General features: G+C 37.9%; 2 protein-coding genes across 2 annotated transcripts in view; both read left to right on the top strand.

The window, feature by feature from the left end:
• Nucleotides 1-16551: 16551 nt before the first annotated feature.
• On the top strand, nt 16552-42121 carry LOC100347254 (arylacetamide deacetylase). The gene is made up of 5 exons (XM_002716284.5): nt 16552-16958; nt 29110-29332; nt 31785-31854; nt 32858-33029; nt 39451-42121. The coding sequence occupies exons 1-5, from the start codon at nt 16821-16823 to the stop codon at nt 40045-40047; spliced, it is 1200 nt and encodes a 399-aa protein (XP_002716330.1). The 5' UTR covers nt 16552-16820; the 3' UTR covers nt 40048-42121.
• Nucleotides 42122-68061: 25940 nt separating this feature from the next.
• The window catches only part of LOC100348001 (arylacetamide deacetylase-like), a 21178-nt gene continuing 17150 nt past the window's right edge, over nt 68062-72089 (top strand). The window contains exon 1 of the mRNA XM_002716287.5: nt 68062-68380. Within this exon, the coding sequence (XP_002716333.2) occupies nt 68243-68380 (138 nt within the window). The 5' untranslated portion in view covers nt 68062-68242. The remainder of the gene's footprint in view (nt 68381-72089) is intronic.

Below are 72089 nucleotides of genomic sequence, written 5' to 3'. Positions count from 1 at the left end.
TAATTCATGCGTTTAATCTTTCAATGCAGTCCCAACGTTCCCATAAGTTTACTTCACTCCTCTTCATTCTTTGTTTCATTTCTCTCCTGTGATTGCTTATTTTTCAAAACCTGCTCCTCAAGCTCACTAAATCTTTCTTCTATTCAATCTATTCATTTAACTTATTCTACTATTCAAAGATTTCTGTTTGAATATTTAAAATTACTTCCATCTTTCTTAAGTTTATCTGTTCTAGTGTTGAATCTTTTGTAGGCGATTTCTTGAAGTTCATTATTGTTTTTGTGTTTCCTTAAAATAGTTATGTTGAGTCCTCTGAGAGTTTGGAGAAATAACTTGCTAAATGGTCAGTTTCTGGCAGCTTATTTATTTATTTATTTATTTATTAGGTGAGGTCATGGCTAACTGAAAGTTCTTGATGCTTGTTCGCATACAATGTCTGCACTTTTAAGATTAGGTTTTTTCCCCACAGTCTTTGTAATATGTCTTTGTGCCTGTCCTTCTAGAAACTCTAAGCAATCTGCTTATTTTCTCTGCGATATGGACATTTCTGTTATTTCACTCCAGGTGGCACCCAAAGTCAAGGTTCTAGCAAGAAACTGTTCATGTTTTGTCACTGCTTGAGCACTAGGGGGCGATCCCATCCCATGGTTGTCTTTTTTTTTTTTTTTTTTTTTTTTAAGATTTATTTATTTGAAAGTCAGAGTTACACAGAGAATGAGAGGCAGAGAGAGAGAGAGAGAGAGAGAGAGAGAGATCTTCCATCTGCTGGTTCACTCCCAAGATGGCTGCAATGGCCAAAGCTACGCCAATCCGAAGCCAGGAGCCAGGAGCCAGGAGCCTCCTCTTGTTTCTCCCATGTGGGTGCAGAGGCCCAAGAACTTGGGCCATCTTCTACTGCTTTCTCAGGCCATAGCAGAGAGCTGAATCAGAAGAGGAGCAGCTGGGTCTCGAACCGGTTCCCATATAGGATGCTGGCACTGCAGGCGGCGGCTTTACCCACTATGGCACAGCACCCCCTGCCCCCATAGTTGTCTTAAATCTATAGTTGCTTTGTTCAGAATGAAATGTCAGAGTTTAAAGCTGGGTTGTCTGTCCTTTTAAGTTTATAGAATTATAAAGGGATTAGGCTCCAAACTGGGAATCAGTCCATACAGCAGACTCATAGAACGACAATCATTTTAAGTAGCACTCCAACTTTGGAATCAGCCCTTACAGCATTCTGGTCTGGCTGAAAAGCTCAGGAGGAATATTTCCAGCATGGAAAGCCAAGACACTCTGGTAAACAATGTCCTACATAAAGGACCCCTGTGGGTGAGACCCCAGTAGAAAGAAGTGGCCACCAAAGAAAGATGTACTTTTCTTTGAAGGGAGGAGAGAACTTCTACTTTGCTTATGGCCTTGTCAAGCTAGTGGATCCAAAAGGCTTCCATAGCTGAGGCAGCTGGTGTCAAGAGCCTTGGGTGATCACTGATTTCATGCATAAGAGTGTTCCCTGTTAAATAAACAAGAGTCACTGTATAGTAACTTCCCATACAGGACCTCTGTCCCCAAAGAGTTGTATCATGAGACTTAATAGTAAGACTTGTTTTCAAGAATCACTTCCTTTTAGTGTATTAAATGGAGGATATCATTATGTCTCATAAATTATGGTTATGTCTAAGAGCTCAGAAAAGATGTATCATCCTTGGGTTCTTCTTTGAAGAAAATTAAGTTTCTAAAAGGAAAGAAGGAGGAGGAAAGAAGGGAAAAGAAGAATAAGAAAAAAACAAAATCCCCTTTGAGAAGCAGTAACATAGAACAGCCCCTGTCTAGACTGTTGAGGAAAAATTCTGTTAGTTTTTTATTCCATTCTCTCTTTTTTGTTTCTTTCTTTTTCTTTCTCAGGGAGGAGGAAGGGGAGGAGCATGGGTGGGAGGATGGATAGAGAGGGTAAGAATTACTATGTGCCTAATGTTGTATTTGTGAGATATATACAAATAAAAAAAAAGAGTATGGATAAAAAAATAAGTTTCTACTTGTGGCTGAGGGAGTCCCCAGAGCTTTGGCCACATAATTGTTCGGTGATCAGGCACCATGGGAATCTGCCTGACTTGCCTCGCTGTGGAGGAGGACCCTATGCAGTAATTTGGTACAGATCTCCTTTTTTTTTCTTTCTTTTTTTAAGATTTATTTATAAGTACGAATTATAGAGAAACAGAGAGAGTCAGGGTGAAGAAAGAGACAGAGAGAGAGAGAGAGAGAGAGAGAGAAGGAATCTTCCATCTACTGGTTCATTCCCCAAATGTCTGCAATGACTGGGGCTGGACCTATCCAAAGCCAGGAGGAGCCAGGAGCTTCTTCCATGTGTCCCATGTGATTACAGGAGCCCAAGCACTTTTGTCAGGCACATTAGCAGGGAATTAGACAGGAAATGGAGCAGCCAGGACTCAAAGTGATGCCTGTGGCCGGCGCCGCGGCTCACTAGGCTAATCCTCCGCCTTGCGGCGCCGGCACACCGGGTTCTAGTCCCGGTCGGGGTGCCGGATTCTGTCCCGGTTGCCCCTCTTCCAGGCCAGCTCTCTGCTGTGGCCAGGGAGTGCAGTGGAGGATGGCCCAGGTGCTTGGGCCCTGCACCCCATGGGAGACCAGGAAAAGCACCTGGCTCCTGGCTCCTGCCATCGGATCAGCGCGGTGCGCCGGCCGCAGCGCGCCGGCCGCGGTGGCCATTGGAGGGTGAACCAATGGCAAAGGAAGACCTTTCTCTCTGTCTCTCTCTCTCACCATCCACTCTGCCTGTCAAAAAATAAAAAAAAAATAAAATAAAATAAAAAATAAATAAAATAAAATAAAAAGTGATGGCTGTATGAGATGCTGGTGCTGCAAATTGATCTCCTTTCTTTCCCTTTTGCAAACAATTATTCTTCCCATGATGCACTGCTTGGAGTGTGGTGAAGGATGAAGTGGGTAGTCCCATGGCCACAATGGCACAATGCTCAATCCGACTTGGAATCCATAGATTTTCAAGACCTGGATGGCACTGTGGTTCATTCAAGGCTTGAGCCTATGCTGCTATGAAATGCCTGCTACTGAAGTGAATTCATAGTTGAAGAACCATCCTGCCAGCCACAGGTAGAGCTCCATGTGATTTAAGTCCTATCGAGGGGGTCATTGGTCTCTGCCTGACATTTAGCTGGGTCCAGAGGTGCTGTTCCCAAGCTCTGGCTTGGGGTCAGGGACTCCTAGGGTATTCTCAATGTTAAGTTTTACCAGTGCTATGGTACTGAATTTCACTCAGTAGGAACGGCAATGAACTCCAAACAAAGCAAAGCCCTGAGCTCACTTTGCTACTGTGCTCCCCTCTGGGTGATGTCTTACTTTGCACTGTTGGTCCAGGCTCTGGGAGGGATAGTTCCTGGCTTCCCAGGAGGACACTAATATGAGTTGCACCTGGTCTCACAGATGCAGGGACCTGTGTGCTTTCAGATGCATGCCAGGCCTGTATGCAACTGCAAGTGATGCAAACAAAAATTTGAGTCTGTTCTATAAGGACAAAGTTTTCCATCCAATACTGGGCTAGGTTCAAAGGCCACAACTTTGAACATTGGCCTTGAGGTAGGGGTTTCCAGGCTGGTTCTGGCACTATATCTTATCTCGCCATGACTGCGCTGGCAAAGAGCTCCAAGGCAAAGTCCTCTACTCACTTGCCACCCTATTCCCCAGGGGCTGAAATCATATTCCTCACTGTGTGTCCAAGTTTGGAGAAGGGATGGTGGAGGAACTTCCTTGGCTGTGTAGCTAAATCGAATATAGAGACTTGGTCTGTGGGTACTGGCACGGGGTAAGGGACCATGAAGACCTCTGTGGCACTGAGCTTTATTGTGGCAGATTGGTGCTGGGTTTCAAGTATGAGATCTGGATTTTTATTTCATCTCCCTCTGTGAAGTTGGTGGTGAGATGTCTCCATGCTGTACTGCTAGGAATAGGATAGTTGCTGACACAGAGAACCCTTCCTTTCCTGCGTTCTTCCATGTGTTTTTTCTTATTTTTACACTAAAATATGACATTGTGGTCTTTTAACTGCTTTGTTTTCTTCTAAACTCCTGTGTATGTGGCTTAGTGCGTGAAAAACTGTTGGCATCTTTGTGTGGAGGTGTCCCTGGAGCATCTCACTCAGTCACCATCTTTGGCCCCTATCATTTTTTGTAGTGCAAGTTTGTTAACAACAATTCTCTTGGCTTCTTTTTCCTGAATAATTTTATTTGGTTCTCATTTAATAAAATATTTGTTTGGGCTGGTGCAGTGGTGTGGCTGGTAAAGTTGTTGTCTGTGAGCCAGCATTCCATATGGGCACTGGTTCGAGACCCAGGTGCTCTACTTGCAATCCAGCTCCCTGTTAATGTGCCTGGGAAAGTAGCAGGAGACGGTCCAAGTGCTTTGGTCCCTGCACTCACATAGGAGACCCGAGGAAGCTCCTGGCTCCTGGATTCTGCCTGACCCAGCCTTGGCCATTGCAGCCATTTGGGGAGTGAACCGGAGGATGAAAGATCTCTCTCTCTCTCTCTCTGACTCTTCCTCTCTCCCTATAACTCTGATTTTGTAATACATAGACAAATCTTAAATATATATATTTATTAAAAAGGATTTTTTTTTACTTTTATTACCCTACAGATATTGATCTTTTGTTACTTTCTAATGGGGAGTTGATCATTCTTATCTGCTCTTTTATATATAATGTTCTTTCATCTTTGATTATTTGAAGATTTCTTTTTATCATAGTATTCTACAATTTGATTATGCTGCGTCTTATGGTTTATACTTTTATTATTTTGTGGAATAGATTGAGCTTCGCAAACCTATTAGATCAGACATTCACACACAAAGTCACCTTCACAAGAGCTGCAGAAGACAGGTGAGAGACCACAGTGCCTTATTTTAATATAAGAAAAGTTGCACTGAATGTAGGAAGGAAAGAGTTGTTGGTACAACCTTTCACCCAGCACCAAGGAGCACAGCATGAATAAGATGTCTGACTATTGAGGGAGGGAAAGGAAACTGAATCCCAGTGCCATCCCCTCTGCAATAAAAGTCAGATTAGAATTGAATCCCATAGCCCCTGACCCCAAATAATGGCAGAATGAGAATTTGGACCTCCCATACCCACACAGCCTTTGCCAATCCTTCCCTACATTCCAGCAGAAGATGAAAAAAGACTCCAGCTCCCATGGTATAGGCCAGGAAATGGAGCATTGGACCCTGCCTTGAAGTTCAGAATCCTATCCATTACTGTGCAGAAACTCTGAACCCAATAAAGACCAAAAGCACTGGGGATCATATATGGGGCACATCTGACACTGGGCAGATGCCTGTAGTCTGATGGGATGGACTCATTCCGACCTGTGTCACTGCCAGCTTCAGGAAGACCCTGCATGCATCCCTGGATCTTTGTGGTGTCTGATGACTATGGGATGCAGTGTGCCATCTGGCTGGCCAGGGGCTGCCTTTATCAGCCTCCTGAAGCCGTGGGAAGTTAACAAAGAACTATAAGACTGTGTCTTGGGACTCATACTGGGCAGGTGAAGTCCAACTCTGTGAAGATATCAAAAGTCTTGGTCTGGTCAGCGCCGCGGCTCAATAGGCTAATCCTCCACCTAGGGGCGCCGGCACACCGGGTTCTAGTCCCGGTAGGGGCGCCGGATTCCTTCCCGGTTGCCCCTCTTCCAAGCCAGCTCTCTGCTGTGGCCCGAGAAGGCAGTGGAGGAGGGCCCAAGGACTTGGAGGAGGGCCCAGGAGAAGCACCTGACTCCTGCCTTCGGATCAGCGCGGTGCGCCGGCCGCAGCGCGCCAGCCGTGGCGACCATTGGAGGGTGAACCAACGGCAAAGGAAGACCTTTCTCTCTGTCTCTCTCTCTCTCTCACTATCCACTTTGCCTGTCAAAAAAAAAAATGTCTTGGTCTGTAGGCATGTGTCAATAGACGAAGTCTCTACACTTGCCCCAGTATCAAGTGGAGACTGAATCATAATGGGACAGACTTATTTTGGCATCTGTCACTTTGTCTCTATGGAATGATGGGAATCCCCAAGATCTACCATAATATTTAGCAATCCCACTACTGGATGTATATCCCAGGGAAATGAAACTAGTCTATCAAAGAAACATCTGCACTCCCATGTTTATTGGAGCACAATTCATAACAGCCAAGAAATGCAGACAACCTAAGTGTCTATTACTTAATGAATTGATAAGGAAATGTGGTCAGCCATAAACAGGAAGAACATGGGTGGAACTGGAGGTCGTTATGTTCAGTGAAATAAGCTGAGCATAGACAAAATAGCATCACATACCTGGAGCCAAAATGAAATGTGGTCTCATGGAAGTTATTAATGTAATGGTGTAACCAGGGGGCGGAAAGGCAAGTTGGGGGAGAGGGATGGGGATAGTTTGGGTAACAATAATACATAATACATAGACAACTTAAAGAAGTTTTGGGATTCTGTTGTAGGGAGATGGTGGCTACAGATAATGTATTATGCTGTATATTTCTCTATAAAAAGACAGACTAGAAGATAGGATTTTGGATTATTTCACTCTATAGAGTGTTCAGTGTTTGAGGAGATATATATAGTTACCATCACTGGACATTATACAAGGTATGCATATATTGAAGCACCACATAGTACCTCACAAATTAAGTACAATTTTTGTGTATTTTGTTTTTTAAAAAATAAAGCCAATTCATTAATTTAAACAATTGATCAAATCTCAAATGAATTATGCCAAACCTCAGGAGCTTCTGTCAATGTATGATTTACTGTCTACTATTATTAAAATTACATTTTCAAATAGAGGAAAACTACCATGAATGGGATTAGTTCAATGATTCCCAGGAGTTAGGAGTGAAGAACTAGTGTAATCACAAAGATAGAGCAAATAGAAATTGTAGAAATTAGTGGAACTCTTCTATATTCTAATTGTATAATAGAATCACAAATCAATTTATATGTTAAAGCCAATAGAATGTCCATCAAAAATTAAGTTTTAATCCATATTCATTTAATACAGAAATTTGACTTTACCTCATGCCTTCATGAAAAAGATTTTTCTTCTCTTTAAGCAACTAGAGAATTGTACAAAATATTTTTATAAAGATTTATGTTATTTATTTGAAAGACAAAGTTACCAAAAGACAGAGGGAGAGACAGAGGGATCTTCCATTTGCTGGTGTACTCCCCAAATGGCCACAATAGCTGGGGCTGTGCCAGGCCAAACCCTGGAGCCAGGAGTTTAATCTGGATTTCCCATGTGGGTGGGTGCAGGGGCCAAAACACTGGAACCATCTTCTGCGGCTTTCTCAGCACAACAGTAGGGAGCTGGATCAGAAGTGGAGCAGCTAGGACTCAAACTAGTGCTCTCCCTCTTGCTCTCTGTCACTTTGACTATCAAATAAATAAATCTTTAAAAGTAAATGTAAAGGATAGAGTGTTTTTACATTTTATAAACTTTGGCCTTTATGTATTGCCTTTTTTTCTTAAAAATATCAACTCAATATTTCATAGAAAGATTATTTTTTAAAAATTTTTTTTATTTATTTTAATGACAGAGTTCCAGAGAGCAAGGGAGAGACAAAATCTTCCATTGACTGGTTCACTCCCCTAAAGGCCAGAATGGCTGGGCCTGGGCCAGGCTTTAGCCAGGTGCCAAGAGCTTCATCTGGGTCTCCCATGTGAGTGAAGGGACCCAAAAACTTGAGCCACTTTCTGTTGCTTTCCCAGGCACAATAGCAGGGAACTAGATAAGATGTGAAGCTGCTGGGACTCATAAGGGATGCTGGCGCTGTAGACAGTGACTTAATCCACTATGTCATGGTGTTGTCCCCATAAAATATTGTAAACATCTTTTTAAAATATAGTGGATCTGAGGAATATCCTTACTTGAGAGAATAGTAATGAATAATATTATTTCTCCTAAAGTTTGAATGTGTAAATGAAAAATTCATGGTTTGGAAGCTTAAATCTCAATGCAATGATATTTCTTGCAGAAGTGGTATAATTCTTGTGAGAGTCGGACAATTACAACCTGAGGCTTTTATAAAGCGAGGAGTCCCCCCCACCGCCCTGCCAAGGTCTACGTTGTTGGCAGGTGCTTGCTGGCCCTTTGATTTTCCCACAGTGAGCTGAAGCAGCACAATGCAGTGCCAGTGCCAACTCTTGGTCTTTCCAGCATCCAGAATTATGAGCATATTAAGCTCTTTTTTTTTTTTTTTTCCATTTTTGAGTTATCCAGTCTCTAGTATTTATGTTTTGGAATAGAAAATGGACTAGCATAGTCCTATAATTACTCCAGTTTTCGCCTACAGGAAATTCCTAGGCCATAGTTCAGGTAAATTGGTCAGAAGAAGGGTGTAATGGTCGCGCAGAATTGAGGCCAAGGAGCTGGAGTGGGGGAGGCAGCTAGAAGCCATGTTGTAACTGAAATTTATGTTTTCTTTTAAAAAAAGAGAGTTTGAGAAATCTGCTAAGGGGTATTTTTTACACTTAGCTGAACACTAAACCATGAATGTTAAATTATCTTATTTTTTCTTAATCATCTTCTGTATTTCTGCACTATCCTTTTTCATCTTTGATTTATTGAGTCTTCTCTTTTTTATCTTAATTAGTCTAATAGTTTATCAGTTTCGTATACTGTTTCTTATCTCTTCATTTCATTAATTGTGTTTTTTAAACATCTACTTTATTTCTTCCCTAATTTTTATTTTTTGTTTTCTCCTATAAATTTGAATTTGGTTATTCTTGTTTTTCCAGGCCACTGAGATGAATTAGATAGGTAATTTATTTGATATAATTTGATTTCTTTGTTTTTGATTTAGGCACTTATTACCATAAAACTTCTTCTTAGTCCTGCTTTTGATGTATACCATAAGTGATGATAAGTTGTGTTTCTATTTTCATTAGTTTGAAGGAATTTTTAAATTACCCTTTTGATTTCATAAAGAACACATTTTTATTCAGGAGCATGTTGTTGAATCTCTATGCATCTGTGTAATTCCTAGTTTTTTTTTTTTTGTTAGTTTACAAGTTTTATTTCATTGCTCTCATAAAAGATACATGATACATATTTTTTAGAAAAGATTTATTTATTTATTTACTTACTTACTTATTTATTTGAGAAACAGAGCCACACAGAGAGGTCTTCAATCTGCTTGTTCACTCCCCAAATGGCTGCCACAGCCTGAGCTGGGCTGATCTGAAGCCAGGCTCCAGGAGCTTCTTCCTGGTTTCTCCCACTTGGGTTCAGGGGCCCACGCACTTCGGCCATCTTTCTCTGCATTCCCAGACTATTAGCAGAGAACTGGATCAGAAGAGGCGCAGTCCGGACTCCAACAGGCACCCGTATGGGATGTTAGCGCTGTAGGCAGAGGGTGAATGTTCTATAAATGTCTATGAGGTCCATTTGGTCTATAATAGGGGTGGGGAATATTTTTTCTGTCAAGGCCACTTGGATATTTATAATATCATTTGTAGACCATACAAAATTATCACCTTAAAAGTTAGCATGACATTTTTCAAAAGGATAAATTCAAATGGCCAATAGACACATGAAAAAATGCTCAATAACCATGAGGGAAATGCAAATCTATACAACAGTGAGGTTTCATCTCACCCCAGTTAGAATTGCTCTCAAACAGAAATCAGCAAACAAATGCTCCTGAGAATGTGGGGAAAAAGGTACCCTAACCCACTGTTGGTGGGAATGTAAACTGGTACAGCCATTGTGGAAGACAGTGTGGAGATACCTCAAAAGTATGAAAATAGATCTACCATATAACCCAGGCATCCACTCTTGGGAATTGGTCATTATCTATCTATCCATCCATCCATTCATCCATCCATCCTTCCATCCATCCAAAAATATGCTTATTGGAGTAAGCCAGTCCCGAAAAGGCAAATACCATATCTTTTCCTTGATCTGTGGTAACTAATAGAGTACCAAAAAATGAAATGCATATGACTGATATTGACTTTTTGAGATCTGATGATTGTTTACAGCTCTTGTCTATACTGTTGAGGAACAGTGTTTCTTTTTACTATTTGTTGAATTTTTTACTTAGTATAGGGTTAATCTTATGATTAGAAAATAGACTGAGAGTAGAGTATTGTAAAAATTAAAGAAAGGAGTTGGAAAGGTAAGATATGAAATCATATCTTTAAAATTCCTTTAAAAAAAAGAAATATTAATTCAATCAAAGTCATTATCAATAGCGACCAATGGGAGAATGGGAGTATGGGCAGGAGTTAGGGTAGGGTAGAAAGTATTACCATGCTCCTATATCTGTGTATACAAAATACATGAAATTTTTCATCTTAAAAATAAAATATGAAAATAAAATATAAAAAATAAGGAAACTGACATCTTACTATTCATTATTTATAGCCCTTAAGTATATTACTGTGAGACAGTGATCTTTCTACTTTTTACTTGTTGAACATTGTGGTTAGTGGTATATTAAGTCTGTGATTATAAAGTACATTAGAAGTATTCTATTGCAAAAATTGAAGAAAAAGAAGAAAGGAAGGAGGGGGTTGAGGGAAGAAGAAAAGGAAGTATGGTTATCTTAGAATTGTATTTATAAAATTTGTTCTCTTTATGTTAGTAAAAGTTTTTAAAAATTAAAAACTTGCTAGTTTCCTATAGATTTTTTTTCAAGTATCACTCACCCAATTGTCTTAACAGGGCCAGACAACATGATTTTGTGGCCTTATCTGGCCTGCAGGCTGATGTTTTCCATCTCTGGTCTATAATGTAGCTTAACTCTGTTGTTAATTTATCAACTTTTTTTTCTGGATAATTTGCTGATGAGAGTGTAGTGTTGAACCCTTCAATATTATTGTATTGGAGTTTATGCCTCCCTTTAGATAAAAATTCTTTTAATGAAGGTAGGTGCACTGGGGGAGGAGTATTTGACATGGAAATTATGTCACTGAGTGGGATGCTCCCATTATCTTATCAGAGTACCAGGATTTGCATTATGGCTCTGTTTATGCTTCCAGCTTGTTGGTAATGCATATTCTGTGAGGCAACAGGTGATGGCTCAAATATTTCAGTTTCTGCCACCCTCATGTGAGACCCAGATTGATTTTTGGGCTCTTGATTTTGGCCTGACTCAGTCTCAGCTATTGCTGGCATTTGGGGAATGAACCAGTGGATCTAAGATTTATTTCTGTCTCTTTCTTCCAAATAAATAAATAAATAAATAAATAAAATATTTTAAAAACTGGGTGCTCTGTCTTTTGTTACATGTACATTTATAATGACATTATTTTCTTGTTTAATTAATCCTTTGATCATTAGGTGTTGATCTCCATTGTCTATGTATACAATTTTTCTTAAATAAATTTTGTCTGATGTAATAATTACTCCCACTTGCTTTTGATTTCCACTTGCAGAGGATGTCTCGCTCTATTGTTTTACTTTGAATATCTCTGTGTGTTTACTAGTGAAGCTAGTTTTGTTGGTTCCCCTTAGGCAGCATATCATACAGTCATTTTTTTAACTTTTATTTTATAAATATAATTTCCAAAGTACAGTTTTGGATTACAATGGCTTTTCCCCCCCATAACTTCCCTCCCACCCATATCCCTCCCATCTCCCGCTCCCTCTCCCATTCCATTCATATCAAGATTCATTTTCAATTATCTTTATATACAGAAGATTGATTTAGTATGTATTAAGTAAAGATTTAATCAGTTTGCACCCACACAGAACATAAAGTGAAAATACTGTTTCAGTACTAGTTATAGCATTACTTCACATTGGACAACACATTAAGGACAGAGATCCCACATGAGGAGTAAGTACACAGTGACTCCTGTTGTTGACTTAACAAGTTGACACTCTTGTTTATGGCGTCAGAAATCTCCCTAGGCTCTAGTCATGAGTTTCCAAAGCTATGGAAGCCTCTTGAGTTTGCTGACTTTGATCTTTTTTCGACAAGGTCATAGTCAAAGTGGAAGTTCTCTCCTCCCTTCAGAGAAGGGTACATCCTTCTTTGATGGCCCCGTTCTTTCTACTGGGATCTCACTTGCAGAGATCTTTCATTTAGGTTTTTTTTTTTTTTGCCAGAGTGTCTTGGCTTTCCATACCTAAAATACTCTCATGGGCTCTTCAGCCATATCGGAATGCCTTTAGGGATTCTGAGGCCAGAGTGCTCATACAGTCATTTTTAACACATTTACTCAGTTGGATCTTCTAGTTGGGTAATTTAGCTCATTTACATTCAAGGTTATTACAGATAAGTAATGACTTTTTCCTGTTATTTTCTTTTAACATTTCTTTTTTTTAAACTCTCATTTTTTTTTTTTTTTGTCTCTTCGGTTTTACACTTTCACCATTTTCTTGATGAAGTTTATCTGTTTCTGACATAGGGCATCCTTAAATGTTACCTGTATGGCTGAGTCAGTGGTGATGAATCCCTCCAATTGTTCCCTGTGTTGAAAAGTTTTTATTTCTCTTTCATTTATGAAAGATAACTTCTCTATGTTCGTAGCTGTTTTCCTTTTGAAACTTGACTTATATCTTTCCTTTCCTTCCTATAAGGCTCCTGTTGAAAAATCTGCTGTCAATCCAATGAGATTCCTTTGAAGTGGCCTAGTGCTTGTCTCTTACTAATTTTAGAATTTTCTCTTTGTTTTGTACTTTTTAAAGTTTTCCTGTAATATGAGATTCTTTTCTGATGTCTAATTGTCTATTTGGGGTCCCATAGGTTTCCTTTATTTGAATATCTGTATCTTTCTCAAATTTGGGGTACTTTTCAGCTACTATTTCATATAGATTTTCTAAACCACTTCTGTGATCCATTCCTTAGGGAATGTACACAGCTAAAATATTGGTTCAGTTGATGGTATCCCAGAAATTGTGAATGAACACTGTTTTCATGATTCTTAATGCTTCCTTTATTTTTTTTTTTTTTGGTCCAAATGAGATATTTCAAAAGACCTGTTGTCAAATTCAAATATTCTTTCTTCTGCTTAATCTAGTCTGCTATTATGGCCTTAAACTGTATTTTTAAAAATTTATTTTCATCAGGACTGGTGCCGTGGTATAGTAGGTTGAACCTCCAGCTGTTGCACTGGTATCCAACATGGGGTACCAGTTCGAGTCCCAGCTGCTCCACTTCCAATCTAGCTCCCTGCTGATGGCCTGTGGAGGCGGTGGAGGATAGCTCTAGTACTTGGGTTCCCGAAGCTGTGTTGAAGACCTAGAGGATAATCCTAGCTCCTGGGGTGGGATTGGCCCAGATTTGGCTGTTGTGGCCATTTGGGGAATGATCCAATGGATGGAAGACCTCTCTCTGTCGCTCACTCTCTCTGTCTGTAACTCTGCCTCTCAAATAAATAAATAAATATTTTTAAAAAGGAAAGAAACACTAGAATAGTCAAGATTAAGGTCATGAATGATCCTGAATTGAACCAAATTTTATTTCATCTATGTGAAAAGCAGGGTAACACACACACACACACACACACACAGGAGAGAGAGAGAGAGAGAGAGAGAGAGAGAGAGAGAGAGAGAGAAAGGGGCCTTCTCTATGCTAGTACACTCTCCAAATGTTCACAATAGCCAGAGCTGGGCCAAGCTATCAGATTCCATCCAGGTTCCCACAAGCACTTGAACCATCTACTGCTGTCTCTTAGGCTGCATCAGTAGGAAGCTGAATCAAGAATAGAGGAGCCAGGGATGTAGGTGTCATAAGCAGAAGTTTAACTCAATGTACCACAATACCCAATGCTCAGATGTAATTCTTATATAATTTACTGAGTTCTTTATTTTTAACATTATAACATTTTTAATATTTGTCAGGTACTTTTTCATTATCTCTATTTATTTGCTAAATTTCTTATTCATATCATGCTTTGATTTCCTAATTTTGTTTAACTAACAGTATTGTCTTATATAACTTTGGGTAACCTTTTATTCATATTGTTGAATTCTTTATCAGGCATTTCATCAATGTCATTTACTACATAGTCTAATAGTCACGAATTATTGTGTTCCTTTTGGGGTATCATATTGCCTTGCTTGTTTTCATGATTCTTATGTTTCTTCATTGATTTTTGTGCATCTGAGGGATCTGCTGTTAACTTCACTTTTAAAAAGGGGTTTTCATGGATTGAAGGCTTTTTCCTAAAGATAGATTTTTGCATGTTGGTTTGGTAGGCTACATTGTCTTTAGTTCCAGTTGGATGTTGTAATGCAGTCTCCTTACACCTTCTTACATGGTAGTAGCAGTGGTGGGGGATCTGGGACATTCCTGGGAACTAGACAGTTGCTTATATCCCTGTCACAGAAATCTCCATCTATTTTCCAAAAGAGGGGTGACAGTCAGGATCTTTGCTTGTGTGCTAGGGATAGGTACCATTGGTGCTGCAAGTAAGCCTGGCACACAGACTCTCAGCCATCACCTAAGGAAAGGCTGGGCTGGCAGCATCAAAAGCAGTCTGGGCTCTGGGATCTCCAGCTACTGCCCATATCCAGAGTCCCAAAAGCAACACTAATGCCATGCAGGGAATGTTACCCCCACCCAGTTGCTGTCTGAGGAAGTGGCTAAATTATTAACTGTGGAAATACATCATGATGTGACCTTGGATAAGAGATATCCTTTTGGAATATTATTGTTTATCAACATTCTCGTCTTGATAAAAGAACTAAGTGATACTGTATTTCATATGGTATGAGGACTAAAGTTCTATATTAAATTGAAATTGGCATGAAACTTGCTTGCTACTCAATCAAGTTATTATGGAACTTGACCAACTGAGTTCTTGTGTCTCAGAGAAATTCAAACTACTTCTGTTGTGTGATACCACCATTCAAAAGATAGTGTCCAGATATGATAGATTTTAAATCCTTCTATACAGAAGTGACATACATAACTTTGCAGTGGGTCTCTGGCTAGTATTAGTCCTCTAATCTCAATTAGCTACACAGAGATCTAAAAATTGCAGAAGATTTTATAGGTTGCTCTGACTTCCATAACAAAATATTTTAGATTAATTTATAAACAACCAAAATTTATTATTCACAATTGTGGAGTTGAAGAACCTTAAAAATCAAACCAAGATGGAGTGACTTAAGCTAACACTATTAAAAACAAGAAGTCACCTTTGCCCCAAATAAAATTAAAGTTTAAAAATTATAGCCCTAAACTTTTTCCCCCAAAACTAAAATTAGGTGCAGCTATAAAAATAAGGGACCCTATGCTTAGCTAGCTGCGACACTTGTGCCTGGCTGTGCTAAGACCTAACCCAGTTTGTATGCCTCCTAATACTCAAATAATGGTGTGGGAAGCGGGACGTTGCTCTCCCTCCAGGGGAACGAAGGGAGCGAGACGTCATCCCCCTCAAGGTGAACAAGATGGCGCTGGCAGGGAAAGGAACTGCTAAAGAAGTAAACAACAAAATGGCGACGAGGTGCATGCCTCCCATGTGATCCCATAGCTGATTGGATAGAAGACGCATGCCTTTCACATGATCAGCTCACGGATTGGACTGCTGTGTGCATGGACACTATAGTGCTTCTGATTGGTCGCTGCGGGTATATAAACCATGTGGCTTTGTGCTGGGGGCGCTCTCTGGACTCCTGAGTTCTGGAGGCCCGTCTGCGCAGACGCCGAATAAATCCTCTTGCTTTTTGCATCAGCTGGTCTGGACTCTGAGTCTTTGGGGTGTGCCTCTCGACGTGTTAGCATCCTCACTCAGAGGGTCTAACAGAGTTAGGATGTCTAGGATGAAGTTGTGAAGACAAATGCAATGTCTGGTGAGAGCTAATTCTGCTTCCTAGATAGTTCTTCCAGCTCTTTCCTTTCACGGTGGACAGTGGTAGAAGTGGCAAACAGACTTTTTTACAAGAGTACTAGTCCAGCTCCCAGTGGCAGAGTCCTCTTGATCTGATCACTTCCTAAAGCCCCCCGCCCCCCACCTTTTAATACCATCACCCCAGGGTTAGGTTTCACCAAACTTAACCAGGTCATAGCAGAGGGGTGCATGCATATTCAGTGAACAGTACACACCTCTGATACTGCATCTTGATTATGTTTGACCTTGGAAAGTTACTTACCTTCTTAGTTTCAATTGCTTATCTGCACTGTGAAATTAAAAATGGGGTCAAGTGGAGTTTTTAATTTGCTCTCAGAAAAGACTTCATTGGCTTCACTCTACATTATTCAACAAGCTTTCTTCAACTTCATGAACTTTCTTCAGTCTCGGTTCCTCTTGTTTTAATACATCTGATTGCAAGGACTAAATATGCTTTAATTGTTTTAGTATACTGCTTGGAATAAGGTCCAAGTGCTCAAAAATGATTAGATGTCTTCATTAATTTTAACATAATATTACTCATATATAGTTTTACTTATGGCAAAAAAATAATAGTAACATATAATACATATGGCTTGTATTTCCCAGTCGTCTTTTTATTTTGCAGTTAAAGTGTCCTGCAACTAGTAATTAATTTTTCGATAAACGTTTGTTTCCTCTGCCTAGCAACATAGTGAGACTGTAGGTTTGAGACAAATTGCAGACAATAATTGTTGTTGTTTGAGCAGACTTCACCTTTGTTCTTACACTCAGTGTATCTGCACTCTATTACTCACTCTGGACTATGAAACGACTTTATTATTGAGCTTTTTTTCTGGACTGCCTGTAAAAGGAGAAGCTGCACGGCAGACTTTGCATTCAGGAAGTTATGTAACACTTCATGACGCGGGTTAATATCCAGCACCTGGATGTTTGAAAATATCTGTGCTTCCTGTGTTGCAAAAGTAGAGAAAAGCAGAAGCGATACATCATGGGAGTGAAGACTGTTTTGCTTCTGATTGTGGGGGTTCTTGGAGCATATTATGTTTATACTCCTCTCCCAGATAATATTGAGGAGCCTTGGAGGCTGCTGTGTGTGAATGCACAAATGAAAACACTAACAAATTTGGTAAGTTCAGGATTTTATCCACTTTGTATATATTTAGCATTTAATAAGAAGAAATAACTACTTGCTTTATTATTTTTTCGGAAATAGAAATTTTACCATTTAAGTTTCCTTGCTGACTATAATACTTTTAAAGATAGGTGTTAGATTATTGCTTAATTCAGATGTCTAACAGAATGAATATGGGGAAAATATTCAATTAGTTTGGATTTTAAATGTTAAAAAACAATATATGCTGGCTGAAAAAAAATAGAAAAATGTGAATGTGACTCTGATGGATGAGTGCTGCCAGAAAGAAGTGTGTCTGAAGCATGGACTTCAGGAAGGTAGGGTGAGTAGCTCTGTGATTAGAACCCAAATTCAGGCAATAACGTTAGACTCAGCACTGAAAACACATTCTTACTGACATGTGTTGTAACAAGGTCAACTGGTAAAAGTCCAGGGGAAAGTGGACCCCTGGTATTATCCAGTTGTAAGAGAGTGAGCTGTGCAGGTGACAGGGCAGCTGCTTGGGTGCTGCCATGCAGAGTCCACAGCTGGCTCTGTGGCTCATTTATAGTGAGGCCAGCTACCTGGGAGTGAAATTCTGCACCATTCCATTAACCTTCTCTTTTAGGGGTTTCCTCCTTATCATGAAACAAGCAAAAAAAAAAAAATCAAGGACATTTAGCCTGGGTATTAGACATTTGGATCACTATCATATCCCTTGCATGTTTTTAAAAGATGTTTCAACACTATCTGATATGAAATGTAACTCTGAAGAAGTATGATGTCTGCTTTATTTTCATTTTTAGTTAATTATTTCATATCTTTAATAATATGCCACAATACTGCCCCCCATATGCATTTTATGAACTTTTTGAGGACTCCTCTATTTGAGGATTTCAAAAATGTTTTGTATAAAAATAAGCTTACCTTTTAATTGCATTTTACACAAACTTTTCAAAGTACCCTTGTATATATATAAATAATTTTATAAATATAAAAGTATATACATAATTTTACATATATAATTTATATTTATATTTTGTTACTACTCATACATGGATATCTCCAGATATATGGTTAGATATATACAGAGATAGGTTGATGATAGATGATGGATAGTTAATGATAGATAGATGATGTAAAATCTTCCTTCATATTCTCAGCTTTACTCTCTCTGGCCCTGTTGTATCTTGCAGTCCATTCCTGGCTGTTGTTAGTATGGGACACTGTCACTCTTTCCCGATGCTATCGTCTACTTTAGAAGTTTTTTCAAACTGCCATCAATTACCTTTGTATGCTCACGTGTAATTTCTGAGGCCTTAGCTGCTAGTTCAGTGATCAAGCTTTGTTGTTTCATCCCTGCCTGTGGGAGTTTTTCTCATGGGGAGGCACTTTCATTACTTGAGCAAGTATTTTCTGTTTCTTTCTAGGATCTGCAATCCATAGGGTGTTCCTCACTCCCCTTTTGTCTTTCACACTGCTCTACACAACAAATTCCTAGGCAGTTCTACTGGTTTCACTAGCTTGAGCCAATGCTACACGTAATCTATAGTTCATGGCTTTTCTCTGATTCTTAGTTTCTTTGACGAAATAGAGTTAACCTTTGTGGTTATTGATGGGTTAATTATCTTCTCATTCCATGTGCTTTCTTGTATAACAAAAGTATATGTTTATAGGGAATTAAAACTCTCATTTCCTTTTGTAAAAAAAAGTGTAACTTATGCCAATGTACATTATATTATTACATAATCTTGCATTTTATCTAAACCTCCATAAGAGCCATCATCTTTTGATGGACTAGTCAACTTTTTTTCCAACAGTTCCTCCCTCATCCATCGTCCCAAAATAAATGCAACTATTTTCTTGAATTAGTTGCCATCTACTCCTACCTTGAGATTTATCAATCAATTTGTTGCATCAAGCTAAAGAACGGCCACTCAAACTTAATGTTCAGTGATGGAAATGAATGGAAGCGGTTGAGTGGAATCCACTGCCAGCTAGTCTGTGATGCAGGGTTATCTTCTGGAGTAGGAGTATTAAATGTGCTTAAGCACAAGGTCAGTTGTGATAGATTACTTGTGTCACTCTGAAAGGACTTAGGTCACACCTAGGCTTGATGAGAAACACCGCCTTCAACTCCATCAGGTCTATTGCCGAGTGAGGATTATCAGCATCTAAGAAAGGAATTTTCCACCCTAGTGCTGGATTGTAAGGTTTTCCTTGTTTACTTGAGACAGTGTCAGACTCTACCTTTGAGGTCATTTTTCAAAATTATTGGTTTTGTGGGGCAAGTTGTGGCTCAGCAGGTTAAACTGTACCTAGATATACATGTGAATATAGATTTGGGCATGGATTAATTATGATGTGAATTTAAATAAGATACATAAGTCATTATCAACATATACAGTGTATCATATATATGAATATATATATATATAGATTTTCAGAAGTTATATTTTATCTATCATCTACCTGTTGATTGATTAGTTGTGGTATTTTACAAGTTCATTGACTATAAACTAACTTAGTAACTTCAAGAAAAATCTAATAATTCTTTAAGTATGCCCACATGCTGATAACACTGATTTTGTGCCAAATTAGAGATAATAAACTAAATATGTAGAATAATAACTAGAGGAGACCTCTCAATTTATAAATTAGAAAATTATGGATAGCATATTGTGTCACTGCATTTTTTAAAAAGTAGTTAAATACTTTCTTTTTAGAGAGAGAGTGCACATCCATTAACCAGTTCACTCTTCAGATGGCTGCAATAGCTAGGGCTGGGCCAAGTCGAAGCCAGGAACCAGGAACCAGGAACCAGGAGCTTCAGCTGAGTATCCTACATGACTACAGGGGCTCAAGCACTTAGGCCATTCTCTGCTGCTTTCCCAGGCACATTAGCAAGGAGCTTGATCAGAAGTGGAGCAGCCAGGACTGGAACCAACAAGGGGATGGCAGCATTGCAGCATAACCAGCTGTGCCACAACACTGGCCCCTAAAATGCTTTCTTTAATCATTATATATAAAAATTTAGATAGATAGACAGATAGTGCTTTTTGTTGATGTTGATAAGTGTTATAATTTGAAATGACCTGGCTCTGAACTCATTGAAAAATTCAATCCTAAAGTCGTAAATTAATGGTACTAAGAAGATGAAAACTGAATCCAGTTTTGATGTCTGAAGGCGAGGCCTTTGAGAATGGTTTGGTTTGATTAGGTTGTAAGGGGAGACACAGAAAAACGCACTCACTCGCTCTTGCCACGTGATGCTTTGCACTGCCATTAGACTGTGCCAACAAGAACACTACCACTAGATGCCTCCTGATCTTGGACTAAGAACTTCTAAAATCATTATCTAAAATAAGCCTTCTTCATCGTAGGTAGCTTGTTTTAGGCATTTAATTCAAACAAATTAGTATGTTTTAACTAGCTGTATTAGTCAGATTTTGTCACCATATAATTTAAAAAGAAAGAGTAGAAAATTGTCTTCTGAAAATAGTTTGTGGCTGTATGTAGGTGAACTCAGCTTCCCAGGATAATTTCATTCATAAGTATGAGACGATTAGTTATCTTCCAGTTTATAGTTTTTTGTAAACACCTGTGAAATTCATTTTCTTCATTCAGGATTTCCATCTAATTGCTCTGGGCTTTCTCACTGAATCAAACTCTTACAACATTTTAAGAATTGAAAGATGAAGATCAAATAGAGGATCCATCAGCAACTTTCTCCACTGTTGCAGTCAGAATTGACTCCATGCCTCTTCCTGTCTGAGCGCCTTGTTGAAAGTCTCTCCTCGTTATGTCCAGTACTGGACCTGTTAATGAGTACAGTAGTACCTGCTCATACAGTCTATGAAGAATGGAAACTAGGTCACAGGAATCGTGAATGAATGATCCCTCTAGCACTATTCTTTGATCACAGTGGACAGTCAGGCCATATTGTTAAGTCATAGCTTGTTGGTCTGATTTTAAAGACCAGTTGTCTGCCAAAAGAAACTTGAACTTCAGGGACTCCTCTGAAAAATGGCTTGAATGAGTCTAAACAGAGTTAACTGCCACATACTCCTAAGTTCTCAAAGGGAACCCCTATGCTCTTAAATGGGGAAATCATCAATGAATTTGCCACAACAATGAACACTCAAGAATAGAAAGAAGTAACTTCAGTGTATCTTTTCCTATACAACTTAGGAATGCTGCAGGAAGTACCAGTATAGTTCATGTGAAAGAAAATGAGAAGTCAGGGAGGAATATAAAATAATTAGAAAACTTTCAAATGGAAAAGAAAACCAAAAAGTAAAATGGTAAGATTTACAATAGCAAAGTATACAGATGGGCTATTTTATTGACTATGTTTTCTGATTCTAATTTATTTAGGTGATTCTGTGGCACTTGGAGAGTTACGTAGACAGAAGCTTATGAATGAATGAAGCAATTAGTGATTTAGTTACTGTAATTGGAGTAAAAGTGGGCACATGAAAACACAGAAAAATCTCACATTCTAGGCTATGTCTAATCACAAAAGAAACACTGAATTAAGTGATTTAAACACTGATTAAACACTGATTTAAATATATATTTATATATTCACTTATATTTATAGACTTAAATATATATATTTATATATAAATTATGCCATATATAAATTATACAATTATTCCTCAGTATCTGTGGGGAGTTTGTTCCATTACCTGCTGTCATTCCAAAATTTATAAATACTCGCATCTCTTCTTCCATCCAAGTACTAACCAGGCCTATCCCTGACACCCCTCCTTAAAAACAATTGGTCATTTGTATATTACCTACCACGGTCTCCTATATATTTAAAATTATATCTGGATTACTGATAAAAGCTAATATAATGTAAATGCCATGGAAATATTTGTTATGCAGTATATTTCAAGAAATAATGAGAAGAAAAAGAAGTCTATATATTCAGTACAGAAATACTTTAAAAAAATTTTAGTGCACTATTGATTGAATCCATGTATATGAAACTACAGATATGGAAGGCCAACTGCATTCATAATGTGTGTGTGTGCGTGTGTGTGTGTGTAAACAAGGGTACTTCAAAAAGTTTGTGGAAAAGGAATTAAAAGTTATTTAATTTGGTTCCAAATCTTTTGAAATTCATGTGTAGATGTTTTATAAAATGCATTTTCTATGAACTATTTGAATACCTCTAGTATGTTAACCTACATACATATATATGCATATATATTGTAAATACACATCTAATGATCTTTGTATGTTATATTTATTAACTAGAGATAAATGTGAGGAAGTATAGAAAAAGAAAGTACAGATGACAAATGTAGGAGCAAGACATCTGCATTTTCACTGGGAATTTTTCAAGTGGTACTAGTGCATGACAACAAACTAGAATTTTGTTTGAGAGATGGCATACATATTTGGAGAAGAGGAATTAATTTGTCCAAAACCATAAGTGCACAGATTCCTGATGAGGCATGGCACAAATTTCACAACTCTGCTTATCCCAGGAACACCATCAAATGTGTCTGGGTTAGAGAACAGTTCTGCAGTGCAGCCTGGACCTGATATAAACCTCCCATTGTTCTTGGTTCACGTATGGGATCAGCAGGTTTATCAGGTTTACTTGGCAAATATGTGAGGATGTTTCGATAGCATAATCTGAGTGGGTCACCAAGCCTTGTGCAGTGGACAGTGAGAGAGAGACAGGGAGAAAGGTTTTCCTTTTGCCATTGGTTCACCCCCCAATGGCCGCTGTGACCAGGAGCCAGGTGCTGCTCCTGGTCTCCCATGCGGGTACAGGGCCCAAGGACTTGGGCCATCCTCCACTGAACTCCTGGGCCACAGCAGAGAGCTAGACTGGAAAAGGAGCAACCTGGACAGAATCCGGCACCCTGACCAGGACTAGAACCCGTGTGCCGGCGCTGCAGGTGGAGGATTAGCCTATTGAGCCGCGGCGCCAGCCTACCATCAGGGTTCTTTAGAACAGAGTACATAGAAACAGGCGAGTTCCCAGAGATTTGAATAGGAAAAGCAAAAACCAAATCATAACTGATGCATTCCAGAGGCAATGTTGATTTGCACCATGAACACTTTGTTCCAAGCTTCCAATTCTGCAAATATTTCAGTGATATTGATACAGGTGCCTTAAAATAGTTTGGAAATTTAATACAGACCTTTTTTCTATCTATCCTTTATTATCACGTAGAATGAAAACCCAGACTATCCTATAAATAGGACACTAGGATACTGGGAAACATCTTTTGCATACACAAACCATCCTATAAATAGAACCTTGGACAAATATTATATCCTTTCATACATCACACAGAATATGAAGAAATGACTTTTCATGACCTGTTCCACAATTATTTTTGGTGGAAAAAAAGTAAAACCCTTCAAACAAAGGATTACATCACATTTTTGACAAGATGTTTTCAGTTTCCCATGACATGACTTGTTTTAACATTTCAGAATAATGTGGCTTATTACATCACATCTAATATTATCTTGGACAATAGTAAGGCTGGAAATATTACACTTTCTTCCTCATGACGACTTCTTATTGTATTGGTTTAGCTATGTTAGGCAGATGTCTTTTTCTGAAACCCAATAAATTTATGAGATCTTTATTGTCCTTGTTCACAAATTTGTAAATAATTCATGCATTTATGGTATACATATCAATTACTAAGTGAAGAAATGCCAATATAATTTTTTTACCTTTGATAGAAGCTGTAATTGGTGTGCTTTCTGTTTAAGCTTAGAATAACTGCACTGACTTTCTCAAACATTCATCTGCCCTCTTCTGTACTCCTGAGATATAGGAGATACATATTCATCTCAAAGGGACATAAAATAACTGTAAACATAACAACTATTCACTAAGTTTTCTTAGGAAGTACGGCCAAGGTGTTTAGTCTAGTGTTGGCTAGAACACACTTTTTTTTTTTTTAAGGTTTGAGCTTTGTCAAGCAGGCACATTAGGATGATAGTCATCCCAGGTATGCAGCCTAGAGCTGTTACAAACTTTGACAGTTTTTTAAGCCTTTAAATATGATTAGAAGTTTGTGGACAAATCACATGCTGAGAGTCCATAGGTTTTGTAGGGTATGCTTGAGAACCAGTTAGTGAGTGGGCTCAGAACAGCCTGACTAGACCTGAATCATCACCAGAATTGTTCAAATATTAGATATGCGAATGATTTCCCAAGAAGCACTTTGGCTTTTCTATTTTTTTAAAGATTTATTTTATTTATTTGAAAGAGTTATAGAGAGAGGTAGAGCCAGAAAGAGAGAGAGGTCTTCTATCTGCTGGTTCACTCCTCAAATGGCCACAACAGCCAGAGCTGAGCTAAAACAATGCCAGGAGCCAGGAGCTTCTCCTAGGTCTCCCGTATGGGTACAGGGCCCCAAAAACTGCTTTCCCAAGCCATAGCAGGGAGCTGGAATTGGAGTGTAGCAGTCGAGACTCAAACCAGTGCCCAAATGGGTTGCCAATACTATAAGTCAGGGCTTTAATCTGCTGCACCACAGTGCCAGCCCCAGCTTTTATATTTTACAGGAAGGAGAATTTAGGCTCAGGCCTCTATTATATCTCTTAGTTTATGGAACAAATACTGAATGTGAGGACCCAGGCAGGGGCCACATATATCTATTTCTAGTGTCCATTGAAACAAACAGAGATAAACACATCACAGAGTCTCAGACCCACTGGAATCATTTTAATATGGGATCAATTTAAACTATCATTTTTATTGATATCTTCCACTTTTTCTGGTGGATCATTAGTTTATGGTAGAGAAGAACTAATGTCTCATCAGGACCAATTTCCTCTTCCATAGTCTGGGTATTCCCATTTCTCTAAGATAAAGTCGAATTTCCCAGGCCAGCCCTATTAGTTCTGCTTTGGTATGTTGGACACAGATTTATGGTCCAAATGCTTGGCAGTGGTTACATAGGCCTTTTCAGGACAGCTGGATGTCCATTCAAGGGATCTGGATCTGTGAAATTTCTTACTTTGGGACTCGGTTGGGAAATCATGCCTTACTACAGATTAACTCAGACTTTAGTCAGCTGCCCAGCCTTGTCAGTTCTCTGACATTATGATCATGTCATAATCAGAGATCCTTGAGGTTATGCTTTCTCACTGCTGGTCAATTTAATCAATACATCCACCACACATCTCGCAGTTCAACCATGCTAGCTGACGAAACAACACTTGGAGATGTCATCATCCTCGATAAACTAAGAAGGCCCATGTAGGTGCCAGAATTTTCTTCTGTCATCCTTTTTTTTTTTTAAAGATTTATTTATTTTTTAACTTGAAAGTCAGAGTTACACAGAGAGAGGAGAGAGAGTGAGAGAGAGAGAGAGAGAGAGAGAGGTCTTCCATCCGATGGTTCACTTCCCAATTGGCCTCAACAGCTGGAACTGCGCTGATCTGAAGCCAGGAGCTTCTTCCAGGTCTCCTACGCGAGTGCAGGGGCCCAACGACTTGGGCCATCTTCCACTGCTTTCCCAGGCCATAGCAGAGAGCTGGATCGGAAGTAGAGCAGCTGCATCTCCACTGGTGCCTATATGGGATGCCGGCGCTTCAGGCCAGGGCATTAACCTGCTGCACCACTATGCTTACTGTCATTCTTGACAGTAGGTGACTGTCTCAGTGGATTTCTTAATATCTTGTTTTACAGAACAACCATTTTATTATTCTGGAATACAGCATGGGGTTACATCATGGGTTACAACAGTAAATAAGAGCCAACATTGCTATCTCCCAGGCCTCTGGATTTCTTCCCATACACTATTAGGGACTTTCTGGCATCTAATCTTCCTTGAATGGTTCTACTGCTGAGAAAGTTTGCTGCTGCTTCTGCTAGGGAGGTCTGGTGAAATATGGAAGTTTAGGGTGTTCTGGATTACAAGAATCCATGCAAACGTTTTTAATATATTTCTCAGAATGTTAATGAGTTATGAACTTCAAGACAACCTTTGCCTTTCAACTAAGACATCTGCCAGGACTGTGAATTTGTCATGCATTGTGATTCCACAGTCTACAAGATCATTCCTTGGTTCTACTTCCAGAAAGACATAGAGGAAAAAAGAAACATCTTTCAGGGAAGGTGTAGCAGTTATCTCTTTTACCAGTTCTGATTTAAGATGGAAACCTAAAACTCTGAGAATCATATTTTTCTTTCTGTAACTTTTCAAGTACAATCACTGCTTGAATTAATCATTTACTCCATTTATTGACCATAGCTGCTCCTTGGTCTCTCAACTTTCTAACTTGATAGGGAATAATGCAAGTGTAAAATATAATAATTGTGTTACTCTTACAGTTCACACGTAACAGAGTTCCATTTTGAATTAACAATAGACATTTCTATTTATGAACCCAACGATGTCATATATCTAATTCCAACACATGACTTATTCTCCTTCCTGAGAACTCCTTCTGCACTGTATTCTCTCTCTTCGTTTTTTAGAAGATTTATTTATTTATTTGAAAGAGTTACACAGAGAGAGAAGGAGAGGCAGATAGATACAGAGAGAGAAAGTCTTCCATTCACTGCTTCACTCCCCAATTGACCACAATGGCCAGAGCTGTGTGTATCTGAAGCCCGATCCAGGAGCTTCTTTCAGTTCTCCCACGTGGGCACAGGGGCCCAAGGACTTGGGCCATCTCCTACTGCTTTCCCAAGCCATAGCAGAAGTGGAAGCATCTGGGACTCAAACCAGCGCCCATATGAGATGCCGGCACTGCAGGCGGCAGCTTCACCTGCCATACCGCACAGCAAACCCTTGAACTATATTCTCTCTAAGTTATGGTTTTGTCAGACACAGACATGAATGTATGTTATCTTCACTTAAAAAGATTTAGAATATAAAAATAGAGCTATAGAATATTTATTTTTAAAAATCAATTTTTTATTTTTATAAAAGATTATTTGAAAGTCAGATTTGCAGAGTGGGATGGGGGGAGACAGAAAAATCTTTCATCTACTGGTTCACTTCTCAAGTGGCTGCAACAGCCAGGGCTGAGCCAAGTCAAAGCCAGGAGCCAGGAGCTTCATCCAGTTCTCCCAGGTGCTTGGTAGGGGCCCAAGCACTTGGACCATCTTCTACTTTTTGCAGACCATTAGAAGGGAGCTGGATCATAAGTGGGGCCTCTGGGACACTAACTGGAGCCCACTCATATGGGATGCCAGGATTGCAGGCTATGGCTTTACCTGTGAAATCACAGCGTGCTAACTCACAATGCCAACCCCACCATGTTTTCAGAAGGAAGAGTGAAAGAAAGTCATGGATAATTATATCTATTTGCTTTACTAACAAAGCAATTCTCAGGAGAATAATTAAAAGCGTGTATGTATGCATGTCCATATGAATTATCATAGTGGTCCAGAGAAAATTACATTTTTTCCTTTTTCTCCCCCAAATCTTACAAGAATGCTTATTGTGGCTTAATTCAAGTTATAATTGTACTGACAAGGAGTTTTGAAAAACACATTATCTGACTTCCCGTTCAAAAGGAACAGAGTGGGTCTGATTCAGCATTGAAAATGAGCAACTTTGCTTATCGCTTTTGTACTTACTTAATATTAATATAATACGTAAGAGACTGGCTGTTACCACTGTCATGTACAGGAGGGAGGTTACTAGAACAAGTTTTGTGAGTTCTTTTCCTTATCTTAGTATATAAATAAAAAGCCAGAGAGCAAGTTGCAAAGAAGCGGATAGTTTTATTGTCTGTGTTGCAAGGTGAGGGAAAAAGTATCTTGTCTGAGAGCAGCCAGGACAGAGTTCCGGAATGGGACACTGGCTTTCAGAAAGTGCACCAGATTTTAAGTTCATGCTGCTTTTTCTCATGGGTTCCTCCTATGTGGAACCTATGGGATAGGGGCATCATCTAATGTATGCTCATTGGCTTGGAGCCCATGGAAATAGTGGGGGATCCCTTGGAGACAGCCAGATTCCCCTTAGAGGACTCAGGCCCCTCCCCTGTTAACTCTGGGTAGAAGATTGTAGCTAGCTTGAAGGTGTGGTTAAAGCTACAGGCTCATGCATACAGAATAGGAAACTATAGTGCTACAGAAGTCAGAGGGGCCCATAAACCCCTAGCCCCACCTGCCGGCCTCACTTCCCCACTGTTCAATCAGCTAGGCCTACACTCCACATGTTTTCATTTTAAGAACAGAAAACAAATTTTTGATTCCCAGAATTCCAACATTATAAGCCATTTAGGATTTGGCTCATTTTCACTTTTTTAGGTACCTTATCTTTCATGCACTTTCATGAACTTGAATAACTTTGTTAAACTACTCCATTTCTCTGGTTGTAAATGGATGTTTCCATTTACATGACTATTGCTTTGGCTTAGAATGAGATTTTTCTATTTTGTTTGGCCAAACTCTATTCACTTTTAGTTCTCATGTCAGAGTCTACCTACTGTGTGAAACTCCTTCTAATCTCATTTCCAGGAAACTATTTTATCTCCTTATGTAAGTCCATTAAAGTTAATGACACATAACCATCAGAAATGTAGTTATGTTGTTTAGTAAACTAGTTGTATATCATTTCTCTAACTCTGGGCTTCTTTAGAGAACTTATCTTGTTTTCCTTGTAATACCTGTCAAGTTATTATTTAACTTCGTTAAACATTTTTGCTTGAATCAACTTTTTTAAAAGAATGATTTATTTATTTTGAAAGTCAGTTACAAAGACAGACAGAGATCTTCATCTGCTGGTTCACTGCCTAGATGACAGCAATGGACAGCACTGGACCGTGCCAAAGCCAGGGCCAGGAGTTTCATCTGAGCCTCCCATATGGGTGACAGGAGCCCTAACACTCAAAATGTCTACCATTGCTTGTCCTTGGTAATTAGCAGGGATCTGGATTGAATGTGGAGCAGCCAGGACATCAACAAACTCCCATATGGGATTCTGGCATAGCAGGTAGCAGCTTTACCTGCTATGTCAGAATACCAGCCCCACTTGAAGCAGCTATTACAGAAACAAAACTAAACTACCAGTATTTTTAACTGTGTCATTATATTCACTTGTGAGAATAAAAAGAACCATTGGGTACAAATATGTATGCTTCCATAGTTACAAATATCAGTGGCATTTGGTATGTGTAACCTAGTGGATTTTTCTTCCTCTCTCTTAAATTTAAGGCTCTGTTTGCTGAATACTTGGGAATCAACGATTTCATGAACACTGTAAAGTTCTTAACAAGCTTTCAAGAAGTTCCACCCACATCTGATGAAAATGTCACTGTGACAGAGACAACTTTCAACAACATTCCTGTCCGTGTGTATGTCCCAAAACGAAAGGCGAAGACGCTCAGAAGGGGCTTATTTTTTATTCACGGTGGTGGTTGGTGTCTAGGGAGTGCTGGTATGTGCCCCTTATTCGAAGTCTTAGTTTATTATTGAGAACACAATTTATTGAGGTGTTGACTTCCACATAGCAAGTCATACTCACATGTAACAGATCATAAAAAGCTTCAGGTGTATGAAATTTATTTTCTTGGAGATAATATTCGTTTAAAGGAACCACTTTAACTCTCTTTCTGAAAAGAGGGAACAATGAAAGCCAAAATTTGTATCAAATCTCAGGTAAGAAGTAGAAGTGCTTCAAGAACCTAGCAAGTTATTTTTAATAATGTATTTGGTGAACTGTTACAGTGAAAACCATAATGAAGTGAGTTGCACAGTGGGTGAAATATGAGAAAACAACGACTTGTCTTTTGATAAGTTTAGATATGAAGAAAATGAGAAAGAAGGTGGAAGGTGGAAGAGAAGTCGACTAGGATATTTTGTTTTTATTTTAAATTATTTTTATATTTAATTATATCTAACATACATACTAACATGTAATATTTAATGTATAATTATACTTTGAAGAATATAAATTATAAATTTTATTTCTATACTAATATATGTTTTATGTTCTATACACATTTTTAACATTAGTACATGGAATTTCCCTGAACATGTTAATGACTTTGATAATTTGAATTATGCACGGGGTGGGTGCTGGAGCAAGAAATGGGGTTTTGTCTGACCTTTAAGAAGAGGAGGGTTGGATTCAGCAAAGATTGGGGCGATTGTAATCCCCTGGGGAGATAAGGAGAGGGCATATCTTTGTAATAGGAGAAAAAGAGGTTTTGTTGGTGGGTATTGAAGTAGATCAGGAAAGCAATTTAAAGCAATAAATGAGGTGATCCTGCTTGACATTTCCCTTTTTATTATAATTTATTTATTTTTAATATAAAGAGAACAGATTTCATTTATTTCATAAATAAAATTCTACAAAGTTAGCCAACCCTTTCTCCCTTTCTTTCAACCCTTTCTCTCTCCCTCTCTCCCTCCCTCAATTTCCTCCTTCCTTCTTTTTTATTCTTTTAATTTTTGCAATAATATAATTTCAATTTACTTTCTAATCATAGGCTAAAGCACAGCTAACCATAATTTTAAACAAGTAGAAAGCAGAAAGACCACTGTACCGTGGGAATATAGACAAGGGCTAAAAACAATAACCTAATCATAAGATATTAATTTAATTCTGATACATTTGTTGTAATCTATATTAATTGCCATATATCAGAGAAAACTATGATATTTGTCTTGTTAGGAGTGGCTTATTTCACTAAGCATACTGATCTCCTGTTGTATCCACTATGTTGTAAAAGAGATTTCATTCTTCATGGCTGAGTATTAGTCCATCATGTATATATACCACCTTTTCATTATCCAGTCATCAGTTGATGGACATTTGGGTTGATTCTATATCTCACAAGTTCCAACAGAAAAATCTGACCCTGAAGTATTGATTTTAACACAAAATCTGACTCTAGCATACTTCAGTTAGTTTCCATGGGTCTCTGTTGTAAAAATCATTTATTTTTAAATGTTTTTAAATTTTATTTAAGATATACAAGTTTCATGTATTTCTTTTATACAGATGAGGGGATATATTGATATTTCCCACCCTACCTTCTCTCCTGGCCATGCCCCAACCTCCTCCCTCCTCCCTCTCCTATTCCCAGTCTTATTTTTTTTACAAAGATCTATTTTCAGTTTCTTTATACTTATAATATTTACCCTATACTAAGTAAAGAGTTCAACAAACAGTACAAAGAAAAAATCACAGTTCCTCAACAGTCAAGACAAAAAAAATCATGACATTTCAAGTGTTGATTTTACTCCTATTTAGAAACTTATCAAAGTGTCCCTGAAGTATAAGCCTGTATTTGTTAGACTAAAGGATCTAAACAATAATGAGCCCTGAAACAACATGACCTTCAACTTTCTGTTTTAAAGTTTTAAACAGATTTTTAATACTTAATATAAATATGGCTTGTTATTAGAGAAGTTAAAAAAGACTTAAGATTAGTGTGAATATGAGATTTTATAATTTTCCATCAATATTAAGCACTCACTTTGAAAACATTTTGAAATAATCTCTACTATTCATTGCATTGTCGCCTAGAGATGAAACTTGAGACAAGCTCATATCCTGATCCCTCCCCTTAAGCACTCTTTACTAGCAAATTCTGGTTTATCATCTTAACTTCGCATTTTTGATAGAAACCATTCCCCAAGCCTATTGGTAGACATGCGTGGTCCATCCTCAACCCTTTAAACTATACGCATGCCAAACTCTAATTCAAAACAATCTCTCTCTCTCCCACCCCATTCACTTTCAATCAAATAAATGACAACAAAATAATAGAAATATTTTCTGCCAGAATATATTGATGAGCACAGAATTTCACTAATTGGCTTTCTACTGAAGTCAGTGTTAACCGATTTGTCAGTAAATATAGCATTTTATTTTATTTCAGCTTGGTTTAGTTATGACTTGCTGTCAAGACGGACAGCTGATCAACTCGATACTGTCGTCGTCTCAACCAAGTAAGTGTACTGTCACCTTTTTTGTTATTTGGTCAGATGACTTTATCAATTTAGATGTTCTTAGCTTTCTTGGTCATTTTTTGGTAATGCCAGGAGTATTTCACATAAAATTGAGAAAGTAAACACAGAGAAAGTGCACACAAATATGACCAGAACAAAGTCAGACAGAAAAAATAAATTAGATCAAGCGGGAATAAAAAAATAGCAACTCCAAAAATCATTAAAATAAAATTGAATTATTGCATCTCAATAACAAATTACTCCTACTGGTTTATAGATTTATAGATTTCATTAACAATTGAATAAGCACGAGAGCTTCAGATTCAAAGAAATCATTTCAAATCCTGGCTCTAGAATTAAATCTGTGACTATGTGCAAGTGGCATTCTAGCTTTTTAGTTGAATTTCTTCTTATTTAAACTGAGGATATCACACGATTTTCTGACTAATATGATTGTTTTGGGGATTAGATGATAAAAATAGATTTGAAGAAGTTAGTTCCATGTATGACTTAGTAGAATTCTCCATTAAGATTAATCATTCAACAAATTACACATAATAAAATGGGCAAAAATCTCTAGATCAATAATTAATAATAGAAAATAAACCCTACAGGAATGAGTAGAAAAATGAAAAAATTATAAGAAAAACAAAGTAGTGGCCACATTAGATTAAGTTCAAACAGAATAATTCCTACTCTTTGCTATTTATTGGTTACCCCTAATATAATAATTATGGGAAATATCATTCTGGGAGAAGGTTATTGAGGGATACTTGACACCCTCTTTTCCTCTAAGCTTCATCCAGATTCTACATTCAAGAGTTTCTTTGTGCAAAATGAAATTTAAAAAGCTTCTCATCAGGAAGAATTGTGTCTTTGAATTTGTAATTATCCAAGTAATCAAGTTTTCCAGATGAAAACACTGTTTTTTAAAATTTACAGCAAGCCTTGCGCATGTATTATTTATTAAAATAATTGGCTTAAATTATTATTCTTTCCACAGCTACAGACTAGCACCTGAATATCATTTTCCAATTCAGTTTGAAGATGTCTACGATGCACTAAAGTGGTTCTTACGCCAAGATGTTCTTGAAAAATATGGAGTAGATCCTGAGAGAGTTGGTGTTTCTGGAGACAGTGCTGGTGGGAATTTAGCTGCAGCAGTGGCTCAGGAGGTATGATGCTCAGCTTTATTTTATTTTAAAAATCCTCACATAAATATACTTATTTCAGACATAACTATACCAAAGTAAATATGCAGATATTTTGATATATTAGATATTAGGGATACATCAAGTTTGAAATCTCAGAACATTTAAGCCCATAGTGCTTTTATTATTTTCTCACATCAGATTTTTAAAATTATTTTTATAAAGTAATAAAATACAGGCCAGCGCGGTGGCTCACTAGGCTAATCCTCTGCCTGCGGCACCGTCACCCCGGGTTCTACTCCCGGTCGGGGTGCCGGATTCTGTCCCGGTTGCTCCTCTTCCAGTTCAGCTCTCTGCTGTGGCCCAGGAGTGCAGTGGAGAATGGCCCAAGTCCTTGGGTCCTGCACCAGCATGGGAGACCAGGAGAGGCACCTGGCTCCTGGCTTCAGATCAGTGAGGTGTGCTGGCCACAGCACGCTGGCCATGGCAGCCATTGTGGGGTGAACCAATGGAAAAGGAAGACCTTTCTCTCTGTCTCTCTCTCTCACTGTTCACTCTGCCTGTCAAAAAAAAAGTAATAAAATACATTTTTATAACATTGGGTTAAACATGATTATTATGATCCGTTAGTAACCAATCTGTTTTGTGAAATCAGTTACCTTACTAAATTACCATAACTGAAGAACTGGATTATTCCAGTATTTTTCAGTGGAGTATACTAAAACTTGCATGAAGACTTTTGTTTTCAGAATAATCAAATTGTGCACCTAAAAATGATAATAGGTTCATAGATACTATTTATTTGCAGACAGAATTACACTTCTTAGGTGTTAATTATTCATAAATTTCTATCTCTTTTCACTAAAACTATATGTATATTAACTGTCAATTTGAAGTATTACACAGTTTTAATTAGCCTACTAGATTAGGGCTGATGCTGTGGCTCACTTGGTTAATCCTCCACCTGCGGCACCGGCATCCCATATGGGCGCCGGTTCTAGTCCTGGTTGATCCTCTTCCAGTCTAGGTCTCTGCTGTTGCCCGGGAATGCAGTGGAGGATGGCCCAAGTGCTTGGGCCCTGCACCCGCATGGGAGACCAGGAGGAAGCACCTGGCTCCTAGACCTCGGATCGGCATATCTCTGGCCCTAACAATCATCTGGGGGTGAACCAACGGAAGGAAGACCTTTGTGTCTTTATCTCTCACTATCTAACTCTATCTGTAAAAAAAAAAAAAAAATTAACCTACTAGAATATGGGTAAAATTTTTGAAACTAGTTACCTGCTAAAAAACAAACCCAGCATTAATATTTTAGAAGTGATGCTCCTTTGAAAATTGATTTCTGCAGTTTAATATCTGAGTCTATCATAACTATGGCACATGAAATTTTGTGCCATAAACAAATAGTGATGATTTTAGTATTTATTTTTATTATGAATTTTTAAATCTATAACCTTTTACTATTTTACTATTAAGATAGATTTCTTATTTATAGCCAAAGGCAAGTTACAAATTCTGAGATTTTTTGTAATATACTATAAACAGATATATGCTACCTCCTAAACAATGAGTTCTACATAGTCTACTTATTGTTTCCTTGAGAAGTATCTTTATGCCCGACCAAGAACATATCAGAACACATTGATATTTGGAGCTGAAGCCATGTTCAGCCACAGACTCGGACAAGCCACACAATGTCCTTAAACATTAATTTCTTGTTGCTATGTTGCATAATAAGCCCTTCCTCTTATGTAATTCAGGCTTCTATATAAACAAAAAGGGTGGGTGTTGTGGCCAACAAGTTAATCCACTGCTTGCAACACTCGCACCCCATACCAGAATGTTGTTCCAGGGAGTTCCAGCTCTCGACACGCCTGATCCAGCTTTCTGCTAATGTAATGGGCCAAATACTTGAGAATCTGTCACCCATGTGGGAGACTGGGATGGAGTTCCTGGTTCCTGGCTTTAGCTTTGTCTAGCACTGTTGCAGGCATGTGGGGAGTAAGTTAGCATTTGGGAGAGTCATTCTCTCTCCCTGTTTCTCTCACTCTCTCTCTCTGTCTCCATCTGCATCACCCTAGGTTTCAAATAAATAATTCTTTAAAAACCAGCTAATTCTGACCAATAATTTTAAAACACTTGAACAAAATATCTTATAATAGTCTATAGACTTTGAAGAGTCAACAACATATAGGAAATTTCTAGCACAGAAATTTTAAAAATGACAAACTCCGTCAGTAAAAGATAAGGAAATGGAAACATTTATTTTCTGATTTATCAGTTTGCACTGTTTTTCTGTGTTGAGATATTGTACTGTCCTGCTCAGAAGTGTAAAAGTGGTAAGTGTTAATCAAGAATTCAAAAATAAAGAACATATAGTAGGATCAAGAAAAAAATATACTGTTTGTTATAGTAAAAAAAAGGGAATCATAAAAATAAACCCAGCACTCAATATTCTCTCTCTAACTAATGGTACATGCTAAACAAAAGTAGACTATACAAATAAGGTGAATGTGGAACTTCTTTCAGATAGAAATATGCTTATAACCACGCCTCTCCTTAAATGAGCTCATGAAGGTATAAACTGTCAGATCAGGGTGAAACTGATGTGAAACTAGATTCCTGTGCACAGGAAGTTTTGCTTTAGACCATTTGCTTGGTCAGTGAAGCCTCAGACATTGAATTTAAATTAAGATGATTTGGGTTGTTATTATTGCCTTGTGTTTGATCAAAATGTTTAAGCATCTTATCTGGAGAAATAGAGCATTATCACAGATTTTAAATTATTCCTATAGATATTTATTGAAATTCATTGTCTAATACACTGTCAAATAGATGTAGGCAAAATATTGCACAAGAAATGATGAAGAAGAGCAAGAAGAACCAACAGAAATTCCCACAAAATTCATGGATTAAACTTATCACCTACGGAACACAAAATAACTATCCAGCTTGCTTCGATGAATTTACATTCAAGATTATAAATTTCAGCAGAACAATAGAGTTTTGGAAAATAAACAAATATTCTAAAGCTAAGAAATAAAAAAGACTTTTAAGAATGGAGTAAACAATATTACTTAAGAGCTAGATTATTTCTAAATTTAAACATGAGAAGGATGAGTCTTGTTAACTAATACATCAATAGGTAAAATGAAAGACAGAGATCCAAAAAATATGGAAGAGAATATAAGAAGTGTAGAAAACAGATTATAATAATCCAATCATGTCTTAAATTTTATATAAGAACTACACTGGGAGAAAGGGATATTTAATAATTAAGTTGAGTATTTTACATAATCAACAAAATATATCAAACTACAGAAAGCCTGTGAAAACTAAACATCATTTTTGAAAGGCTAAAAATAAGTAATGAAATACACATATAGACTCAGCAAAGCAAAAATGAAGATATACACATAGCAAGCTGAAACAAAGATAAATTCAAAAACTCTTAAAACAATCACAGAGTGAACCACCAGTTATGCTTACAACATACTTTTTAAGAGTAATGTAGGGGCCGGCGCCACGGCACACTAGGCTAATCTTCCGCCATGCGGCACCGGCACACCGAGTTCTAGTCCTGGTCGGGGCTCCAGATTCTGTCCCGGTTGCCCCTCTTCCAGGCCAGCTCTCTGCTGTGGCCCGGGAGTGCAGTGGAGGATGGCCCAAGTCCTTGGGCGCGCTGGCCGCGGTGGCCATTGGAGAGTGAACCAATGGCAAAGGAAGACCTTTCTCTCTCTCTCTCTCTCACTGTCCACTCTGCCTGTCAAAAAAAAAAAAAAAAAAAAAAAAAGAGTAATGTAGGGTAGGGGCTAGTGTTGTGGTGTAGTAGGTAAAATGTCACATGTGACACTGGCATTACATCTGGGCACCAGTTCATGTCCCAGCTGCTGCACTTTCAATCCAGGTCTCTGCTAATGGCCTGGGAAAAACAGCAAAAAGATGGCAGAGGTGCTTGGAATCTTGACACCCATTTGCAAACCCAGATGAAGTTCCCGGCCACTTGGGGAGTAAATCAGCTGATAGAAGACCTCTCTCTGTATGTTTTCCTTCTCTCTGTAACTTGTGGGGAGCAACTCGGACTAGACTAAGTTACTGGAATTAAGACTTATTCTATGCATCTGCTCTCCCACAATATGGCGCTGGGAGAGGAGAAAACAGCTTCTACACAGCTGCCTCCAGTTCAACCAATAAACAGCAGGACCTGCTCCTGATTGGAGGAGAGCAGCGTACTCGGCATGTGGGCAGCCGAGTTGGGATTGGCGGAAGAGGACTATAAAGGAGGAGAGAGACAACATGCACCAGGAACATCTATCTGAAGGAACACCTGTGCAGCCCCCGAGAGAGCCGGCCGGCGGTGTGCCGCTCCCCTGCGGAAGTGGGGAAAGTGGCCAGGGGGAACCGCCCTTCCACGGAGGTGGAAGGGACGGTAGCCAACCCGGGAAGAACCAGCAGCAAACCCGGGGAGGGCCGAGCAGACAAAAGAACAGCACAGGGTCCTGTGTCGTTCCTCCACAAAGAGGGGGAGCGACAGTAACTGACTTCCAACTAAATAAAGAGATGTTTTTAGAAAAGAGTGAGAATGTGAGCTGTCAGCTGGTAGAATGATATTTTCAAAATACAGTACAAAAATGATTAGCAACCTAATGTTAAGCCCTGTAAAATATTATTTAAGAATAAAGGAGAGTTAAAGACACACTGAGATAAAATTAAACTAAGAGATCTTATTATTGGAACTCACTAATATGTAATATTTTAAAGTTTTGATTAACATGTAATACTGGTACATTTTCATGAGAACTCTGTGATATTTCAATACATGCATTCATATGAATTGATCAAATCAAATGATTAGCATGTTCATTTCCTTATTTTTTCTCTTTATTTGGAACCCAGGGGTATCTCTCTTCTAGTTCCTCAAATAACACATTCTAGTGAACTAGAGTCACCCCACCATGCTGGCAAACACTATAACTTATTATTTCTTTCTTAATGTGTTGTAGACATTGTCTAATCTCTCTATGTTCCCCCACTCCTACTCTCTAGCCTCTGGTGACCACTTCTAAGTTGAGATTGCCTTTTTCTTTGGAGGACTGTGATACTTGTATTTTTATCTATGGCTTATTTCATGTAACATAATGATATCCAGTTTCATCTATTTTCTGCAAATGACATAATTTCATTCTTTTTATAACTGAATAATATTCTATTGCATTTGCCCATCAAGGGAAACTCAAATCCATATCTTGGCTATTGTGAGCAGCAATGGCAATAAACAGGGGAGTACAGATACCTTTATTTTTTTAAGATTTATTTATTTAATTTGAAAGTCAGAGTTACAGAGAGAGAGAGAGAGAGAATGTCTCCCATCTGCTGGTTCACTCCCCAAATGGCAACTATGGCCAGAGCTGGACTGATCTGAAGCCAGGAGCCAGGAACTTTTTCCTGGTCTCCCTCATGGGTGCAAATGCCCAAAAATTTGGGCCATCTTCCACTGCTTTTCCATGCCATAGCAGAGAGCTGGATCGGAAATGGAGCAGCCCTGTCCTACAGAAAATGTGGAGATATTTCAATAAGTGATGGCAGAACAAAGCAAAAGAATGAACACAAAGTGCATTGCTTAAAGCAAAAATCAATCTGATCAACATATTACCATAGAGAAACTCTTTGGCTCTCCTGGGATTCCTCAGTTCAGTGTGAGAAATTAGAATTCCTAGGTTTGTGTTTCTCCCCTAAATCCAATGTTTTGGATATAATAATATATGTATATGAGGCTGGCACCATGGCTCGCTTGGCTGATCCTCCTCCTGCGGCACCGGCACCCTGGATTCTAGTCCTGGTTGGGGCGCCGGGTACTAGTCCTGGTTGCTGTTCTTCCAGTCCAGCTCTCTGCTGTGGCCCGGAAAGGCAGCGGAGATGGCCCAGGTGCTTGGGTCCCTACCCCTGCATGGGAGACCAGGAGGAAGCACCTGGCTCCTGGCTTCAGATAGACCCAGCGCGCTGGCAGTAGCAGCCATTAAGGGAGTGAACCAACGGAAGCAAGACCTTTCTCTCCGTCTCTCTCTCTCACTGTCTATAACTCTACCTGTCAAAAAAAAATATATATGTATATGTATATTTTTCTTTATAAAAGGAAAACAATATTTCTCTGTGGCTATTCTTAATTTTAAAAATAGAGATTTTTGCTTCCTAATCACAAAGGAATTGGCCTGTCTCCCTACCTATAAGGAAAGTTTTGCAAATCATTTTGCGTGCATTCACAGCATGGGACTACAGACATCTGTGATATTGAAAACTGGAAAGTTTGTTGGAATGTATTTTTGCGATTTCTGGTAACCTTTTTAAGATGGTGAAGTTCATATAAATATATTGAATTTAAATGAAAATATAATTTCTAAATGAAAATTTTTTATTCAACCAGTTTGTTTTAAAATTTGTTTTTCAGCTCATCAAAGACCCAGATGTCAAGATCAAACTCAAGACCCAGTCTTTAATATATCCTGCTCTTCAGACTCTCGATATGGATTTACCATCATATCGGGAAAATGCACAGTTTCCAATTTTGCCCAAATCATTCATGGTCAGGCTCTGGAGTGAATACTTTACCACAGATGGATCATTCGAAAAAGCCATGCTTCTCAATCAGCACGTCCCAGTGGAATCGAGCCACCTGTTCAAATTCACTAATTGGAGCTCCTTGCTCCCTGATAAATTTAAGAAAGGACATGTCTATAACACTCCAACCTATGGTAGTTCTGAACTGGCCAAAAAATATCCCGGGTTCCTGGATGTGAGGGCAGCACCCCTTCTGGCTGATGACGCCCAGTTGCGTGGCTTACCCCTCACCTATATTGTGACCTGTCAGTATGACGTGCTGAGAGATGATGGGGTCATGTATGTCACCCGACTCCGTAATGCTGGTGTGCAAGTGACACATAACCACATAGAGGATGGATTCCATGGGGCTCTTTCCTATAATGGATTTAAAACTGGATATAGAGTAGAAAAGCAGTATTTTAGTTGGCTAAGGGAAAATCTATAGTAAAAACTTAAGCAATGATTTCTTTAAAAGTATACAAGCCTCAGAACAGGAAATTAAATGGGTGAAAATCAAAGAACTAATATTTGAATTGATGTTTATCATCTGTGACTTTCCGAAGACCCTCATAGCTACATATTTGGTTTGTTTTGTTCTGTTTGCTTTTACCGTTGGCAACTACTTTCCTATTTTATTCATTGTTTCATGTGCTTTTCAGCCATTTCTATGAAAATAGTTACTTTCCTGTTTTTGGTACTGTTCTTTATATCTATATCTCTGATTTACATTACTCTTCTTTCACTTGCCTGGCAGTGTTTCAGTTGAGAAGACAACAGTTTTTGACAGTCTGGCGTGGTTTTGGAAATGCCAGAGTTTTGATCAGCATAGATGTAGAAACTCAAAATGCTGCCCTCTAGTAACTGATAAGATGTTTCTACCCTTTTTAATAGTCTTGGCCCCTGGGCCAGCGATGAGCTTAGTGGGTAAAGGCACCACATGCAGCGCCAGCATCCCATATAGGCGCCAGTTCAAGTCTTGGCTGCTCCACTTCCAATCCAGCTCTCTGCTATGGCCTGGGAAAGCAGTGGAAGATGGCCCAAGTCCTTGGCCCCTGCACCCACATGGGAGACCCGGAAGAGGCTCCTGACTCCTGGCTTTGTATCAGTGCATCTCTTGCCGTTGCAGCCATCTGGGGAGTGAAGCAGCAAATGGAAGGCTTTCTTTCTGCCTCTGCCTCTCTGTAACTCTGCCTTTCCAATAAAATAAATAAATCTAAAAATAAAAAGTCTTGGCCCCAGTACAGAGCCATTAACTATCATTGTCAAACCATTTCTTAATGCAAAACTCTTCCAGTACTACAATACCACAATTAGTGCCAATGAGATCTTAGGCACTTAAGAAAAAGTCAGCGGTAATCATGTGACAAATTTGGGAGGCTGAGATTGGCAAGGAGTCAACACAAGTCAGTAGCTCCTTGCATGTCAGTGGCTGACAGTGGTGAATGAAGCTAAGACATGGAAGAAATACTACAATCAAGTTGAGGGCCCAGAATTGTGGTACAGAAGCATTAAGCTGCCACCTGTGAGGCTGGCATCCCTTATCTGAGCACTGGTTCCAAACCTGACTACTCTGCTTCTTATCCAGCTCACTGCTTGCTAATGCACCTGGGAAAGCAATGGAAGATGACCCAAGTACTTGGACCCCTGCCACCCACATGGAAAATTAGGATGGAGTTCCTGGCTCCTGGCTTTGGGTCAGCTGTTGCAGCCATTTGGGGAGTAAACTCTGTCTCTCCCTTTCTGTCTGGAATTGTATAATATGAAATGTATAACATACCGTTCTTTGAAAATCTTCACTCACTTTGTTTCTATGCACTCTACTGTGTGTTTCATGTCAGCACTTTTGCTACTTCTTTCATTTCCTCTCTGAACATCTCCTTCCATTCAAGGATGAGGAAGGGCTGAATCCCTAAAATGAGAAGAACGTGGGCACTGGTGTCAGCTCCTTGAATCTGGAAGCACACAGACCAATTCATCATGTACCTGCCCCACAGAAAGCAGTGAACTACATGTGGCTGGAAGCTATTGCAGATTTAGCCAGTGCTTTCTTTTTATATCCAAACTTCAGAATAAATTCTGGCACATTTTTTCATCACTGGGGAAGGACATTCATATATTCAAAAGTTCATGTAATTGAAATTAAAATATCTGTAAAACATTTGAAAACCATGTACTATTTTTCTTTAAAATATATCAAGGGGGCTGGCACTATGGCATAGCAGGTAGAACTGCCACCTGCAGTGCCGGCATCCCATATGGGCGCCAGTTCTAGTCCCGGCTGCTCCACTTCCAATGCAGCTTTCTGCCATGGCCTGGGAGAGCAGTGAAAGATGGCCCAGGTCCTTGGGCCTCTGCACCCATGTGGGAGACCCGGAGGAAGCTCCTGGCTCTTGGCTTCGGATCAGCACAGCTCCAGCCAATGCAGCCAATTAGGGAGTGATCCAGCGGATGGAAGATCTCACTGCCTCTCCTCTTCTGTGTAATTCTGACTTTCAAATAAATGAATTAATCTTAAAAAATGTTTTATGGAATTGATTAATACAATAGATTTTCAGGATCACAGAAAATACATAATTATCACAACACAATTCTCATGAATTCTCATGTTAACATGATATTAATACAAAGACAACAGATTCCATTTAGTTTATAGATACAAGAATATGATTGCTTCCTCCCTCTGTCCCCCTTCCCTCCCTCCCTGCTACCCTCCCTCTCTCCTTCACTATCTCCCTCTTTCTTCCTTCCTCCCTTCCTCCCTCCTTCCCTCCCTCCCTCCCTCCCTCCCTCCCTCCTTTCCTCACAAAGTGAGATAAGGTGATCAAAGTAGCTGAGATATGAGAACCAAACTCATCAGTAAAATTTCTAAGAATAACTTTCTGTTGCGTTTATATATATATATATATATGTATGTATGTATATATATATATTCCACGGATGTATGGAACAAAGCACGGTTTCTGTTGGATGACTAGCAAATAAGCACCGTGTATGCAGGTGTTTGGATACTGGCAGATGTAGTTACCAATGCAGTAACTCCTCTGCACTGGTTTACTAGAAGTCATTCTGAATTTGATCAGGTTGTACAAAACCACCAGGCATTGACGTATGGTCTGGGGCAGCATCTAGTTGTCAGAAACCTGCCAGTGGAGTTTCTATTAGAGAGGTCAAATACTTTCACCAAAGGTATCTTGACATTTGAGATTAAAAAATTCACTTAATGTAGCAGGAAGGCAATGCTTTTGTTAAATAACCATGGTTAGTCTGTTATTCTTCCCTGGTACAAGTAAGTGGGTGTAGTTAGGACAGCTCAACAGAGCTCTTTGGTCACATGGAGATATATATACAGTTCCATGTGGGGGAAGTGTGGGAATAGGAGTAGATCCTGTTACAATTTTTTTTGCATGACTTATTTAGATTTTTGGTATGTTTTCTTTCCATTTTGAATTAGTTCAATATGTTTGTGATTTAATTTTTTCTGCTATTGAGCCATACACCTCTTGGTTTTGTTGCTTCTAGTGATTCCTCTAGGATTTGAAATATGCATCATAATGTTATCACTTATAACAATAATAGATAGGGCCAGTGCCCTGGCTCACTTGGTTAATCTGCCTGTGGCACTGGCATCCCATATGGGCACCGGGTTTTAGACTCCATTGCTCCTCTTCCAGTCCAGCTCTCTGTTGTGGCCCGGGAGGGCAGTGGAGAATGGCCCAGGTGCTTGGGCCCCTGCACTCATGTGGGAGACCAGGAAGAACCACCTGGCTCCTGGCTTTGGATCAGCACAGCACCAGCCATAGTGGCCATTTGGGAGGGTGAACCAATGGAGGGAAGACCTTTCTCTATGTCTCTCTTTCTCAGTGTCTGTAACTCTACCTGTCAAATAAAAAAATATATAGATAATAGAAAATTATAATGGTAGACTCTTATTTCTTCCATTTCATATATTAGTTTTTTGTTGCCATGTATTTCAATTTTATATATGTAATGTATGCAAGATTATATTAGCAATATGCTGACTGCATATAGTTATTATCTTTCAAGCATCTTAAAATGAAAGAAAACCTTTTATAGATTGACCCAATGATTGCCTTCTTGGAAATCTTTATGCTTTTACATAAGTCAAATTTACCATTTTGTATTATTTGCTCTCTACAGAACTGCTTTTGTCATTTTTTTGTTGTGGAAGTTTCCTCACAATAAATTCTCTCAGCTCTTCATTCCTGAATAAGATTCTTACATCATGTAAGAGAGATATTTATTGAATACGATTATAATTTCATGTACTTTTTCTGTTATTACTTTAAATATGTGAGCTGATGTCTGCTTATAGGTTTTCTAATGAGAATTCTATTGTCATTCTTATCTATCTCTTTTTTAATGTAATGTTTCTTTATATCTCTGACTTGAATTAATACTTTATTTTTATCACTGATTTCAAATAATTTGATTATGATGTGCCTTTATGTGTCTTATGCTTTTACTTTTTAACAGAATTCATTGATGTTCTTGAATCTTGGAGTTTATGAATTTTTTTTCAGATTTGAAATAAAGTAGATCCTTTTTCTTCAAACAATTTATCTTCTCCTCCACAGCAATCTTTTACTGGGAGTCCAATTACATGTAATAAACAGTTTGATATTCTCCTAGAAGTCGTTGAGAGACTTCTGCAATTTGTTTTCTTCATGGATTTAATTGTCAATACTTTCTGCTGCTGTGTCACCAAGATCATCAATCTTTATGATACATTTAAAATCTGATACAGGCATATTTCATCTTTGTTTTACTTAGAAGTTGTATTGGCTATTCAGTAACTTTTGCATTTAAAAAATAAGAATGCCAGCTGTAAATCCAATCTCCAAAATTTCTGAGATTGTAAATCAGATTTATTTGAATTTATGGATTTATTTGGGAGAATTTAGAGGTTCAAAATGTTCCTTCAATCCATGACCATGATTTATGTCTTTATTTTTTTTTTATTTTTAAAATTTTTATTTATTTATTTAAGAGGTAGAGTTACAGACAGAGAGAGGGGGAGACAGAGAGAAAGGTCTTCCATCCACTGGTTCACTCGCACTCCCCAGGTGGCTGCAACAGCCATAGCTGTGCTGATCCAAAGCCAGGAGCCAGGAGCTTCTTCCAGATCTCCCACTCGGGTGCAGAGACCCAAGAACTTGGGCCATCGTCTACTGCTTTCCCAAGCCATAGCAGAGAACTGGATTGGAAGAGGAGAAGCCAGGACTAGAACTGGCACCCATATGGGATGCTGGCACTACAGGCAAATGGGATTACAACACGTTAAGAGATTCTGCACAGCAAACACTCAACAAAGTGAAGAAGCAACCAACAGAATGGGAGAAAATATCTGCAAACCATACAAGTGACAAAGGATCAATATCCAGAATATGTAAGGAGCTCAAGAAATGCAACAACAAAACAATCCAGTTAAGAAAAGGGGAAAGGACATAAACAGGCATTTTTCAAAAGATGACATACAAATGGTCAACAGACACAAGAGAAAATGCTCAGGACCACTAGCCATCAGGGAAATATAAATAAAAACTACCATGAGGTTTTACCTCACTGCAGTCAGAAAGGCTATCATCCAAAAATGAGTAAAATAGCAAATGCTGGTGATGATGTAGAGAAAAAGGTACCCTAATATACTTTTGTTGGTAATGTAAACTGGTACAGCCACCATGGAAGACAGTTGTATGGGAATTCCTCAGGAATTTGAAAACAGATCTACCATATGACTCAGCCATCCTACTCCTGGGAATATACCCAAAGAAATGAAATCAGCATGTGAAAGATTTACCTGTTCCCCCATGTTCAGAGTAACTCAGTTCACAATAGCTAAATATGTAATCAACCCAGATGTCTTTCAACTAATGACTAGGCAAGAAATGTGGTGTACACACACACACACACACACACTGGAATACTACTAAGTCTTAAAAAAGAATAAAAGTCTGTCTTTTGCAACAAAATGGATGCAACTGGAAACCACTATGATCAGTGAAATAAGCAGACCACAAAACACAAGTATAGCATGTTTTTCTGTGATGGTGGAAGCTAAGACAGAATACATTTTAAGATAATGATAAATTGAATTTATGGATTTATTTGGGAGAATTTAGAGGTTCAAAATGTTCCTTCAATCCATGACCATGATTTATGTCTTTAATAAACTTGCAAAAATGTTTCATAGATTTCAGTATTATGTCTTGCAAATTTTTATGGGATATTGTAGAAATTTGGAAATTAGTTTTTTTATTGTTGCTGTTGTGAATGGAATTTTATTTTCCTATATACAGCTAAACTATTATTTATTTAAAGGAATTTATTAATACATTAAATTCTCAAGGTCACAGAAAATGCATGATATTTACTATAACACAATTCTCATGCTAATGTGATATTAATGCAAAGAGAACAGATTCCATATAGTTTTTATATAAATTTCTAAGAATATAATACTTCATTCCTTCCTCTCTCTCTCTTCCCTCTTCCCTCTCTCCCTCCCTTCCTTTCTCTCTTCTCCTCTCTTTCCTTATTCTATTTTTTAAATATTTTAGAGAACACATTTTAAATTTACACTATAGTCAAAGGCTTTATGCCCCAATAAATAAAGAGCTCAACTAGTAAAAAATAGAATAGACAAATCAAAGACTACAAACCACAATCAAATGAAAACATGGCCATTTCACTCATATAAGGTAAATTTTGAAATAATCACAGATCATTGAACTTACAGTAATGTTTAATTCTTAAACATCAGTTTACAAAGATATTAAACAAAGTTTGGAAAAATATATTTGCAGCAATACTGCTATAAAATATAATTTATTAATTTTTGTTTTCTGATTTTTTTTCTTTTTTAATTTTGGCTCCCATATAGAATGGAGAACATGTACCATTTGTGTGTGTCCAGCTCATTTCATTCAAGAAATGTTCTCCAGTGGCATCCATTTTGATGTAAATGGTAAAATTTCATTTTCAAATTGCTGAATAATATTCATATATATTTATATATTTAAATATGCCATACTTTATCCATCCATCTGATGATAGAACTTTGCTCAATTCCATATTTTTTGCTATTTTGAACAGAGTTGTTATAAACATGGTGGAATAGTTATCTATTCATGTCTTTCAGAAGTGGGATTTCTGGATCATATGGCAAGTCTATTTCTAGTTTTTTTAAAAGAAATTTTCAACACTGTCTGCACTAATGTAGACTGTCACATTACTCTGTTTTTTGGATATAGCCATTCTAACAGGAGAGAGGTTATATCTCATTGTGGTTTTGATTTGCATTTCCCTGCATTTTTCCATATATTGGTTGGCCATTTGTAGTTCTTCTTTTGAGAACAGTCTATTGTGGTCTTCTGTCCATTTCTTAGCTGGATCTATTGTTTTTTTATTGTTGTTGAGTTTTTTGAGTGCTGATATATTCTGAATACTAATCCCTTGTCAATATGTAGCCTCAATATATTTTAACCATTCTATTGGCTGTATCTTCACTCTATTGATTCTTTTTTTTTTTTTTAAGTTTTCAAGGAGAAATGCACAGGGAAGGGAAGGCTTTATTTAGGGGAGAAAGAGAAGTCTAGAAGCTAAGTCAGGTCCATGCCAAGCAGAGAGCAGGCCAGGTGTCACATGGAGCAAGCATGTAGGCAGGAAATCAGAGAGTGGGTGGCTCAAAGGCCATGTGCTCATGGGCAACAAGGGCAACAAGGAAGCGGCCTACCATGTTCCAGGCCTTTTATTTACTCCCAAAGCAGGACTGGTTTTGTAGTCTGAGTGGCAGGTGGGTGAACAGGTGAGATTAGATAGGGCCATGAGATCACACAGGGGCGTAATGAAGGCATGGTCTTCCATCTCACAAACCTAATCAATTTTGTCCTATTTATCCTATCTGCCTGCCTACATCATGCCCTGCTCAGAGAGATTCCAGACCTTAATCTTAAGGGATGATGAAGGGCGTAGAATCATCATATCTTCTATAACTTCTTCCTGCTTCTGAGGGGCATATCACAAGCCCTGCCTGTCCTGGATCTGGAAGTCTCTGCCTATTTCATCCAAAAAGTTCGCTTTATGAGCTGGAGTAGTCTTGGTCACCACCAATGGCTGTGTTCCCTGCATGGTCTGTTATTCACAGAAGTTGTTGAGTTCTGAAACATATAAATGTTAATTAGCATAAGCAAAACTGGAACAGAATCAATTACAAGTGATGCACCCCTTAAGATGGAAAGAATTTGTGTTACAGACTCCCAGACAGTGAGTGGTGATAGGCTTCCCTTATGTAGATTATAAAACCATTTAGCTTGAGCATAGAGAATTACAATAGAAGTACCTGCGAAGGGTTTTTTTTCAATAACAGTTCCAAGAGAGAATCAAAAGAGGCAGCTATAGCATCTCTGTCTTTAGGTGCAACAGTCTTGATGTGATGAAAGCAGAAGTTTTACTTACCTTTTTGCTTTTGAAGAGGTACTTAAGATCTCTGATTGGCATACAGGAATAATAAGACGTGTCTTTTGAGTTCACCTATGGAGACTTAAGCGGTACAAGTGTAATCCTAATTTCACTGAGGTAGTTGTACTCAGTAGCACTTGGTAAGGTCCATTCCATTTAAGCTGCAACTGATCTGAAGAGGATCTTTCCAAGAATGGCTTGCTCAAGAATTCCTAGTGTTGGAGCTTTTGTTAAAAGCTCTTTAATTCCTTGGAACACCTTTTGTAGCTCCCCTGTCCAGCACAGTGTGTCTGTGTCAGGACCTTTTCACTTTGATATACAGAAGCTTCTAAGTTTTTTATTATCCAATTTGTCTAGTTTTGCTATTGTTGCCTGTGCTTTGAGGGTCTTGCCCAAAAAAGTCATCATCTTACACCAATATCTTGTAATGTTTCCTCTACATGGTCTTCCAGAAACTTCTTAGTCTTAGATCTTAAATTTAGGTCTTTGATTCATCTTGAGTTGACTTTTCTATATACGGAGAGGGAAGGATCAAATTTAATTCTACATATTTCCATCCAGTTTTGTCAGTACCATTTATTGAAGACATAATCCTTTCTCCAATATATGATTTAGGCTCTTTTGTCAAAAATAAACTGGCTGTATACCCATGGATTAAATTCTGGTCTCTCTATTTTGTTCCACTCATCTATGTGTCAGTTTTTATGCCAGTACCATGTTGTTTTAATTACTATGGCTTTTTGGTATGCTTTGAAGTCAGGTGATGTGACTCCTGTAGCTTGAAATACAAAGGATCATAATAGACTACAATGAAAAACTATATACTAACAAACTAAAAAACCTCAAAGAAATGAATGAATTCCTGGATACATATCATCTAACAAGATCAAATCATGAAGATATAGAAAATATAAACAGACTTACAACAATGAATAAGATTAAAGCAAGAATTAAAATTTATTCACCAAGGAATAGCCAAGCAAGGTATGGCTTTACTACAGAATTCTTTCAAGATGAACTAACTATAATAATTTTCACACTATTCCAAAGTATTGAACAGGATGGGACTCTGCCAATTTTTTTATGAGGCCAACATCACTCTGATACCAAAACTCAACAAAGATACAACATGGAAAAAATTAAAATGACAGACTTATATCTTTATGAACATAGATGTAAAAATTTTCACTAAAATACTGTAAAACTGAATCCAAAGCCACATAAAATAGATTGTAAATCATGATCCAATAGGATTTACACCAGAGATGGAAAGGTAAGCCAATATTTGCAAATCTGTAAATGTCATAAATCATATCAATAGAATGAATGAAATAAATGCATCATCATCTCAATAGATGCATAAAAAGCATTTGATAAGATTCAGCATACCTTCATTATAAAAACCCTCCACAAACATGATATAGAGGAAACATACCTCAAAATAATAAAGGCTCTGTTTGATACACCAACACCCAACATACTGAATGGGGAAAAACTGAAAGCATTTCACCTCAGATCTGGGACAAGATGTGGAATTCCACTTTCACCACTCTTTTTTTTTAAGATGTATTTATTTTTTTGAAAATCAGAGTGACAGAGAGAGAAGGAGAGACAGAGAGACAAAAAGATCTCCCATCTGTTGGTTCATTCCCCAGATAGCCACAATGGTCAGAGCTGGGCCAAGTCAAATTCAGGAGCTTCTACCAGGTCTCACAGATGGGTGCAGGGGCCCAAAGACTTGGTTCACCTTCTGCTGCTTTCCCAGGTGCATGAGTAGGGAACTGGATTGAAAGTGGAGCAGGCAAGATTTGAACAGGCACCCAAATGGGATGCTGATATTGCAGGCAGCAGCTTAACCTGGAATGACAAAATGCCTGCCCCAACCATTCTTATTAAATATGCTACTGGAAGTATCAGAAAGAGTAGTTAGGGAGGAGAAAGAAATAAAGGAGAGAGGCAAAATATCCCTGTTCATGGATGACATGATGAACTTGGAAAAATCTAAACACTTCACCAAGATAGTGTTACAATGATAAACCAATTCAGTAATGCTATAGGTTACAAAATAAACATACAAAAAAGTATTTTTATATAATAACGATGAACTTATCAAAAGAGAATCAAGAAAGAAATCCCATTCACAATAGCTACACAAAAATTAAATATTCAGGAAGAAATTTAACCAAAGAAGTGAAAGATCTCTACAATGAAAATTATACATGGATGAAAGTAAACTTCATGAGTTCCCCCAAATGGAAAGATATTCCTTGCTGTCAGATTGTAAGAATCAATATATTTAAACTTGACTGTTGAGGAACAACTTACTATTTTATTCCTTTTAGTATTTTGTTGTTGTTGTTATTGCTCTGTTTGTTCTACATAAGACCACTGGTTGAACTCTGTAATCAATGCACAATCATTCTTAGGTGTTTAAAATGAACAGAAAAGTGATCTCTGTTAAACATAGGAGTGGGAATAAGAGAGGGAGGTGATATATAGGTCGGCACATGCTCACTCAGACTTACCTCCAACGGTGGAACTAGAAATGTGCCAGGGGATTTCAGCTCAATCTTACCAAGGAGGCAGGTACCAATGCCAGTGCACTTGGTAAAGTGATAAGTATAAATACACAACCGATCAAAAAGATAGGATAAGTGTTGAAGAGATTTCACAAATAAGACCAGTGTAAGCAAACAATGAAGGATAGAATTAAAAGGGAGAGTATGATCCTGGGGGGGAAGCAGAACACACAGCAGACTCATAGAATGGCAAATGCCCAAAACAGCACTCCTGCCTCAGAATCAACCCTTGGGACATTCAGATCTGACTAAAAGGTCCATGAGAGTCTCACAGGCATGGGAAGCCATGACACAGTGGCAAAAAACTATCTAAATGAAAGATCCTGGTGAACAACACCCCAGCAGAAGGAACAGGACATCAAGGAGGGAGGCGCCTTTCTCTGAAGGGAGGAAGGAACCTCCACTGTGATATGGCGTTGACTAAACAAGTTCAGAGTTGGTGAACTCAAGGGGCTTCCATAGCCTAGACAGCTCATAGCAAGAGTCTCGGGTGATTGCTGATGTCATAAATAAGAGTGCCAATTGTTAAATCAACAACGGGAGTCACTGAATACAGGCTCCCCACGTAAGATCTCTGTCCTTAATGTGTTTTACTATGAAACTTGAAAACAACACTACTAGTTGAACAATGCCCTATACCTTGTGCGGTTGTGTGAGTGCAGCCTGTTGAAATCCTTGCTTAGTGTATACTAAGTTGATCTTCTGTATATGAAGGTGATTGAAAATGAAACTCGATGAAGGCCGTATGGGAGAGGGAGTGGGAGAGGGGAGGGTCACGGGAGGGAGGGAGGTTGGGGGGGAGCCACAACAATACAAAAGTTGCACTTTGTAAATTCACATTTATTAAATAATAAAAAAGAACTTAAAAAAATAAAGAGTATCTTGGAGTCAGCACAGTTCCTTGCTTGATGGCTTGACTTTGTCATGAGGAAAGGATAGCAGAATGTTCTGTAAAACTAAGCAGCTACAAAATGTTGGTTGGGATCTGAAAGAGGCCAAGTTTTGTACTGAGACTTTCCAGCATTTCATTCATTAGGATAAAGGCCACTCAGCCTAGAGCTCATGCTCACTGTGCCCTTAGTTACTTAGAAAGAAAACAAACAAACAAAAAAAAACAAACAAAAAAAAACAAAAAAAAAGTCTATATTACCTTATCAAAATACCAATGATATCTTTACAGATTTAAGAAAAAGAATCCTAAAATTCATATGAAATCACTAAAGACCCAAAATAGCCAAAGTGATACTGAAAAAAAAAAACCAAGTTGTGAATGCAGTTAATATTTAATTTCCTATTTTTACAGTACATAAATATATTTTGTATTTTAATATTAAACTTATGCTTAAGAATTTGCTAAATTTACTGAAGAGCTGTGATTTTGTTTACAAATTACTCAGGGATTTCTTCTTACATAACCATATAATTTCCATAAACTTATATTTATTCTTTTTTCAATATGTGGAACCAAATTATTTTTATGGCGTGTTGAATGAATAATGCCTGAAGCACAAGTAAAACTGAAGAGTGATGGTATTTAACCTTTATCTTGATTGTTTTTCAGATTATAAGATATTTATACTATGGTATGATAGTAGATAGAGGTTTTTAAAACATATCCTTTATCTAGGTTAAGAAATTATTTTCTGCTGCTTCTTTATTGAGAATATTATTAAATTTTATTGAATTATTTCAATGCCTTGTTTGTGTCTACTGAGATTACGATATTTTCTATTTTCAAATTTTGAAACGTGAATTACTCTCACTTCAGATTATATAAAACTAAATTATATAAATAATTTATAATTATACAAATAATTATAATCCTATTTTTGTAAATAACATGCAGTGCAGGGAAGCCAAATAAGCTGGAAGTCATACTGTTAATTCTGGAGATGATATTGTTTAAAAAGGGAGATTGAGGCCAGCACCGTGGCTCACTTGGCTAATCCTCCTCCTGTGGTGCCGGCACCCCAGGTTCTAGTCCCGATTGCTCCTCTTCCAGTCCAGCTCTCTGCTGTGGCCTGGGAGGGCAGTGGAAGATGGCCCAAGTGCTTGTGCCCTGCACCTGCATTGGAGACCAGGAGGAAGTACCCAGCTCCTGGCTTCGGATCAGCACAGTGCCAGCTGTAGCGGCCATTAGGGGAGTGAACCAACGGAAGGAAGACCTTTCTCTCTCTCTCTCTCTCACTATCTATAACTCTCTCTCTCTGTCTCTCTCTCTCACTACCTAACTCTGCCCGGCAAAAAATAAAAAATAATAAAAAATAAAAAAATAAAAATAAAAAAGGGAGTTTGAGATATATGCCACGGGTAGCCTGAAGATTTAGCCAAACATACCATGATTGTTATGCTAGAGCACTAAGCTCTAGTAGATTCCACCTCCACAAGCCAGAGAAACAACAACTGTGAGCTGTACACTGAAAAAAATCCCAGAATTCAAATAAGATGGACAGCTACCTAGGCTCAATACAATGACCATCTTTGTCTAAATTTGGTGTATAATGTAAAATGTAAAATCAGTGGCCCAATGAACCAAAAAAATCTGAACCAAAAGATTACCCCAGAGAAAATCAGAGAAAATGTTAAAAGTAAACATCACTCTGTTCTCAGAATCAGCCCTTAAGTCATTCAGATCTGGCTCAAGAGCCCATGAGAGTATTTTAGGCATGGAAAGCCAAGACACTCTGGCAAAACAAAACAAAACAAAACAAAACAACCTAAATGAAAGATCTCTGTGAGTGAGATCCCAGTGGAAAAGTGGAAAGAACAGGTCATCAAAAAAGGAGGTAGTTTTCTCTGAAGGGAGGAGAGAACTTCCACTTTGACTATGACCTTGTCTAAATATGATTAGAGTTGGTGAACTCAAAAGGCTTCCTCCATAGCCTTGGCAACTTATGACAAGAGCCTAGGGAGATTACTGATGCCATAAACAAGAATGTCAAATTGTTAAGTCAACAACAGGAGTCACTGTGCACTTACTCCTCATGTAGGATCTCTGTCCCTAATGTGCTGTACATCTGATTTAATGCTATAACTAGACTCAAACAATATTTCTCACTTTGTGTTTCTGTGTGGGTGCAAACTGTTGAAATCTTTACTTAATATATACTAAATTGATCTTCTATATATAAAGATAATTGAAAATGAATCTTATCAGGGAGAACAAGTGTTATTTGTCCTTTTGGGTTTGGCTTATTTCACTCAGCATAATGTTTTCCAAATTCCTAACAGGGATCACTTTTCAGTTAAAATTTAAACACCTAAGAATAATTGTGTGTTAATTACAGAGTTCAACCAATGGTACTAGAACAAAAAAATAATATAATGGATAAAGTATTATATTGTACATCAACCGTCAGTTGTTCTCCCTGATAGGTGACAACTAACTGAGCACCAAAAAGGGAACCTGTTAAAGTGAAATGAACACTAGGAGAAACGGTGACTTGATCAGCCCTCACCCTGACTGTTGATGAGCAACTTAATAAGTTATCCCTCTTAGTATTTTTTTTGTTTGTTCTACTAAATACTTTTGGTTGAATACTGTAATCAATACACAATTCTTCTTAGGTGCTGAAACTTAACTGAAAAGTGATCGCTGTTAAATATAAGAGTGGGAATAAGAGAGGGAAGAGATGTGTAATTTGGGACATGCTCAAGCTGACTTACCTCAAACGGTAGAGTTAGAAACATACCAGGGGATTCCAATTCAATTCCATCAAGGTGGCATGTACCAATGCCATCTCACTAGTCCCAGTGATCAATTTCTGTTCACAATTGATCATAATGATAGGACTAAGAACCAAAGGGATCACATAAACAAGAATAGTGTCTGCAAATACTAGCTGATAGAATAAAAAAGGGAGAGAACAATTCAACATGGGAAGTGAGATACACAGCAGACCCATAGAATGGCAGATGTCCTAAACAGCACTCTGGCCTCAGAATCAGCCCTTAAGGCATGTGGATCTGGCTGAAATGCCCATGAGAGTATTTCAGGCATGGAAAGCCAAGACATTCTGGGGAAAAAAAAAAAAACCTAAATGAAATATCTCCGCTAGTGAGATCCAGTTTCTGAAGGGAGGAGATAACTTCCACTTCGACCATGGCCTTGTCTAAATATGATCAGAGTCAGTGAACCCAGGGGGCTTCCATAGCCTTGGCAGCTCATGACAAGAGCCTAGGGTTATTACTGTGGCCATAATCAAGAGTGTCAAATGGTGAAGTCAACAACAGGAGTCACTGTGCACTTATTCCTCATGTAGGATCTCTGTCCTTAGTGTGCTGTACATTGAGATTTAATGCTATAACTAGTACTCAAACAGTATTTTTCACTTTATGTTTCTGTGTGGGAGCAAACTGTTGAAATCTTTACTTAATGTATACTGAACTGATCTTCTGTATATAAAGAGAATCGAAAATGAATCTTGATGTGAAGGGGAGAGGGAGTGGGAAAGGGGAGGGTTGGGGTAGGAGGGACGTTATGTGGGGGAAGCCATTGTAATCCATAAGCTGTACTTTGGAAATTTATATTCATTAAATAAAAGTTAAAAAAAAAGAAAATGAATCTTGATGTGAATGGAAGGGAGAGAGAGCGGGAGAGGGGAGGGTTGCAGGTGGGAGGGAATTTATGGGGTGGGGGAAGCCATTGTTATCCGTAAGCTGTACTTTGGAAATTTATATTCATTAAATAAAAGTTGATAAAAAAAAAAGGAACCACAAGACAAATACATATAGAATGTACTGGGGTACAAATACAAATCTCTACTGACTGCCAAAATTCTTTTCAGAAATTGTGTAAGCCAGAAAATAATGGAAGTCATACATAAAAATTTGATAAAAGAACAATTAAGATGTTTTCCAACTGAAAAATACAGTATCTGTGATCAGTGGCATATGAATAGCATTAATACCAGATTTAATATCACTCAGCAAAAGATCCATATCCTAGAATGTATGGACACCATATTCAAAGAAATAATGGCCAATTTCCAAACACATATCATGAAAACTATAAACCCATAGAGCCAAGAAGCTCAAAGAATAAAACACCAAGTATCATCAATCAGGTCCAGAATTCCAATGATAATAAATATATTTTATTTATTTATTTATTTATTTATATATTTTTTGACAGGCAGAGTGGACAGTGAGAGAGAGAGACAGAGAGAAAGGCCTTCCTTTTCCGTTGGTTCACCCCCCCAATGGCCGCTGCGGCTGGCGTACCGCACTGATCCAAAGCCAGGAGCCAGGTGCTTCCTCCTGGTCTCCCACACGGCTGCAGGGCCCAAGGACTTGGGCCATCCTCCACTGCACTCCCAGGCCACAGCAGAGAGCTGGACTGGAAGAGAAGCAACTGGGACAGAATCCTGTGCCTGGACCAGGACTAGAACCTTGGGTGCCAGCGCCGCATTAGCCTAATGAGCCGCAGTGCTAGCCAATTATAAATATATTTTAAAAACACAGAGAAAAGTGCACATGACAGAGCTATAAAAATAATAGTTACAGCGCACAGATAATTCAGATATGAAAAGCGATATAGTGACAATGACAGGAAACTGAGTGGAAAATTTTTAAAAACTGTCAATCTTCCCTTCTTTACATAAAGCAATAATTATTTTAAGTGAAGTCAAAAAAAGAAAATATAGATGCTTTCCTCATCAAAATGGGAAATAATGTATTGATAACCAATATGTAATGTAAGAAGAATTAATGGCAGTCTTCAAGTAGAAGAAATATTGTAACAGACAGAAATGTGGATCTCACAAATGATTGAAGACACATGAAAATGGGAAATGTGTATGAACATATAAATTTTTCTTTTAATTTATGATTAATCAAAGTATAATTGAATCTAAAAGGAAATAAAGTATATAGCAATTTTATGACAAAGTATGGGGGTACATCAACAAAGTAGTTAAAAAATGAAATAAAAGAGCAGTACATTTTAAAACAAAATTTTTAATCCATATTTTCCATAATATACATTTTTCATGAAACTCTTGAAAAATCTGTTATGAATTTCAAAATTTTTGTATCAAAATAAATTTATCCTTTAATTCTATTTTACACAATTTAAAATTCTCATATAATGATAAAATAGATCATCTTATGGTCCTTATTTGATATATAATCTATGATATTATTTGAAGGGAGACTGTGACAAAATTAAAATGCATATTGTAATTGCTAATGCCCTCACTAATATATAAAACACAGATATAAGGGTAACAAGCCAATAAAGGGCCCATAAGTAAAACAAGTTGGGGGGGCAAATAAGATAAGCCAATGAAGAAGAGATGACAAACAGAAATATATAGCATGGGAATAGATTTAAACTCAACCATATGCATAATTATATTAAAAATAAATGGTCTAAATATTCTACTTAAGCGGCAGATTTATCAAACTGAATTTAGAAAGAAAAGACACAATTATAGGTAACTCACAAATAAACATTTTATTATGAAGGTGTAAATGGTAGAAACACCAGTGAGACATTAAGTGCATGGACATATTACTATCAGACAATTTGGAATCCTTTTAAGGAAACCATTAACAACCTACACAAAATTCTCAAACTTTTTTTCTTTTTCTTTTTTTTTTTTTTTTTTTTTTTTTTGACAGGCAGAGTGGACAGTGAGAGAGATAGAGAGAAAGGTCTTCCTTTGCCGTTGGTTCACCCTCCAATGGCCGCCACAGCTGGCGCGCTGCGGCCGGCGCACCACACTGATCCGATGGCAGGAGCCAGGAGCCAGGTGCTTTTCCTGATCTCCCATGGGGTGCAGGGCCCAAGCACCTGGGCCATCCTCCACTGCACTCCCTGGCCACAGCAGAGAGCTGGCCTGGAAGAGGGGCAACCGGGACAGAATCCGGCGCCCCAACCGGGACTAGAACCCGGTGTGCCGGCGCCGCTAGGCGGAGGATTAGCCTAGTGAGCCGCGGCGCTGGCTCAAACTTTTTTTTCTATGTTAAACAATCCAGACCCAACAAGAGACATACCACAAGAGAAAGTCTTCTCTTAGGTAAACTTAACAACAGAGAGCTGCTCAGTGTTTGCTGAGAGCCAGGACAGAGAGGAGATGATGTTAACTGTGGTGTCCAGAACAGAGGAGATGATGTTAACTGTGGTGTCCAGAACAGGACCATGTATTTCTCTCCACACTCATTTAGCACTACACTTAATATTTGTGAACTTTAATGACTATAAAGCACTACTAAATAAAGATGATTTTTAAAACAGGGAATTGGAAAGTAGAACCTGTGGATATGCAATATTTTTAAGGAAATTTAAGTCAAAAAAAGCAAAAGATTCAATTACTGTAAAATCCTAAGCTACAAACCCATTTAATGCTTTCAATTTATACCTCCCACACAGTCAAAATACTAGACTATGTAATCATGATTAGTGTGATTAAAGAACATTAACATACAGTCATAATATCACCTATGGTAATAAATAGATATGAAAATAAAATCACTATTCTCAATTTCCAAACTTCAGTCCTACTTGAGTTTTTTATGTTCTGCTTCCTTTCTGCTTAATAGTCATTCATTTAAGTCATTTTTCTCTTCTTTTATCTTACTGAAAGTTGTCCAGAACAGCCCAATCATACTTTAGGGTAGGATTATCTCCAACTAAATATACAGTTTACCACACATAAGTTCTACCTATCATAACATTAAAACTCACCCATTAGTTAACATGTTCACCTGTTTATTATAACTATCAGATCTTCTCCATTTTCAACATCATGTTCTTTGCTTCTGAAACCTCATCAGATGGCCTTTAATTTCCATATTTCTACCAGCATTCTATTCATGATTAGCAAACTATTCTCTAAGAAGATAGAACATTTCTCTATTATTCTCTTTGCTTTTGAATTCTGTCCACAGAAATATATACTTTTTCTTGCATGCACTTCAAATCTCTTCCACTCTTTACTGATTAGCAAAAGCTGCTTTCATATTTTTAGAGGTTGGTTACAACACCACTCCACTCTTCATCCCGATTTCTGTCTATGTCTGTTTTGGCTGTGTGATGGTTAATTCTGTGTATCAACATTATTGAGCAAAGGGATGCTCATATACATGGTGAAATATTTGTGTCTGTGGTGTTGTCTCCAGAAGAGACTAACAGTGCAACCAGTAGACTAAAGATGTGCCTTCATCAATGTGGATTGATTTTACAACAGCATTATATCCAACGTGTTGAAGATCTGAATAGAATAAACTGGCAGAGCAAGGCTCTCTCACTTCTTGAGCCAGGATATGAATCTTCACCTGCCCTTGGATTCAGAGCTCCTTGTTCTCAGGCTTCCAGATTCTGGGACGTGGATCAGCAATCCCTCTACTTCTCAGGCCTTCTTACTAGCGTTTACAGACCAGCTGATAGTTACACCATTAGCTACCCTGGGCCCAGGGCTTGAGACTCAGTATTATTCCATTGATGTTCCTGCTTCTCTACTCTGCCGGTGACAGATGTTGGACATATTCAACCTCCATAATTCCATGGGCCTATTCCCATAATAAGTCTTCTGTTCCATATATACACATATCTATGCCTCAGTGTATCTATCTATCTATCTATCTATCTATCTATCTACTTACCAATCTATTTATTGATTCTGTTTCTCTTGAGGACTATGATGAATACAAATTGCTACAACACACATCATAGGCTAGGTGGCTTAAACAATGAACACTTTCTCTCATAGTTCAGAATCCCATGAAATCCAAGATCAAAGTATCAGAAGATTCAATGTCAAGGGAGGGCTATTCCTTGATTCATCCATGACTATGAATCTCACTATGTCCTCACATGGAAGAATGAGTGAAAGGGCTTTCTGTGGTCCTTTGTAAAGGCACCAAGCTTATTCATGAAGAATTCTAATTACTTCTCAAAGTCCCCAACTCTTAAGATCACCAGATTGGGATACAGATTTCAACACATGAATTTTGGGAGGGATATAAGCATTCGAACTATAAAAGAGGAGGACCTGGATATCCAGGGAGCAGTAGAAGTCTCTGATTCTGGTATTGGATTTTGCATCACCTTCATAAATTACTTAAGCTTGAATTTGATTGCTTGTCTTCAGTAGATTAATTAACAAATGGAACAAGTGATGTTTTTGATGTACTCTCATAGAAGACTGTGCTGGCTTCATTTCATACAAATGAAGAAGCTTCTACAACTTGAACTTCCCTCAGTTTCGGGTTTTTTTTTTTTCTAATGTGACAATAATACTGTTGAGAGGATTAAATATGTTTTAACAATTTATGCCTAAAAGCTGTTAATTATTTATATATTCACTGTAAATTTTTACAAAAATTAGTATTATTTATTGATACTTGTAGCAAGACAATAAAATAATATATAGTACATGTGAACATGACAATCTTAATTAATGAAAATAGGCAGTAAAATTGAAACTGTATGTCTTCCCCTATCTAACATTTGTGATTTGAGGAACACACTGGATTTCCTATATTTTCCAATGGCCCTTATTTTTAACAAAGAATTCTGCACCTAATAATTATACAATGAATGTTTACTATCTGCCTAGCAACACAGTAAAACTGCTGGATTTGACAGAACTTGCAAGAAATAAGTACTGTTTGCTTTGCATAATTCACCTTTGCACCAAGGGTATAATTATATCTGGGCTGACCATGAAAGTACAAACAAAGCCATGCAATTTGTGTTATGTAATACTTCATGATTTAGCTTAAAGCAAACTATGAAAATTAAATATCTGAATGGTTTAAAGGTGCATTTGCAGCTTTGCCAATGTAGAAAGAGAAGACAGGAAGTAACATGGGACAAAAACCTCTTTTGCTTCCAACTATGGGGATTCTTGGGACCTATTATGTTTATACACCTCTCCCTGGTAATACTGAGGAGCCTTGGAGACTGATGTATATGAATATAGCGGTGAAAACTATGACAAATTCGGTAAGTTCAAAATTTTATCAAATTTGAATATTTTTTGGTTCAATGAAATATTTACCTGCTTTTCTTAAAAAATTATACTGCCTTGATAATTTGACTGTTAAAATATATTTGCTGACTTTAAAAGGTTCTAATTTATGCTTAACCATTCCTTAATACAGAATTTTAACAGAATGAATATAGAACAAATTTTCTGATGGTGTTTATTTTAAATACTACAAAATGGCATTGGCTAAAAAAAAATCCAAAAAGCATGACTGTGATTTGACAGCATGAATGCTGCCAGAAAGAACCATTTTTGAAGCATGAGCTTCAGAAAGGGAGGATGAGTAGCACTGTGGTTAACTACAGAAATCTCGTAATAACACTGTATCCAGATATGACAATGCATGCTTAATGAAATATTCTGTATAAGAGTCAGTTAGTAAAAGGCCAAGGGAAAATACACACACATAAATCCCAGTCGTAAGAGGGTGAGCTGTGGAGGTGACAGGGCAGCTGCTGGGTGGCTGTCACCCAGAGTCCATAGCTGGACCTGTGATTCCTTTCTAGGGAGGCCAACTACTTGAAACCACACATCATCTCTTGAATGTTCTCTGCAGGCAATATCTTCCATGCAAGAAAAAAAAATGATAATGTAAGAATACTTGCCCTTAAGTACTTGGCTCACTAACTATCTTCTGACATGTAATGCAGTTTTCAGTAAGTGTGATAAAGTTCCTATTTTGATTTTTTTATTAATTATTTTTCAGTAAATTTATTAGCATGTGAGCATATGTTTTTATTGGACTTTGGTCAGTTTCAGAGGATTATAACAAAAATTCTTTTGAAAGGCAGAGTTAGTGAGAGAGAGAGAAAGGTCTTCCTTCCGTTGGTTCACCCCCTCAAATGGCCACTAAGGCCGGTGCTGTGCCCATCCAAAGCCAGGAGCCAGGTGCTTCTCCTGGTCTCCCATGCGGGTGCAGGGCCCAAGGACTTGGGCCATCCTCCACTGCAATCCCGGGCCACAGCAGACAGCTGGACTGGAAGAGAAGCAACCGGGACAGAACCGGCGTCCCAATCGGGACTAGAACCCAGAGTGCCGGCGCCGCAGGCGGAGGATTAGCCTAGTGAGCCATGGCACCGGCCAACAAAAATTCTTATTTTATTTCTGCACACATGGTTTATGTGTTTTATATTAATATATAGGTAGTCCATGCACGTGTTTATAAGCTGAAGTTGTGACTCCTTATAAATTGAGTTATGTCAGAGAAATGTGTCGAGTGGGGGCTGCAGGCAGGGGGGAAGGTTTGTCTGACCTGCCAGACAAGGAAGGGAGTTTGGATTCTGCAGAGGGGAAGAAGGGGCAGTGCAATAGCAAGAAATGCGTCTTTTTGACAGCAGGAACAGATGTATTGCTCATGGGTACTGATGTATATTGGAGCTGAAACTGGGAGCAATAAATGGGGTGATTCTGCCCAACATGTTCTATAAATTCAGGCAGTAAAGTCTTCAGCTGCCACTGAAGTGGTATTTCTTATACTTGACCATGGCATGTCTCAAGTATTTCCACAACTCTGCATTTCTTAAAAACAATTTTCATGAATGTATTCAATGTATCTTTAAGAATGTTAGTTTTTATTGTTAAAGAAATTAATTAACACTCAGTCTGATACAAAACAGTATTTGCCTGATGCTCTCACAATATTAATAAAACATTTTAATTTATACTAATACAAAATATAAGTATGACTTTTTAAATACAGTGTGCATTTCACATTTTAAGATATTCAGCACTTAATTTTGGAAACATCACAAGATAATATCTAGGATTCTTCTCATGGTATGCCCACACACTTCAGGATTTCTTCTATTTTATTTATCTTCCTGACATTTTTTTACTTTAAGCAGATAGCACTTATCCTAACACAGAGGCAAAGAAGCATGGTCCCTCCCCAGTACACATCCTTGCCAAGAACTCAAAAGAGAACAAGCCAGAAAACAGATTCCCTTTTGTTTACTTAGAAAGTATGGATAAATAAGCCACATCCCAGGTCTCCGTATTTCCTTGCTGCTCTTTAGTGCAGTTTTGGCAATGTCTAATACAGTGCCCTCACACCTCAGCCCCATTGAAACAGAGACTATTTCTGCATTATTGCTTTTGGCTTCTATGCTTGCTCCTCCTTACACCTATCTCCAGGAGACTGTGACTTCCTTCAAGTCGTAAGTTATGAGTTTGTATTTTCAACCATTAACACCTGCATTAGAAACGGGTAGAGAATAGGCTTGAGAAGAATGAAACTGCTTTGCAAAACTCAGTGTGAAAATATAGGGAAGACAAGAAAACAGACAATGAACATACCACCTATCTCAATGCCACATAAGCAATAAGAAAGAGGGTACCCAGAAAACCACGTTGCCATTCTTGCCTTGATCCATAACAACTCCTAGAAATGAGAGGAAGAAATGGCCATTGTTTCACCCCAAAGCAATGCAACAGTATCTGGGAGTTGATTGATCTGTGGTCCATGGGACATTAAGCTGTTGAGTAAATTGTATATATGCTGAATAGGTTTTTTGAAGTGTTGGGAGGAAAAGAGCTCTTCTTGTTCTGTCATGTTGTGTCTGGAATAGCTGTGGTTAATTCAGATGGAATGCAAAGCACATTCCTTTACCAATGTGGAATTCAGGAGAATTACTTAGACTGAGAAAATTGAACATTGTTCAAATTATCCTCTATATTGACCATTAATGAATTATATGCACTAGTAATATAACAGGAAAAAAATACAATAAAAGTAGTCATAGTTTCTTCATTAATTGGACTGTATGAAAAGTGAAGACTAAATATACGCTTTGGAGGGATAAACAAGTAGGCTTACCAGTAATTACTTCTCTGTCAAAGTGCTGTAAGCTCTTGAAGAACATCAGTGAGCTAAAGTGACTGGAGCACTGTTACATATTTCGCTGGTACTTTGTTTCTTCTTTCAATTTCAGAAGAAATCCAGGTCTAATTTGTTTTCAGCTGGGCAGGACTCCAATGTGTATCTCTGCTCCTCCTGGAGGAATCTGTTTCCTAAATTACAGTCACAACATGTCAGGACAATTTTGACTTAAGTACTAGAGGAAGGCAATTCATTATTTTGAGGAGAAAACCCAAGATGATGTTAATGCACATGGCTAGCTGAGAATAGGTAATCAGATTAAGTAAAATATAGAAACTAAATCCATGAATAAAATTTTTAAGAAATACATAATTCAGGACCTCTATATACATTTCACACATATATGAAACAAAAATACTCTCTCTGCTGAATTAAAAGTCAGAGGAACAGTGACTGAAGATTGGTTGGATATTGGTCAACTCAGCTCTACTTTGAACATTAGAAATAATTCTGAACTTGACCTGATCTACTGCTAAACCAGGCAGGCCCAGATACTTTTGGACATTTCACATTTGGACATTTCACACCTTTGCACGTGGATCTAGTAGAAAGTAAATATTGTCTTCCAGTGATGTATTTCAGGACTTCTGAATTAAATTCTACTTCATACAGGAACAATATATACAGATTTTTTGAAGAACCATAGGTAGGGGCCTGCGCTGTGGTGCAGCGCGTTCACACCCTGGCCTGAAGCGCCGGCATTCCATATGGGCGCCAGTTCTAGTCCTGGCTGTTCTTCTTCCGATCCAGCTCTATGCTATGGCCTGGGAAAGCAGTAGAGGATGGCCCAAGTCCTTGGGCCCTGCACCCGTGTGGGAGACCTAGAAGAAGCTCCTGGCTCCTGGCTTCGGATTGGCGCAGCTCCAGCTGTTGCGGCCATCTAGGGAGTGAACCATTGGACAGACCTCTCTCTCTTTCTGCATCTCCTCTTTCTGTGTAACTCTGACTTTCAAATAAATAAATAAATCTTTAAAAAAAATGTATTCCAAAGTATTTTTTAAAAAAAGAACCATATTTAGTCATCAGCTTCCATCTTGGAAGTCTATCTTATAATCTTAAATGTTGAGCTTGTGTGTCATGTGTAGTGTCAGAGTCATCCTAATAAACAAGCTTGGGATGCCCTAGGAGAGCCTCATGTCACATGTGGTGATATTAACAGATGTATGTCCAGGAATATGTTCTCTTGCTATCTTTCCAATTTGTTCCAAATTTTCCAGTTTGTTCTTTATTCATCATTTTTTCTGCCCTATTTTGGATTATTTCAGTATTTTTATGATTTATTTTTTTCTGCACTACTGAGTTATGAGTAACATCTCTTGGATTCATTCCTTAAAGTGGTAGAGATAGAGTTTATAGTATGCATATTTATGTTATCGCATATGAAGGTACTTCAAAAAAGTTTGTGGAAAATGCATATTATTACTATTTTGCTACAGATTTAAAATATTTTACATAAAAAATAACTCATCTTTTAATTCCAATATGCATGACATTATTGAAATACCCTCACAGAATTTCAAATAACAAAACTAATTCACATAACTAGTCAGAAATTTGCAACATCACATTGACATTTCTTTCATTCCATCTATTGGATTGTTATTAGAATATATTTCAATTTTGTATGCATAAAGAAAACAAAATTTTGTTTGTAATGTTCTTGTTATGTGTCATCTTTTCAGGAACTTAAATTGAACCAAAATACCTTCTACATCTTCATTTTTAAATTTTTGAAAATTTATTTATTTATTTATTTGAAAGGCAGAGTGACACAGAGAGAAAGGGAGAGAGAGAGACATAGGGAGAGTCAGAGACAGAGAAAGACAGAGACATAACTTCCATCTACTGGTTCACTCTCCAAATGGCTACAACAGCCAGGGTTGGGCCACACTGAAGCTAGAAGCCTGAATTGCATCCAGGTGTCCCATGTTGGTGACAGGGGCCCAATTACTTGGATCATTTTTGGGTGCCTTCCCAGATGCATCAACAGGAAACTGCATCAGAAGTGGAGTAGCAGGGACTCAAACTGGCACTCCAGTAAAGTATGATGGCATCAAGGCTACAGTTTTCACTACTGTGGCACAGCACCCACCCTCAAATACCTTCTGTATTGATCCAGATAATTACCTTTCTGCAAATCTTCATTCTGTCATATAGAGCAAGTTACCACTTTCAATTATTTTCATTCTCCTAAGGAACTGTTTTTTAAAATCATTTTTTGTAGTATAAGCTCTCTCCCAAAAAATTATCTCAATATCTCTGTCTTAGTTTATTTTTCTCTCTTCTTTGAAACTATTTATGAATAATAAATTCTAATTTTTATTTTTTCTTACATTCATTCTTTTAAAGAAGTTGATCTGTTGGCTTCTTATGGATTTCCCCTTTATATGTGTACATACACACACACATATGTATGACTTAGTTAACATATGTTTCAAAGTTTTCATATGTATAAAAAAGCACAAAATAGCATTATATCACATATATATTCATAAAACTAAATATATTGAGTTTTATTCGACAGCATAGTTATCCATATTTATGGGGTGCAAAGTGATTATCTGATACATGTATACATTGTGAAATCATCCAACCAGGGTAGTTAACATTTATTTTTATGGGAATCCCTAGGCTTCCTCTTCTAATTATATTAAGACACATAATAAATGTTATTAACTATTGTCACCCTACTGTGCTATAGAATACAAGTACTTATGCCTCTTATAGTTTGAATGTAATTTATCACTTGAATGTAATTGATGAAATTGTTCAGAAATATAGGCTCCAAATTCTAATATTAATGGTATTAACAGTATAGAAACTTAATCTCATTGTGGTGTTTATAGAGGTAGGTCCTTTGGAATATGACTATACTGAATTATGTCATTAGGAAAAGTCCCCATGACTGAATCCTGGTAACTGTATATAGAGCTACTGACAGACAAGAGCACTCTCTGTCTCTCGCCTTGTGCTGGTCTGTGCCACCTTGGGACTTGAGCATCAAAAACACCACCATCAGTGGCTGTGGTAGGGGTTCTGCCAATCTTTGTGAACCTCCAAAACAGTGAGTCATAAAATATTTTCTCCTTATAAGTTAAATATTTTGGATATTGTGACAATAGTGAAAGACTTACTAATAAACCTCCTATGTAACTCTTTTTTTTTTTGTATTTTGATGACTTATACAGCTTCTTTCTATGCCCTTCCTCCCTATCCTTCCTGACTTTGAATGATCAATAATCTACCCTCTACTTTTATGAGACCAACTTTTTTCAGTTCAACTGTGAGTGAGAATATGAAATATTTTTCTTTCTGTGCCTGGGTTATTTTATTTAACATATGTGTTCCAATTAATTCCATATTGCTGCAAATAGTAGTATTTCATTCGTTCTATGGGTGAATAAAATTTTATCGTGCATATACCACATTTTCCTTATCCATCCATCTGATCATGAGCACTTTGGTTGGTTTTAATCTTGGCTATTGTGAGCAGTGTTGCAAATTCTTTGGATGTTCTTGCCTGATCATGTCATTTTTCAGCAAAGACTGCTTTATACCCTCTTTTCCAACATGTTTGGTTGAATCATTTTCCTGGCCTTTATTGCTTTAGCTAAGATCTCCATGGCAATGTATTAGAGCAGTTGTTTTAATAAGGGATAAAAAATGTAGTACATGCCAGTGAAATCCAAAAAGAAGATGTAGCATATTTATATAATAGAAAATGTAATTTAAATCAAGCAGCACTCATCTCAGGAATGTAAGATTGCTTTTACATTCCAGAATTAATAAAAATCCTTCATTATATTGAAACAGTAAGTAAACAATTATGAACCATCTCTTTGACTACAGAAAAAAATAGCCAATTTCAAATAAATTTATATGAAAAATTATCTGTGGAAGATGTTTGGTGCAGTGGCTAAATTGCCACATGAGGCACCCATATTTTATATGGGAGTGCCTGGGTTCAAGTCACTGCTCCATCTCCAATTCCAGCTTCCTGCTCTGGTAGTAGTTGGGTTCCTTTTACCCACGTGAGACACCTGGAATTTCCTATGTCCCGGGTTAGCCTGGCTCAACCAGTGATGCATATACACGTTGGAGAATATTTATCTAGTATTTCTATTTCTACTTCATTCACAGTGCATGGAGACAAAGGAGGAATCAATGAGTGCCAGTAGTTTGGGAAGAGAGAGAGATGGAGGAACAGGAAACCCAGAGACATTCCCAGCAGTGTAAATGCCCTATAACACTCTGCACTGTGGGAAGGGTCACTGATACATGTCCAAATGCATAAGCTGTCCAACATCACGTGTGGACCCCAATGCATCTGTGGGTTCTAGTGCTAGTAGCAGGTGCATGCTATGTGGTAGGTTGTGCCCCTCTAGGAACTCATTTACACCCGCAGTCTACAATATATGCCTCCTAACGTAGTATAATTTCCCTGTTAATAACTTTGTTGGCAAATGTCCACAGAAACTTTATTTGAAGGGTTATAAACTTGCAGACAACTGCTATTTGTTTCACAGTGCTCTTTGGACTTCACTAAGAATTTCTGGACTGCCTAGGAAATGACAAACTGAACTGTGGAATTTGTATTCAGGAAATTATACAACAGTGTATGAGGAAGCTTAAGACATACAATCACAAATCAACATATTCAGAAGTGCATTTGTAGCATTGCTGAAGTAGAAAGACCCAAAGAGAACCACCATGAGAAAAAAGACCATTTTGCTTCTGACTGCGGGGATTTTGGGAGCCTATTATGTTTATACTCCTCTCCCTGATAATATTGAGGAACCATGGAGACTGATGGGCGTGATTGCAGTATCCAACACAATAACAAATTTGGTAAGTTCAGATTTTCTCTACTCATTCAGTGATCATGTAACAGGAAATAATTAGCAGCCTTGTCTAGCTTTAATTTCTACTCTTTAAAATTTTGCTGTTATATTTTGCTTGGAAAATTTATTTCATTGATTTAGTTTTTAGATTTTTCATTTGTTCTATTTGTTTGAAAGGCTTAGATGCAGAGAGAAATTTACTAGTTCACTGCCCACAGCCAGTGCTGGATCAGGCTGAAACCAGGAGTGGGAACTCAATGCAGGTTTCCTACATGAGTGGCAGGGACCCAGCTCCTTGATCCATCACTTGTGGTCTCCCAGGGTGTGCATTAGCAGGAAGCAGAAATTGAGAGAGCAGTCAGGACTCAGATCCAGTCAATCCAATGTTGGATAGGAGCTTTCCAATTTAACTGCTATGCTATATAACCAACCCATTAGCTCATATTGAAACACTTTATATTATTAACTACTCCTTAATGCAGAAGCCTAACTGAATGAATCTAGAGAACATACTTTGTTAGCTTTGATTTTAAATATCAAAAAACAATACACTCCAGGTGAGTACCAATTTTTTAAAATCTTATTGTGAGTTTCATGGAATAAAAGCAAACAAACAAACAAAATCTTAGTGTGAGTCTGATGGTGTGAATACTGAGGAATGCTGCCAGAAAGAAGCTAATTGGAAACATGGGCTTCAGAAAGGCAGGATGATTAGCATTGTGATTAGTCACAAAATTCTTGCAATAATTTTTTTTTGAGCAGCAACATATTTTTAAATTTTTTTAAACAACTATTAGTCAATTTATTAAAGTAGTAGGTTGGCTTAGACATCTGCAATGGTGATTCAGCTTCTACTCCTAGCTCAATTCTGATGGAAATAATCTGTTAAACAATCTCAGAGGTAGCTCAGAGGTAGTATGCAAGTCAATGGGCCGCTTGTGGATTCTCATCTGGAACCGATCCATCTTAGAACCTTCACCACAAGGTGTTTTTCTCCTAGTGATCGCTCTGCTGTGTCTTATGCTCCAGATGCAGGGTTGTTATGTAGTTTAATCATTTTCCCCTTATTTTCCTGTAGACTATGAGGACATGTCCATAAATAATTGTTGAATTGAGAATTTGATTGCTTTGAGGTTTCCTTGCAATAATTTTTTAAGTCAGAGATGAAAATGCACTCTTATTGAAATTGTTTGTTTAAAGGGAAAGGGGCAGAAGGCTAATGGAATATGGAAGCGTGATTCCCCATGATGGGAGGTGAGCTATGGAAGTAACGGGGCAGCTGCCTGGCTGGCTGCCACTGAGAGCCCACAGCTGTTCCTGTGATTCTTTTCTAATGAGGCTACTTGGAAATGTAATCACATTTCTTTAACCTCCTCTGCAAGTTATGGCCTCTCTGTAATTAAAAAAAAAATATGATTTTTCATGGTTACTTAGCCTGAGTGTTAGATAGCTAGCTCACTATCTCTTTCATAACATATGTTGCCTGCTGATCTTTTAAAGGGCTGTACCAATTAATTTTAGCAAGGGTAAGGAATGGTGGGAACTCCGAGTTTTAATAATTCAGTGATGATAAATGAGTCATTGGATGGAATGAGCTCTGAACTAGTTTGAGATGTAGCATTGTCTCCTAGACAGGAATGACAAATATCTTTAACTAAGAGATGAGCTCTGAAGGATTACTCAGCATGATCTTAAAGGGACTCTGAGGTTGCATTTGGACTTGATGAGAAACATGGCTCTCAACACTAACTGACCTATCACGGATGAGGGATTCTTGGACTTTGAAAATTGCTTTCTTTCCATTTTCTTACTATAAGTAGAAGCTTGTAATTTTTAAGTCATTTTCAAAAAAATATTTCATTATCATCTGTTTTCATCACTGATTGCCATAGCCCTGCTCAGCTTTTCTTGCTGCTATGGGTTCTCAGAGATAAACCAGTGGGCCTCAATATGTGAGAATCTTGAATCTGAATGATCATTCAGTCTCCAAATTGCTGAATAACCACAATTAATGTGAAAATTCCAGGATGGGTGCCATTAGTGTTTCTCAGCATTTTATCATCAGAAATTCGGTTATGTCATTTTATCCCTGGGGTAATTCACACTTGTGTGACCATTTAAGATTAATGAATATACAAATTTGCATAAACATTGAGGAATATAAATTCAAATTGGTCATACATTTCTGTTTTTCATTTGATCTTTCAAACTTATATCAAAAATTGCCTTTTGTTGGGCATCATAGCACAGCATGTTAAGCCACTCCTTTACATGCCCATGTCCCATGTCAGAGTATTGTTCAAGTCTTAGCTGCTCCGATACTGGTACAGCTTCCAGCTAATCACCTGGGAGACAGAAATATTTGGATGCAGTCCAATTTACTTATATATTTAGTGTCCATACATATTATTTCTTTTGCTGTTGGCTAGCAGAACACATTAGTTTTCTTGCTAATATTCTTATAAAGAAGGACTGAACAACTATTTTCTGAAAATAGTTCTGACTGTATATAGTCTGAACTCAGATTTCCAAGATAATTGCATTCATAAAACCAAAAAGAAGTTAGTTATATTCTGTGAAATTCTTTTCCTTAATTCAGGACTTCAATCAAATTATTGTGGATGCTCTTACATATTGAGACTGAATTATGTGCTTCTGAGTGACCACTGGATCATAGAAATCAAAAGGGAAAAAAAAGTCCTAGAAATGAATGAAGATAACAGCACAACATATCAAAATTTATGGGATATAGCAATAGTAGTGTTTAGAGGGAAGTTTATAGCAAGTTGTGCCTATATCAAGAAATCAGAAAGGCAACAAATATATGATCTAACAATACATATCAAAGACCTAGAAAAAAAAGAACAAGGCACATCTGAAGTTAGTAGGGGAAAAGAAATAATTAAAATGAGAGAAGAAATAAGCAAAATTGAAACTAAAAGTGATACAAATCATCAGTCAAATGAAGCACTGTTTTTTGAAAAAATAAACAGAACTGATACATCATTGACCGAAAAAAATGAAAAGAAAATCCAAGAAGATACAAATTAATAAAATAAGAAGTGAAAAAGGAAATGTTACCACAGATACCACAGAAATTAAAAAAAAAAATCATCAAGAATTACTACAAACAGATTTTTGTCAAAAATTATAAAAACTAGAAATGGATAGATTTCTGGACACAAATGATCTATCAAACTGACTTATGAAGCTATAGAAACCTACACAAACGAGATTAAAGCAGTAATAAAAACCCTCACCATGAAGAAAAGTCCAGGACCACAAGGCTTCACTGCTGAAGTCTACCAAATGTTTTAAAGAACTAATTATAATTCTCAAAATATTCAAAACAATGGAACAGAGGGAAACTCTTTTTTTTAAAGATTTATTTATTTGAAAGTCGGAGTTACACAGAGAGAGGAAAGGCAGAGAGAGAGAGAGAGAGAGAGAGAGAGAGAGAGAGAAACCATCCGATGGTTCACTCCCCAGTTGGCCGCAATGGCCAGAGCTGTGTCGATCTGAAGCCAGGAGCCAGGAGCTTCTTCTGGGTCTCCCACGTGGGTTCAGGAGCCCAAGGTCTTTGGCCATCTTCCACTGCTTTCCCTGGCCACAGCAGAGAGCTGGATTGGAAGTGGAACAGCTGGGTCTCGAACCAGTGCCCATATGGGATGCCAGCACTTCAGGCCAGGGCGTTAACCCACTGCACACAGTGCCAG

The sequence above is a fragment of the Oryctolagus cuniculus genome, chromosome 4 (assembly GCF_964237555.1).
Source record: "Oryctolagus cuniculus chromosome 4, mOryCun1.1, whole genome shotgun sequence".
Classification (NCBI taxonomy): Eukaryota; Metazoa; Chordata; class Mammalia; order Lagomorpha; family Leporidae; genus Oryctolagus; species Oryctolagus cuniculus.
The sequence above is the reverse complement of the archived record's forward strand: the minus strand, read 5'-3'. Positions and strand labels throughout refer to the sequence as shown.

Coding starts and splice junctions, on each gene's coding strand:
- LOC100347254 (XM_002716284.5), top strand. CDS start 16,821: ATGGGAGTGAAGACTGTTTTGCTTCTGATTGTGGGGGTTCTTGGAGCA. Junction 16,959..29,109: donor TGAAAACACTAACAAATTTG/GTAAGTTCAGGA, acceptor CTTAAATTTAAG/GCTCTGTTTGCTGAATACTT. Junction 31,855..32,857: donor ACTGTCGTCGTCTCAACCAA/GTAAGTGTACTG, acceptor TTCTTTCCACAG/CTACAGACTAGCACCTGAAT.